General features: G+C 45.3%; 1 protein-coding gene across 1 annotated transcript; it reads right to left on the bottom strand.

Annotated features, from left to right (window-relative positions):
* Positions 1-41,739: 41,739 nt before the first annotated feature.
* On the bottom strand, positions 41,740-55,942 carry BATF3 (basic leucine zipper ATF-like transcription factor 3). Its single transcript, XM_023541641.2, has 3 exons — positions 55,849-55,942; positions 52,924-53,028; positions 41,740-42,267 (listed from the first exon to the last, which is right to left on the bottom strand). Exons 1-3 carry the CDS (start codon positions 55,924-55,926, stop codon positions 42,082-42,084), a joined length of 369 nt encoding a protein of 122 aa, XP_023397409.1. The 5' UTR covers positions 55,927-55,942; the 3' UTR covers positions 41,740-42,081.
* Between the last annotated feature and the right edge of the window lie 16,147 nt (positions 55,943-72,089).

The raw sequence follows: 72,089 nt of genomic DNA, 5'->3' as shown, positions 1-72,089 counted from the left end.
CTCTGGCCACACACACCTCCCCTCACCCTACCCCCGCATGCTGCAGTCACCTCCTCGTCAAAAATTATCCAAGAAGAGCGACGAAACCCACAGCTTCACACTGAAGGATCTCTACCGAATAGGAGTAGCTAATGTCCCCGTTTTACAGATCAAGAAACTGAGGCCCAGAGAGGTTAAATAACTCACCGAAGGTCACACAACCAACAAGTGACAGAGCTGGGTTTTGAACACAGGCACTTTGACTCTGTGCTCTTAACAACTCATGGTGACCCCATGTGTGTCAGAGTAGAACTGTGCTCCAGAGGGTTTTCAATGATTGCCAGGCCTTTCTTCTAAGGCACCTCTGGGTGGACTCAAACCTCCAATCTTTTGGTTCACAGCTGACAGTGTTAACTGTTTCACCACCCAAGGACTCCAAGCTTCACTATGTTGTTGCTGTTAGGTGCCATTGAGTCAATTTTCGGCTCATAGCGATCCCATGTGACGGAGTAGAACTGCCCCGTAGGGTTTTCTAGACTGAAATCTTTATGGGAGCAGATCCCCAGGTCTTTCTCCAATGGACTCGCTGAGTGGGTTCGAACTGCCAACCTTTCAGTTGGCACTTAACCATGGAGCCACCAGGGCTCCTACTTTACTGGGTTGTTGTCGTGCCATGAAGTTGATTCCGACTCATAGCAACCCTAGAGGACAGAGTAGAACTGCCCCATAGGGTTTCCAAGGATGTAGTCTTTACAGAAGCAGACTGCCCCAGCTTTCTCCCAGGGAGCAGCTGATGAGTTCAAACCACTGACCTTTCGGTTAGCAGCCGAGTGCTTAACCACTGTGCCACGAGCACTCCAGTTTCACTAACGGGGGGAAATTGAGGGCTAGAGAGGTTGAGAAACTCCCTGGAGAGCACAGCTGGCTTGTCTACTGCTTTGCCCCAGGCCTTAACACCTCTGCTTGCTAACCACTCCCCACCTTTGTGCTCCTGTGCCCCCAAAACCATTCGTACAGATGTTTCCTCATGGGGGCTCTCAGGATCTTTGCTTCTGCTCCTGCCTCAGACTGTCATTTCCTCAAAGATCAGGGTTGTGTTTACTAGTTCTCTTCATGTCCTCTCCCTCCAGTGCTGTAAAAGCAGCGTGGTGAGGGCTTCTGACCTCCTCCTCTAACTTCACAAGGGGGAAGGAGAATCAAGATTCACAGCCCAAGGCTTATTCCTATGAGGCGGAGGTCAAAGATGCCTCCACCCACGAACATTTTTACCAGTTCTGACATCAGCTGTCCCTCCCATGGGACTCTGTACTCTGCTGAGTTTGATAATTCATTGCAGTGGCCACACAGAATTCACAGACCATACAGTGATAAGGCTTATTAGGAAGTCACAGGTTACTATTCAGGATCAGGGACAACTCAGGATACAGTTCTTCAGTCAGGACGGCTTCTTGCCTATACCCACAGGCAGGCCTCTCCTTGGCCACCTTTCAGCCCCTCGTCCCGGCCTCTGCCCTGCTTGGGCAAGTGTTACAAAGCTCTTTAACTCAGCAAATAAGGGCCCGTGGAACCCCACTCCACCTGTAAGCCTCAGCGTGAAGGCCCTCAGCTCTCTGGCTCCATGAGTCAGCTGACAAGTGCCCAGAGACACCGCACTCCTGGTTCTGCTGCCACCCTTTCTCTGTCACTGCTTCTCGGGGTCTTTCACCATCTCCAGTGTTTCAGCTCTCTCTCTCTGTCTCCTGAGTCTAGCAGGTTCTCAGTGCAGGGATCTTGGGTCCAAAGAACATGCTCCACTCCTAGCTCTTCTTTCTCTGCGATGTGAGGTCCCCCTTTCTGCCTCTGGGATGGCTCATTTTAAGCCTAGTGGGCTGACAAAACTGACCAATCCCCTTTTTAGCATTCCATACACCTTATTTTCATGGTCCCACCCCCACAAGGGTGCCAGGTACCTTATTTACATTGTTAGCAAGCTATCCAATCCCCTTAGTGGGTCATAAGCACTTTATCTGCACAGCCCCACCAGTCATTTTTTCAGGTTTACCAGTCATTTGGTGGGAGCACAAGACCTTGGTGAGAAAGGCCATATAAACATGTAAACACATAAAACTGATCTGCAAATGCCAAGGGCCCCACTTGAATTTCTTCATACGGTGGACCCTAACTAGATCCAACTGCATCGGCAGCTGACATCTTGGTGGAAACGCAGAAATGAGGAAACGGCCAGAAGTAGTTTCCTGGTCCTTCATCACACTTAGCAAAACTTTATTTGCATACATATGTATAAAGCAGGTATCTGCCAAAAAGACAGAAAAATTTCCTTCCCAGGAGTGTCTGGGGTCCAGCCATGTAAATCATCATGCAGCTGAGGAGGTGGCTGGGAGCTGGGTGCCAGAGCCAGGGAGAACCAGAGACTGGAAGGAAAGCCCTGTTCCCTCCCCCTCACCCCTGCCCTGGTGACTCACGGAGAAACTATGCAGCCCCGGCTGGCTTGAGTCGAGAGGTGATAATAAACGGACTCTTACTGGCTGCTGAGGCCCCTGGGTAGCTCAAACGGTTTGCACTCAGTTGCTAATCTAAAGGTTGGCAGTTCAAAGCCACGATTGGACCCACCCAGCAGCACCAGATTCCGTAAAGGTTATAGCCAAGAAAACCCTATGGAGTGTACTCTGTAACACATGGAGCTGCCACGAGTCAGAATCGACTTGAAGGCAGTGGGTTTGGTGCTTTTTTGGGTACAGGCTGGTGAACTTGAAGGGTAGTGAAATTGATCCTTGGGCCTCCCTCAGGAAAACACATTCACCCAACCTTGGGTGACGTCTGGGCAGGCAGGGAGGTGAGATGGAAACTGGTGCCGGGGAAACGTCACTAACTGGGACCTTGCTAAGAATTTGGGACAGCTTAATTTTTTTTTTTTTTTTCAGCAATTGGAGCAAAGCTTACTTTTGTACAACCTATGAGGAACAGTTCTACTCCGTCCTGTAGGGTCGCTATGAGTCGGAATCGACTCAAGGGCACTGGGGTTGGGTATGAGGAAACAAATTTCTAAGCAAATTAATTCAGTTATTTGTTCATTTATTCAATGGGTAGATGGGAGGTACAACCCCCCCTAAAATGGCCTTTGTTGTTAGGTGCCGTCCAGTCGGTTCTGACTCATAGCGACCCTATGCACAACAGGACGAAACACTGCCCAGTCTTGCACCATCCTCACAAGTGTTGCTATGCTTGAGTGCATTGCTGCAGCCACTGTGTCAATCCATCTCAATAAGGATCTTCCTCTTTTTCACTGCCCCTCTACTTTACCAATAACGTACTTCTCCAGGGACTGATCCCTCCGGATAACATGTCCAAAGTATATGAGACATAGTCTCATCATCCCTGCTACTAGGAGCATTCTGGCTGTACTTCTTCCAAGACTGGTTTGTTCGTTCTTTTGGCAGTCCAATATATTCAATATTCTTCACCAACACCACAATTCTAAGGCGTCAATTCTTCTTCGGTCTTCCTTATTCACTGTCCAGGTTTCCCATGCATATGAAACCAAAAAACCCAGTGCCATCGAGTCGATTCCGATATGAGGCAATTGAAAATACCACAGCTTGGGTCAGGTGCACCTTAGTCTTCAAGGTGACATCTCAGCTTTTCAACACTTTAAAGAGGTCCTTTGCAGCAGATTTGCCCAATGCACTATGTCCTTTGATTTTTTGACTGCAGCTTCCATGGGTGTTGATTGTGGATCCAAGTAAAACGAAACCCTTGACAACCTCCACCCTTCCTCCGTTTATCATGATGTTGCTTATTGGTCCAGTTGTGAGGATTTTTGTTTTCTTTATGTTTAGGTGTAATCCATACTAAAGGCTGTGGTCTTTGATCTTCATCAGTAAGTGCTTCAAGTCCTCTTCACTTTCGGCAAGTAAGATTGTGTCATCTGCATATCACAGGTTGTTAACAACTCTTTCTCCAATCCTGATGCCCTGTTCTTCTTCATATAGTCCAGCTTCTCTGATTATTAGCACACAGATTGAACAGGCATGGTGAAAGGATGCAACCCTGACACACACCTTCCCTGACTTTAAACCACACAGTATCTTCTTGTGCTATCTGAACAGCTGCCCCTTGATCCATGTATGGATACCTCATGGGCACAGTTAAGTGTTCCAGAATTCCCATTCTCCACGATATTATCTATAATTTGTTATGATCCACGCAGTCGAATGCTTTCTCATAGTCAATAAAACACAGGTAAACATTTTTCTGGTATTCTCTGCTTTCAGCCAGGATCCACCTGACATCAGCAATGATATCCCTGGTTCCACGTCCTCTTCTGAAACCGGCCTGAATTTCTGACAGTTCCCTGTTAATACACGGCTGCAGCTGCTTTTGAATGATCTTCAGCAAAACTTTACTTGCCTGTGATATTAACGATATTGATCAATAATTTCTGTATTCAGTTGGATCACCATTCTTGGAAATAGGCATAAACATGCATCCCTTCCAGTCAGTTGGCCAGGTAGCTGTCTTCCAAATTTCTTGGCATAGATGAGTGAGCACTTCCAGCACTGCATCCATTTGTCGATACATCTCAATTGGTAGTCTGTCAATTCCTGGAGCCTTGTTTTTTGCCAATGCCTTCAGTGCAGCTTGGACTTCTTCCTTCAGTACTATCATTTCCTGATCATATGTCATATGAAGCCGTGCTGGCAGAGTGGTTAAGTGCTATGACTGCTAACCAGAGGGTCTGCAGTTCGAATCCACCAGGTGCTCCTTGGAAACTCTATGGGGTAGTTCTACTCTGTCTTACAGGGTTGCTATGAGCTGGAATCGACTTGATGGCACTGGGTTTTTCTTTTTGTTTTAATAATTTTTATTGAGCTTTAAGTGAACGTTTACAAATCAAGTCAGTCACTTATAAGCTTATATACACCTTACTCCATACTCCCACTTACTCTCCCCCTAATGAGTCAGCCCTTCCAGTCTCTCCTTTCGTGACTATTTTGCCCGTTTCTAACCCTCTCTACCCTCCTATCTCCCCTCCAGACAGGAAATGTCAACACAGTCTCAAGTGTCCACCTGATACAAGTAGCTCACTCTTCATCAGCATCTCTCTCCAACCCATTGTCCAGTCCCTTCCATGTCTGATGAGTTGTCTTTGGGAATGGTTCTTGTCCTGGGCCAACAGAAGGTTTGGGGACCATGACCGCCGGGATTCCTCTAGTCTCAGTCAGACCATTAAGTCTGGTCTTTTTATGAGAATTTGGGGTCTGCATCCCACTGATCTCCTGCTCCCTCAGGGGTTCTCTGCTGTGCTCCCTGTCAGGGCAGTCATCAGTTGTGGCCGGGCACCATCTAGTTCTTCTGGTCTCAGGATGATGTAAGTCTCTGGTTCATGTAACCCTTTCTGTCTCTTGGGCTCATAGTTATCGTTTGACCTTGGTGTTCTTCATTCTCCTTTGATCCAGGTGGGTTGAGACCAATTGATGCATCTTAGATGGCCGCTTGTTAGCATTTAAGACCCCAGATGCCACATTTCAAAGTGGGATGCAGAATGTTTTCATAATAGTATTATTTTGCCAATTAATTAGAAGTCCCCTTAAGCCATAGTTCCCAAACCCCCGCCCTTGCTCCGCTGACCTTTGAAGCATTCAGTTTATCCCGGAAACTTCTTTGCTTTTGGTCCAGTCCAGTTGAGCTGACCTTCCGTGTATTGAGTATTGTCCTTCCCTTCACCTAAAGTAGTTCTTATCTACTAACTAATCAGTAAATAACTCTCTCCCTCTCTCCCACCCTCCCTCCCTTCCCCGCTCGTAACCACAAAAGTATGTGTTCTTCTCAGTTTATACTATTTCTCAAGATCTTATAATAGTGGTCTTATACAATATTTGTCCTTTTGCCTCTGACTAATTTCACTCAGCATAATGCCTTCCAGGTTCCTCCATGTTATGAAATGTTTCACAGATTTGTCGCTGTTCTTTATCGATGCGTAGTATTCCATTGTGTGAATATACCACAATTTATTTAACCATTCATCCGTTGATAGACACCTTGGTTGCTTCCAGCTTTTTGCTATTGTAAACAGAGCTGCAATAAACATGGGTGTGCATATATCTGTTTGTGTGAAGGCTCTTACTTCTCTAGGGTATATTTGGAGGAGTGGCATTTCTGGGTTGTATGGTAGTTCTATTTCTAACTTTTTAAGAAAACGCCAGATAGTTTTCCAAAGTGGTTGTACCATTTTACATTCCCACCAGCAGTGTATAAGAGTTCCAATCTCTCCGCAGCCTCTCCAACATGTATTATTTTGTGTTTTTTGGATTAATGCCAGCCTTCTTGGAGTGAGATGGAATCTCATCGTAGTTTTAATTTGCATTTCTCTAATGGCTAATGATCGAGAGCATTTTCTCATGTATCTGTTAGCTGCCTGAATATCTTCTTTAGTGAAGTGCGTGTTCATATCTTTTGCCCACTTCTTGATTGGGTTGTTTGTCCTTTTGTGGTTGAGTTTTGACAGAACCATGTAGATTTTAGAGATCAGGCGCTGGTCGGAGATGTCATAGCTGAAAATTCTTTCCCAATCTGTAGGTGGTCTTTTTACTCTTTTGGTGAAGTCTTTAGATGAGCATAGGTGTTTGATTTTTAGGAGCTCCCAGTTAGCTGGTTTCTCTTCATCATTTTTGGTAATATTTTGTATTCTGTTTATGCCTTGTATTAGGGCTCCTAACGTTGTCCCTATTTTTTCTTCCATGATCTTTATCGTTTTAGTCTTTATGTTTAGGTCTTTGATCCACTTGGAGTTAGTTTTTGTGCATGGTGTGAGGTATGGGTCCTGTTTCATTTTTTTGCAAATGGATATCCAGTTATGCCAGCACCATTTGTTAAAAAGACTATCTTTTCCCCAATTAACTGACACTGGGTCTTTGTCAAATATCAGCTGCTCATATGTGGATAGATTTATATCTGGGATCTCAATTCTGTTCCATTGGTCTATGTGCCTGTTGTTGTACCAGTACCCGGCTGTTTTGACTACTGTGGCTGTATAATAGGTTCTAAAATCAGGTAGAGTGAGGCCTCCCACTTTCTTCTTCTTTTTCAGTAATGCTTTACTTATCCGAGGCTTTCCCTTCTATACGAAGTTGGTGATTTGTTTCTCCATCACATTAAAAAATGTCATTGGAATTCGGATTGGAAGTGCATTGTATGTATAGATGGCTTTTGGTAGAATAGACATTTTTACTATGTTAAGTCTTCCTATCCATGAGCAAGGTATGTTTTTCCACTTATGTAGGTCCTTTTTAGTTTCTTGCACTAGTATTTTGTAGTTTTCTTTGTGTAGGTCTTTTACATCTTTGGTAAGATTTATTCCTAAGTATTTTATCTTCTTGGGGGCTACTGTGAATGGTATTGATTTGGTGATTTCCTCTTCGATGTTCTTTTTGTTGATGTAGAGGAATCCAAGTGATTTTTGTATGTTTATCTTATAACCTGAGACTCTGCCAAACTCTTCTATTAGTTTCAGTAGTTTTCTGGAGGATTCCTTGGGGTTTTCTGTGTATAAGATCATGTCATCTGCAAATAGAGATAATTTTACTTCCTTCTTGCCAATCTGGATGCCCTTTATTTCTTTGTCTAGCCTAATTGCTCTGGCTAGGACCTCTAGCACAATGTTGAATAAGAGCAGTGACAAAGGGCATCCTTGTCTGGTTCCCGTTCTCAAGGGAGGTGCTTTCAGGCTCTCTCCATTTAGGGTGATGTTGGCTGTTGGCTTTGTATAGATGCCCTTTATTATGCTGAGGAATTTTCCTTCAATTCCTATTTTGCTGAGAGTTTTTTTCATAAATGGGTGTTGGACTTTGTCAAATGCCTTTTCTGCATCAATTGATAAGATCATGTGGTTTTTGTCTTTTGTTTTATTTATATGGTGGATTACATTAACGGTTTTTCTAATATTAAACCAGCCTTGCATACCTGGTATAAATCCCACTTGGTCATGGTGGATTATTTTTTTGATATGTTGTTGAATTCTATTGGCTAGAATTTAGTTGAGGATTTTTGCATCTACGTTCATGAAGGATATAGGTCTGTAATGTTCTTTTTTTGTAGTGACTTTACCTGGTTTTGGTATCAGGGAGATGGTGGCTTCATAGAATGAGTTAGGTGGTATTCCTTCATTTTCTATGCTTTGAAATACCTTTAGTAGTAGTGGTGTTAACTCTTATCTGAAAGTTTGGTAGAACTCTGCAGTAAAGCCGTCCGGGCCAGGGCTTTTTTTTGTTGGGAGTTTTTGGATTACCATTTCAATCTCTTTTTTTGTTTTGGGTCTATTTAGTTGTTCTACTTCTGATTATGTTAGTTTAGGTAGGTAGTGTTTTTCTAGGAATTCATCCATTTTTTCTAGGTTTGCAAATTTGTTAGAGTACAATTTTTTGTAATAATCTGATATGATTCTTTTAATTTCAGTTGGTTCTGTTGTGATGTGGTCCTTCTCGTTTCTTATTCGGGTTATTTGTTTCCTTTCCTGTATTTCTTTAGTCAGTCTGGCCAATGGTTTATCAATTTTGTTAATTTTTTCAAAGAACCATCTTTTGGCTTTGTTAATTCTTTCAATTGTTTTTCTGTTCTCTAATTCATTTAGTTCAGCTCTAATTTTTATTATTTGTTTTCTTCTGGTGCCTGATGGATTCTTTTGTTGTTCACTTTCTATTTGTTCAAGTTGTAGGGATAGTTCTCTGATTTTGGCTCTTTCTTCTTTTTGTATGTGTGCATTTATCGATATAAATTGACCTCGGAGCACTGCTTTTGCTGTGTCCCAGAGGTTTTGATAGGAAGTGTTTTCATTCTCGCTGCATTCTATGAATTTCTTTATTCCCTCCTTAATGTCTTCTGTAACCCAGTCCTTTTTCAGCAGGGTATTGTTCAGTTTCCAAGTATTTTATTTCTTTTCCCTAATTTTTCTGTTATTGATTTCCACTTTTATGGCCCTGTGGTCTGAGAAGATGCTTTGTAATATTTCGATGTTTTGGACTCTGCAAAGGTTTGTTTTATGACCTAATATGTGGTCTATTCTAGAGAATGTTCCATGTGCGCTATAAAAAAAAAAGTATACTTTGCAGCAGTTGGGTGGAGTGTTCTATATAAGTCAATGAGGTCAAGTTGGTTGGTGGTGGCACTGGGTTTTTGATGTTACCTCCTGAAATGGTTGAACATTCACCAATTCTTTTTGGTATAGTGATTCTGTGTATTCCTTCCATCTTCCTTTGATGCTTCCTGCATCGTTTAGTATTTTCCCCATAGAATCCTTCATTATTGCCATTCGAGGCTTGATTTTTTTCTTCAGTTCTTTCAGCTTGAGAAGCGCTGAGCGTGTTATTCCCTTTTAGTTTTCTAACTCCAGGTCTTTGCACATGCCTTTATAATACTTTACTTATCTTCTTCAGCCACTCTGAAATCTTCTGTTCAGCTCTTTACTTCATCATTTTTTCTTTTGCTTTAGCTACTTGACGTTCAAGAGCAAGTTTCAAAGTCTCTTCTGACATCCACTTAGGTCTTTCTTTCTCTTATGTCTTTTTTAATGACCTCTTGCTTTCTTCAGGTATGATGTCCTTCCACAACTCTTCTGGTCTTCAGTCATTACTGTTCAATGCATTAAATCTATTCTTGAGATGGTCTCTAAATTCAGGTGGGATATACTCAAGGTCGTACTTTGGCTCTTGTTGACTTGTTCTAATTTTCTTTAGTTTAAACTTGAACTTGCATATGAGTAATTGATAGTCTGATCCACAGTTGGACCCTGGCCTTGTTCTGACTGATGATATGGAGATTTTCCTTTGTCTCTTTCTACAGATGTAGTCAATTTGACTCCTGTGTATTTCATTTGGCAAGGTCCATGGGTATAGCTGCCATTTCTGTTGGTGAAAAAAGGTGTTCGCAATGAAGAAGTTGTTGCAGAATTCAATCATGCAATCTCCAGCACCATTTCTATCACCAAGGCCATATTTTCCAACTGCCAAGCCTTCTTTGTTTCCAGCTTTTGCATTCCAATCACCAGTAATTATCAGTGCATCCTGATTGCATGTTTGATCAATTTCAAACTGCAGAAGTTGGTAAAAATCTCCAATTTCTTCACCATTGGCTTTAGTGGTTGGTGCATAAATTTGAATAATATCTTATTAACTGGTCTTCCTTGTAGGTGTATGAATATTATCCTATTACTGACAGCATTGTACTTCAGGATAGATCTTGAAATATTCTTTTCTGCAATGAATGCAACACCGTACCTCTTCAAGTTGTCATTCCTGGCATAGTAGACCACATGATTGTCCAGTTCAAAATGACCAATACCACCAGTCCATTTCAGCTCACTAATGCCTAAGATGTCAATCTTTATGCATTCCATTTCATTTTTGATGATTTCCAATTTTCCTAGATTTATACCTTGTGCATTCCTGGTTCCGATTATTAATGGATGTTTGCAGCTGTTTCTTCTCATTTTGAGTCATACCATATCCGTAAATGAAGGTCCCGGGGGCTTGACTCCATCCATGTCTTTAAGGTCGACTCTACTTTGAGGAGGCAGCTCTTCCCCAGTCATCTTTTGAGTGCCTTCCAACCTGGGGAGGCTCATCTCCCGGCACTATATCAGACAATGTTCCACTGCTATTCCTAAGGTTTTCACTGGCTAAATCTTTTCAGAAGTAGACTGCTGGGTCTTTTTCTTAGTCTGTCTTAGTCTGGAAGCTCAGTTGAAACCTGTCCTCCATGGGTGACCCTGCTAGTATTTGAATACCGGTGGCATAGCTGCCAGCATCACAATGACACACAAACCCCCACAGTATGACAAACTGACAGACGTGTGGGGGAAAATGGCCTTAGCTGTCAAGAAAAATAAAAAACTGGGTAACTAAATCAACTTGTGGTGCTGCTTCAACCCACGGTGAGCATCAGGGATTTTCAAGCTGTTTCGAGGCCCTCGTCTTCGGCAGAAAAATAGACAAGTAAAACTCAAACTGTGCTATCTTGTCATTGAAGGAGATCCATGGGGTCTTACTGTTGGCCCTCAGCTGCTCCTCCCAGTAACAGTGGATGTCCTTGAAAGAAATGAAAGCCGTTGTGCTTTGTAATATTTAAACAATGTATCTTTTTCAAAAATTCAGACTGCCCTCCCTAACTTCATTATTCCTGACATGAGCCAAAAAAAAAAAAAAAAGAAACGACTTTTGAAAGACCACTTTGGCTTTGGAATGCATTAAGTCCTTACCACTCAGAGCGTGGTCCACGGACCAGCAGCATCACCAGGAAGCCTGTTAGAAATGCAGACTCCTGTGCCCCATCCCAGACCTCCTGGGTCAGCATCTGCGTTTTAACAAGATCCCCAGGTGCTTCCAGTACCCCAAAACCCAAACCCATCACCATCAAGTGGATTCGACTCATGGCGGCCCTATAGGACAGAATAGAACTGCCCATAGGGTTTCCAATGAGCTGCTGGTGGATTTGAACTGCTGACCTTTTGGTTAGCAGCCCAACAACCACTACTCCCCCAGAGCTCTGGTGTTTCTGATGCGTTTTTACAACTCGAGAAGCACTGAGTCGTGTATTGTGTTCATGGGCAGCAAGCTTTCCTTCAGAGTTTTGCTTTGCTCCTAATGATGCTAAAGGGGTGTGTTTCTCTCTGAGAGTGTGGCCACATTCTGGGGGCAGCCAGCCCTAGACCTCACTGGGCAGAGGGAAGCAGAGAAGGAACAACCCGAGGTCTCTACAGACAGATGGCGTGGGAGTGCGATGGCCTTGGTGGCTGACCTCTAGAGCGGGAGGAACGAGAGAGGAAGAAACCCAGAAAACCGGCTCCCAGGAGGCAGTGGGCTGCAGAGGTAGGGGCTCTAAGAGGGGTCTTGATGAGAGTGGTAGGGGAAGAGAGAAGCCCCTTTAGAATCTGCACAGCGACAGGGAATAAACAGGCCCCATGATCCATGGGGGTCTCTATTTCAGCCCAGCCCATGGGTGGTGGGCTGGGGGCTGAGGAAGGGTCAAAGGCAAGGAACTGGGTTGAGGTCTGACCCCGGGCTCAATTCAGAGATCCTGGTCTGTCTACTCCTGACTCATGTGGCAGATATGAGAATTTGGCAGCATTCCAAGAGCACAGAGGAAGAGCTGGACTTCTGAGGCTCCAGCTGACAGACCAGAGAAAGGCAAGGTGAGATGGGACAGGCACTTATGTAAGACAACCCCACACCAGCTGCTGCATAAGAAAACCAAACACCAAATCAGTTGCCATCAAGTCGGTTCTGACTCACAGCGACCCGTATGTGTGTCAGAGTACAACTCCTACTCCACAGGCTTTCAGAGGCAGATCGCCAGGCCTGTCTTCCAAGGCACCTCTGGGTGGATTCAAACTGCCAACCTTCCAGTTAGTAGCCAGGTGCTTTATCATACCATTGTGGCAATACAGGAATGGTTCTTGGGGCATGAAGGTGTGTTGCTGTTGCCTTATGTGCACCTGTAGAGAAAATCACCTAAGTTTTCCTACGCAACAAGTCCCTGGGTGCCGCAGATGGATAAGCCCGCAGACCATGTCCCCCAGAATGCAGGGTAATATTTGCACAAAAGCAAAGATAAGAAGGCAGCAAAGCCAAGGCCATGAAACACTTTATGTACAAACTATTAAATGGAATGTAACTTGCTCTGTAAACTTTCATCTAATGCACAATAAAAAAAAAAAAAGAAGAAGAAGAAGAAGAAAGAAAAAAAGCCCTGTGGAGCCCATGACAGACATTCTGACTCTGACACAGGTGGAGTCACCGTGAGTCGGAAGCTACTCAATGGCAACCGGTTTACTGGTATTATTTTTAAAATTCCATGTAAATTGAAAATCAGCCTGTCAATTTTGAAAGAAAAAAAAAATCTTTGTTGTGAATTCAACATTTTTCTCCCTCTATGTCCCGGACCCTCTATTGTGATCTCAGAGCAATTAGTAGTGGTAGCTGGGCACCATTTAGTTTTTCTGGTCTCAGTATAGGCTGTGTTTCCCGTGGTATATCAGTCCTTTGGACAAATTCCTGCCTTGAGTCTTTGGTTTTCTTCACTCTCCTTTGCTCTGGACTGGAAGAGACCGATATTTGTATCTTGAGACCTCTCCAGCTTTTGAGACACCAGGCGCTACTCACCGCAGTAGAGTGTAGAACACTGCCTTAATGAACTAAGTTGTGCCAATTGGCTTCAATGTCTCCTGAGTCTGTGGCCCTTTGCCTTCGAGCCAGGCAACTTCATCCCATAAGGTGTTTGGTTATGTCTTAGAGGTTTTCCTGACTGTGCCCCTTGTGTGCTCTATTGTCTATATTAACATATAAGGAGCACCTATAGTCACATATGTAGAAATACCCACCACTGAACCTGTGTCTGCTGGTGGCTGTGCTCCCTTACGCCCTCCCACACCTCTCGGCATACCTATCCATCTGTGTATCCACTCCTAAATTTTTGTTTGTTAATACATTGTTGCAGGATTGTCTAAGCTATAGTAGGTAAAAAAGTTACATAGTTGCCCTTTATTCCTGTGTTCCTTTCAGTGTCCTCTCTTGCCTTTGTCATGTTGTGCTGACTTCTCCTATATTGCATACTACCTTTCCCTTCACCAAATGGTAACACATGTCTTCTGTCTATTTGGGAATATTCCCTCCCTCCTTCTCCTATTCCCAGTAACTATCAAAAAATTTCCCCCCTCTGTGTGTAACCTTTTGTTGTTACTTTATAATAGCAGTCTCATACAATATTTGCCCTTTTGTGATTAACTTACTTCATTCAGCCTAATGTCCTTCAAGGTCATCCATGTTGTGAGATGTTTTGTGAATTCATCATTATTCCTTATTGTTGTGTAGTATTCTGTTGTGTGTATGTACCACAGTTTGTTAATTCATTCATCTGTTAATGGGCACTTAGGTTGTTTCCATCTTTTTGCTATTGTGAATAATGCTGCAATGAACTTGGGTGTGCACATGTCTATTTGAGTCATGGCTCTTATTGCTTTAGGGTATATACCTAGAGGTGGGATTGCTGGATCGTACGGTATATACCTAGAGGTGGGATTGCTGGATCGTACGGTATATACCTAGAGGTGGGATTGCTGGATCGTACGGTATATACCTAGAGGTGGGATTGCTGGATCGTACGGTATATACCTAGAGGTGGGATTGCTGGATCGTACGGTATATACCTAGAGGTGGGATTGCTGGATCGTACGGTGTTTCTATTTCTAGCTTCTTAAGGAAGTGCCGTACCGTTTTCGATAGAGGCTGCACCATTTGACATCCCCAGCAGCAGTGCATAAAAGTTCAAACTCCCCCATAACCTCACCAACATTTTTTATTTATTTATCTTATTAATGCCAGTAATGTCGGGGCAAGACGGTGTATCACTCTAGTTTTGATTTTCATCTCTCTAATTGCTAATGATTGCAAGCATTTCTTCATATATTTGTTAGCAGCCGGGATGTTTTCTTTGGTGAAGTGTCTGTTCATATCCTTTGCCCATTTTTTCATTGGCTCGTTTGTCTCTTTCTTGTTGAGGTATTGAAGTTTTCTATAAATTTTAGAGGATGAACTCTTGTTGGATACCTCATAGCAAAAAATTTTCCCCAATCTGTAGGTTCTCATTTTACGCTTTTGGAGAAATCTTTATTTGAGCATAAGTGTTCAATTTTTAGGAGGTCCCATTTATCTAGTTCATCTTCTGCTGTGTGTGCATTTTTAGTTATGTTTGGTATTCTATTTATGCCACATATAGGGCTCCTAGCATTGTCTCTATTTTTTCCTTCATGATCTTTATAGTTTTAAGTTTTATATTTAGGTCTTTGGTCCATTTTGAGTTAGTTTTTGTATATGGTGTGAGCTATGGTTCCTGTTTCATTTTTCTACAGATAGATATCTAGTTTTGCCTGCACCATTTATTGAAAAGACTGTCTCTTTCCCTTTTAATAGACTTTGGCCTTCAGTCTTTTGTTAAAGATCAACTATACACAGGTGGAAGGATTTACATGTGGGTTCTCAATCTGTTCCATTGATCTATGTGTCTGTCATTGTACTGGTACCAGGCTTTTTTGACTACCGTGACCATATAGTAGGTTCTGAGATCAAGTAGTGTGAGGCCTCCTACTTTGTTCTCCTTCTTAAATAATGCTTTACTTATTGGGGGCCTCTTTCCTTTCCGTATAAAGCTAGTGATTTGCTTTTCTATCTTGTTGAAGAATGCTGTGTGATTTGAATCGGGATTCCATCATACCTATATATTGCTTTGGGTAGTATGGACATTTTTACAATGTTAAGTCTTTCTATCCAAGAGCATGATATATTTTTTCATTTATGCAGGTATCTTTTGAATTCTTGCATAGTGTTTCATAGTTTTCTTTGTGTAAGTCCTTTTACATTACTGGTTAGATTTATTCCTAAGTATTTTATCTTTTGGGGGGCTATTAAGCCAATGGTATTGTTTTCTCAAATTCCTTTTTAAAGTTCTCTTTCTTGACGTAGAGGAATCCAACTTATTTTTGTATGATCTTGTATCCCGCCACTTGCCTGAATTCTTCTATTAGTTCCAGTAGCTTTCTTGTGGAATCTTTCGGATTTTTAATGCATACGATCATATCATCTGTGAATAAGGATAGTTTTACTTTTTCCTCACCAATTTTGATTCCTTTATTTCCTTTTCTTTCCCTATTGCTTTAGCTAAGACTTCTAGTACAATGTTGAATAAGAGTAGTGACAAAGGTCATCCTTGTCTGGTTCTCATTCTCTCTGCATTGAGAATAGTGTTCGTTGTTGGTTTTGTAAAAACTCCTTTTATTATGTTGAGAAAGTTCTCTTCTATTCCTATTTTGCTGAGAGTTTTATCAGGAGTGGGACTTTATCAAATGGCTTTCCTGCATGAATAGAAATGATCATGTGAGTCTTTTCCTTTGCTTTTTTTTTGTGGTAGATCACGTTGATTGATTTTCTAGTGTTGAGCCATCCTCGCATGCCTGGTACGAATCCCACTTGATCACGATGTATTATTTTTTCATATGCTGTTGCATTCTATTGGTTAGGATTCTGTTGAGAATTTTTCAATCTACATTCATGAGGGATATTGATCTGTAGTTTTCCTTTCAAGTGATTTTTTGCCTGACTTGGTATCAGAGTCATTCTGGCTTTGTAGAATAAACTCAGGAGTATTTCTTCCTTTTCTGTGTTCTAGAATAGTTTAAGTAAATTGGTGAAAACTCTTCTCTGAATGTTTGGTAAAATTCTCCAGTGGAGAGTGGGCTGGGGCTACTTTTTGTCTTTGGGAGTTTTTTTGTGTGTGTGACCCCTTCCATTTCCTCTTTTTTTTTTTTTATGGGCCTGTTCAAATTTTCTACCTCGGTTTGTATCAGTTTAGGTAGGTAATGTGTTTCTAGAAATTTGTCCATTTCCTCTAGGTTTTCGAATCTGTTAGAGTACAATTTTTCTTAGTATACTGTTATAATCCTTTTTATTTCAGTTAGTTCTGCTGTAAGGTCACCCACCTCATTTCTTACTTGGGTTATTTGCATCCAATCCTGTTTTTCTTTTTTCAGTTTGGCCAGTGGTTTGTTGACTTTATCGATCCTTTCAAAGAACCAGCTTTTAATCTTGTTGATTTGTTCTATCCTTTTTCTGTTCTCTGTTTTATTTATTTTTGCTCTAATTTTTATTATTTCATTTCTTCTAGTGACTATGGGCTTCTTTTGCTGCTCTCTTTCTAATTGTTCCAGCTGTAGGGTTAACGTTTTGATTTTTCCCTTTCTTCCTTTTTGATACGTGTGTTTATTGCTATAAATTAACCTCTGAGCACGCTTTTGCTGTGTCCCAAAGGTTTTCGTATGTTGTATTTTCATTCTCGTTTGATTCTAGGAATTTTTAATCCCATCTTTGATGTCTTCTATTACCCAGTAGTTTCAAGCAGAGTGTTATTTAGTTTCCATGTATTAGATTCTTTTTCCTTGCTCTTCCTGTTACTGATTTCTGCCTTCATAGTGTTCAAGAATGTCTCCACCGCTGTATTTTCAATCTCATTATATGCCTGTGAAAGCTGGACAATGAATAAGGAAGACCAAAGAAGAACTGATGCCTTTGAATTGTGGTGTTGGTGAAGAATATTGAATATACCATGGACTGCCAAAAGAAAGGTCAAACCTGTCTTAGAAGAAGTACAACCAGAATGCTCCTTAGAAGCAAGGATGGCAGGGCTGCATCTTACCTACTTTGGACATGTTGTCAGGAGGGATCAGTCCCTGGAGAAGGACGTCATGCTTGACAGGGTACAGGGTCAGCAGAAAAGAGGAAGACCCTCAACGAGGTGGACTGACACAGTGTCTGCAACAATGAGCTCAAGCATAGCAACAATTGTAAGGATGGCGCAGGACCGGGCAGTGTTTCGTTCTGTTGTGCATAGGGTCGCTAAGAGTCGGAACTGACTCGATGGCACCTAACAACAACAACAGTGTTATGATCAAAGAAGATGCTTTATATTATTTCGATGTTTTTGAATTTGAGGCTCACTTTGTGGCCTGAAATGTAGTCTATTCTGGAGAACGATCCATGAGTGTTGGAGAAGAATGTGTGCTTGTTGCTGTTGGGTGGAGTGTTCTGTATGTGTCTATGAGGTCAAGTTGGTTGATTGTGGGATTTTGATCTTCTGTGTCTTTGTTGAGTTTCTTTCTAGTTGTTTTATCCTTCACCAAGAGTGGTGTGTTAAAGTCTCCTAGTATTACTGTGGAAGTGACCATAGGGTTTTTGATGGTTGACTTTTGGAAGTAGATCTACAGCCCTTCTTCCGTGGTGCCTCTGGGTGGACTCGAACCCCCAACCTTCTGGTTAGCAACAAAACACGTTAACTGTTTGCACCACCCAAGGACTCCAAAAATAATACAATGAGTCTGAAATAGAATAAAGTAACAGAGACATGCATGAGGTTTGACAGCAGCACAGAGGAAGGAAGAATAGCTCTGACTAGGTTACCCAGGAGGCTCAAAGGAGGTAACATTTGATCTGGGAGTTGGAAGATGACTAAGCACTTACCAGGTGGAGACATTCTTGAAGGTCTACTTAGGTTTTACTGGTCATAAGGAGCAGACACTCATTTTATTTGGCCAAATAAGGGGGTGGCTAAAAGAAAACATGTGGGACTACCCTGGAGTCAAAGTCTCATGGAAATTATTGGCAAGACCTCCCAGATCCTTGGCTTGGAGGGCAGTTCTGGATCTCAGGCTCCTTTCCTGGCCTCAGCAGCCAGGTCTGTGAGTCTTTAATGTCTGCCTCCTGTCTGTGTTCATCCACTTCTGCCTCCTCCTACCAGCTGATTCTTTCTCTCCAGCTTACAGATGTGAAGCTGGAAGGATAGGTTGTACCAGATGGCAAAGGGTCTTGATTGGCTAGGGAGGTTGGTTCTTTATCACTTGATCATTTTGCCACTGGAGATTTTTAGCAGGAAGAAGAAATTATCACATTTGGGTTTTAGGTAGATAATTCTGATGATATGTGAAAAACCTGCCTGGCAGAACAGGGAAGAAGGTACTCCAAGTAAGAGATAATGAAGGTCAAAACCTATGGTGCTCAGGAAACACGGAGCTTGGGCAATAGCAACTACATCCTGAACACCCACTATGCACCCCGATGCTGGCCAGAAGTTTTATATCCTCTTAGGGGACAGAGGGGTCCCTGGGTGGTGCAAATGGTTAAATTTTCAGCTGCTAACTGAAAGATTGGAGATTCGAGTCCACCCAGAAGTGCTTCAGAAGAAAGGCCTGGCGATCTACTTCCAAAAACCAGTCACTGAAGACCCCGTGAAGCCCGGCTCTCCCGACACATATGGGGCCGCCACAACTTGGGGTCAGCTCAGCGACAGCTGGTTTTTACTGCTGGGGGCATGTAGGGTCACCACGACTTGGGGTCGACTCAGCGACGACTGCTTTTTACTGCAGGGGGCAAAGGACAGGAGGGCTAAGGCATCTGCGTTCTGCAAAATCTCCCCAGCCGATCCTGGTTGAGAACAGCTGGTCCAAACAAGGGGGGTGGCAAAGAGAGACCAGACGGAAAGGAAGACGGGGATGGGTTTGGAGACCCCCTGGGCTTGGCGGGAGAAGGAGGCCAGGTGCGCCTGCAGTTCCCAGCTGGGCAAACTGGGTGAGAAATGGTTTCATTTTCCAGGATTTAGGAAACGGAAGGCAGAGTAAGTTCACACATGAGAGTGGGAGGAGAAAAGCTTGGGAGGACAAAGGTCTCTGCGGGTCCCCAGAGAGGTCAGAATTAGGTCTGCTGAGGGTGCCCAGCGGGGCAGTGATCCAGGGTGGACTGGCTCCAGACGCCCTTTAGATTTGGCCTCCACAGGTCAGACCCTGCTGGGGAAGGAAGTGTTCTCTGGACATCAATTAGCTGGACAGACGCAGAGTCTTAGGGCTCTGAGAAAGCGTAAAGCAACTTTCTTCATGGTTTTCTTGTTGTTTAGCATGGACTTTGCTAGCTCCTGGCCAGCGGCCCCTTGGTTTGGAATGCTGGATCACATTTAACCAGTGTATCAGTCAGGATTCCAGGACTTCAGTCAGATAGTTCCACCGAAGAGATTTCAATGAAGGGACGATTTAGGAGGATGTGGGCAATGTCGGGGGTCCCTGCGTGGTGCAAGTGGTTAACACACTCAGCTGCTAAACTATAGGCTGTAGGTTCGAGTCCACCCAGAGGTGCCATGGATGAAATGCCTGGTGATCTACTTCTGAAAAATCAGCCATTGAAAACCCTACGGAACACAGGTCTGCTCTGACACACATGGGGGCACCATGAGTCGAACTGCAACTGGGCAGGGTTAAGGGAACCAAGGAGAGATGCTGAGGTACTCAGGGGCTATCGGCAGTGGGAAGCCTAAAGGGGCAAAGGGCAGAATGGAGTTGCTAGAACTCAGTGGGAACTGGAGTTGTGGAGGAGGGGCTGCTGCTCCAGGAGAAGCTACAGTGACAGAGCTGTGCAGCCACTTCCGGAAGGAAGGCTTGGAGTCAGGAAGGGACAGGCAAGAAACACCAAGACCCAAGCTGTCCCCCTTTCACCCTCCAGCTCCTGCTGGTGCCTCCCATTTGCTGAGGCCAGTTGGAAGCCAGGCATCAGGGAACCCAGGGATGGGTATATCTGGTCAGCCTTGCAAACAGAGAGCAAGGCAGAGAAAGGTAGAGAACAGATCAGGTGTGTGTGCTTAGGAAGCAGGTAAGGATGAACCAGCACCATCACATTTAGAACCCAGCCTGGGTAGCTGTGGAATGGAGAAAAACCACAGCACGGGAAGTCAGGATACTGGGATTCTGGCGAGGCCTGACCCTGCTGCACACCCACCACCCTGGGAGGCATGCCCTGGCATCTTGGGCCTGGACACCTTCAGCTGTGGATCAGACCACCGCACTGTCGAATCCTTCTGAGGTGAAGTGTCACGCTTGGCTGTAAGTCAGCATGAACTGGGCTGGGTGCTGTGCTCTCTGCTCCCAGGGCTCAGACCACATCCAGGTGCAGGAGCCAGGAAGCCTGAGGGGTGCTGGCCAACACCTGAGACTAGACCTGGTACTCCTCTGTTCTAGGAAACGCACAGGGCATGAAGAGTCAGTCTGGGGCTTTCTCGAACATGCTTGTCACAGTGGTGAGGTACATTCAAAAAGAAAGAGAAAAGGCTGCTTATCTCCAGAGAGCAGCAGCTCAGCAGACCTGCCTGGCTGCGGCTCCAAGTCCTGGCAGCCCCCACTCAGTTCCTGATAACAGAAGATGAAACTTGAACAGCAAAAGGGAAGTCTCCTGTCTCCTACGGGGTATCAAATCCTGTTTCTAGATGGTTTCAGTTCTTAAAGAAACAGGATTCCATATTTTCTCACCCAATAAGCTGGAAGGCACAGAACCTCCAGTGACCACCAACCACAATTTCACGGCTCTGGGGTGAAATGGGACGAACCACACAGCCCTTCTGAAATCTGCCTTTGGAAGGGGGTCCAGATATTTCTGAAATGTATCAGGATCTTTCTCCTTTTTAACGTGAAGAGCTGCCTGGGTAAGTGCACAGATTTCATCACTCTGACCTGGGCCTCAACGTGCTACTTGGGCTTTTACTTTCCTAGCTTTCTGTGGGCTCAGGTGACTCAGCCAAGTGCAAGTTATCACTGTATTTTGGAGGTGGGAAGAAGGCCATGCACATTGGCTTCAGGGTCACCCACAGGCTGGCCTCAGAGAGTTGCCACTCCTTTGTCATGCCTGGGAAGCATCCAGAGCTGCTGGAAGAGTGGCCACAAGTGGAATGGGTTGGAATATTGCTGCTTTGAAAGCATTCGTTGGTGTTCACAGGCTCCCTTATGTGTCTTCTGATCACCACTCGTCTGTCAGGTTGTTGTATTGTGGTGGCTTGCCTGTTGCTGTGGTGCTGGATGCCATGCCACCTGTATTTCAAATACCAGCAAGGTTACCCACGGTGAGCAGGTTTTAGCAGAGCTTTCAGACTAAGATAGAACAGAAAGAAGGATCCGGCAGTCTACTTCTGAAAAGCATTAGCCAGTGAAAACCTTATGAACAGCAGTGGAATATTGTCTGATAAAGTGCTGAAACCTGAGCCCCTCAGGTAGGAAGGCACTCAAAATAGGACTGAGGTAGAGCTGTCCCCTCCAAGTAGGGTCGACCTTAATGACGTGGGTGGAGTCAAGCTTTGAGACCTTCATTTGCTGACGTGGCACAACTCAAAATGAGAAGAAACAGCTGCCAACACCCATTAATAATCAGAACGTGGAATGTACAAAGTATGAATCTAAGAATATTGGAAGTGGTCAAAAAATGAAATATCAATATCCTAGACATTAGTGAGCTGAATTCAACTGGTATTGGCTTTGAGCAGGATAATCACATGGCCTACTATGCAGGAATTATAAATTGAAAAGGAATAGCATCACATTCATTGTTGAAAAGAACATTTCAGGATCTACCCTGAAGGACTACACTGTCAGTGATAGGATAATATCCATACACCTACAAGGAAGTCCAATTAATACAGCTATTATTCAAATTTATGCACCAACCACTAAGGCCAAAGATAAAGAAATTGAAGGTTTTTACCAACTTCTGCAGTCTGAAATTGATCAAACATGCAATCAAGATGGACTAATTACTGGTGATTGGAATGAGTAAGTTGGAAACAAAGAAGAAGGATCAGTAGTTGGAAAATATGGCTTGGTGATAGAAACAACACCAAAGATGGAATGACACAATTTTGCAACACAAACTACTTCATTGCAAATACCTCTTTTCAACAACATAAACGGCGACTAAACAGGTGGACCTCGCTAAATGAAACATGAGGAAATCAAATCGACTACATCTGTGGAAAGAGACAATGGAAAAGCTCAATATCATCAGTCAGAACAAGGGCAGGGGCCAACTGCAAAACGGACCATCAATCATATGCAAGTTCAAGTTGAAGCTAATAAAAGTAGAGCAAGTCCATGACAGAGAAAATATGACCTTGAGTATATCCCACGGAGTTTAGAGACCATTTCAAGAATAGATTTGATATGTTGAACACTAATGACTGAAGACCAGACAAGTTGTGGAATGACATCAAGAACATCATACATGAAGAAAGCAAGAGGTCATTAAAAAGACAGGAAAGAAAGAAAGACCAAAATGGGTGTTAGAAGAGACTCTGACTTGCTCTTGAACTTAGAGTAGCTAAAGCCAATGGAAGAAATGATGAAGTAAAAGGACTGAACAGAAGATTTCAAAGGGCGGCTCAAGGAGACAAAGTAGACATGTGCAAAGAGCTGGAGTTAGAAATCTAAAAGGGAACAACACGCTGGGCATTTCTCAAGCTGAAAGGACTGAAGAAAAAATTCCACCCTCAAGTTGCAATATTGAAGGATTCTGCAAGGAAAATATTGAATGACGCAGGAAGCATCAAAAAAAAGATAGAAGGAATATACAGTCACTGTACCAAAAAGAATTGGTCAACCTTCAATCATTTCAGGAGGTAGCATATGACCAAGAACAGATGATATTGAAGGAAGAAGTCCAAGCTGCACTGAATGGAATGACGAGAAACAAGGCTCCAGGAATTGACAGAATACGATTGAGGTGCTTTAACAAATGGATGCAGAGCTAGAGGTACTCACTCGTCTACGTCAAGAAATTTGGAAGATAGCTTCCTGCCCTACTGACTGAGAGAGATCCATATTTGTACCCATTCCAAAGAAAGGTGATCCAACTGAATGGGGAAATTTTGAACAATATCATTAATATCACATGTAAGTAAAATTTTGCTGAAGATCGTTCAAAAGAGGTTGCAGCAGTACAAAGACGGGCAACTGCCAGAAGTTCAAGCTGGATTCAGAAGAGGATGTGGAACCAGGGATATCATTGCTGATGTCAGATGGATCTTGGCTGAAAGCAGAGAATACCAGAAAGATGCTTATCTGTGTTTTATTGACTGTGCAAAGGCATTCAACTGTGTAGATCATAAATTATGGAGAACATTGCGAAGAATAGCAATTCCAGAACACTTAATTGTGCTCATGAGGAACTTGTACATAGACAATAGTTTGAACAGAACAAGAGGATACTGCATGGTTTAAAGTCAGGAAAGGTGTGAGTCAGGGTTGTATCCTTTCACCATACCTAGTCAATCTGTATGCTGAGCAAATAATCCAAGAAGCTGGACTATATGAGGAAGAACACAGCATCAGGACTGGAGGAAGACTCATTAACAACGTGTGACGTGCAGATGCCACAGAGTTTCTTGCTAAAAGTGAAAAGGACTTGAAGCATTTACTGAGGAAGATTAAAGAGTACAGCCTTCGGTATGGATTATACCTCAACATAAAGAAAACAAAAATTCTCACAACTGGACCCATAAGCAGCATCATGATAAATGGAAAAAAGATTGAAGTTGTCAAGGATTTCATTTCGCTTGGATCCACAATCAACGCCCATGGAAGCAGAAGTCAAGAAATCAAATGACGTATTGCACTGGGTAAATCTGCTGCAAAAGACCTGTTTAAAGTGTTGAAAAGCAAAGGTGTCACCTTGAAGACTAAGGTGTGCCTGACCCAAGCCATGGTGTTTTCAATCTCCTCATAGGCATGAGAAAGCTGGACAATGAATAAGGAAGACTGAATAAGATTTGATGGCTTTAAATTATGGTGTTGGCTAAGAATATTGAATATACGATGGACTGCCAGAAGAATGAACAAATCTGTCTTGGAAGAACTACAACCAGAATGCTCCTTAGAAGCAAGGATGGCAAGACTGCGTCTTACATACTTTGGACATGTTGTCAGGAGGGATCAGTCCCTGGAGAAGGATGTCATGCTTGGTAGAAGGTCAGCGAAAAGAGGAAGACCCTCCGTGAGATAGACTGACACAGTGGCTGCAACAATGGACTCGAGCATAACAACGATTGTGAGGATGGTGCAGGACCGGGCAGTGTCTCATTCTATTGTACACGGGGTCACTATGAGTCTGAACCTACTTGAAGGCAGCTAACACAGCATAACATAACATAGTTCATTGAAGAGAACAGAGGAGGGGGAAAGAAAGACAAAGAGAAAAATAAGAAAAAGAATAGGTCTCTGAGCGTGTGAGAACGCGTAATTGAGGAGAAAGGTGATGCGTCCTCTGGAAAAGAAGAAGGGAAACATTTCTGCAGGATTCACCTCCCCAGTCCCCAGTGCTGTCGGGTCGATCCCGACTCATAACGACCCTATAGGACAGAGTAGAACTGCCAAGATTTCACCTCCCCAGTCCCCAGTGCTGTCGGGTCGATCCCGACTCATAACGACCCTATAGGACAGAGTAGAACTGCCAAGATTTCACCTCCCCAGTCCCCAGTGCTGTCGGGTCGATCCCGACTCATAAGGACCCTATAGGACAGAGTGGAACTGCCAAGATTTCACCTCCCCAGTCCCCAGTGCTGTCGGGTCGATCCCGACTCATAATGACCCTATAGGACAGAGTGGAACTGCCAAGATTTCACCTCCCCAGTCCCCAGTGCTGTCGGGTCGATCCCGACTCATAACGACCCTATAGGACAGAGTGGAACTGCCAAGATTTCACCTCCCCAGTCCCCAGTGCTGTCGGGTCGATCCCGACTCATAACGACCCTATAGGACAGAGTGGAACTGCCAAGATTTCACCTCCCCAGTCCCCAGTGCTGTCGGGTCGATCCCGACTCATAACGACCCTATAGGGCAGAGTGGAACTGCCAAGATTTCACCTCCCCAGTCCCCAGTGCTGTCGGGTCGATCCCGACTCATAAGGACCCTATAGGACAGAGTAGAACTGCCAAGATTTCACTGAGACACACCCAAAAAGCTTTCTCACTGAAGTCAGACCCTGGAAGAGGGAATAAAAGATGCTGTGGAATCTTTCATGTCAAGATTCATTGATTTACCTATTCATTTACTTAAAAAAAAAAAAAAGTTGCCATTGAATCAACCTCAACTCATGGCAACTTTTCTCTCACACCCCACACAAAAAAAAACATTCATTCGTGCATTCTTTTCAATATCCCAGGTCTGTAAATATGTCTAACGATTCTCATTGGAACTGGCTGTAACTGCTGGGTTCCATCACTGATTCATGGTCTTTCATAAGAAAAATTTAACCCCTGTTCATTTCACGGGAGAACTGTGCTCCATGGCATCGCCAGCGACGGGTTTTTCAGAAGTACATTCTCAGGCTTTCTTCTGAGGTGCGTCTGGATGTAGTCAACCTCTAACTTTTCAGTTAGCAGCGGAGTGCAGTATTCATGAAGTTAAATGAGCAACAACAGTAAAATAGGATGCGTCCTGTGACCCATGTGGCGTCGTGGGAAGCACATAGGAACAGCACCCAAACAAATCAGTAAGGTCTGGAGCGACTGGCCATTAGCTATGACCTAACGGATGTTCCAGAGTCAGAGAGAAATGAGGAGGCGGAGCAAGCCTGAGGGCCTAGTGTAGGAGAGCACAGCCCAGCCCACGAGGTGCCCCAGATCCTTGTAGCTCCTTGGAGATGTTACTCAATGTCAGTAAACTGCCTGGCTTTCTCCATGGCTCTGTCCATATGGGGTAAATTCTTCCAACAACACTGGGAGCATCTGACACTTTAAAAATTAAAAACAACTGAAAAAAGTTAAAGTCAGGGCTCTTATTCAGGTAAGAAATGAACAGGTGTTAAATTTTTTATTTATTAAAGACCATGAATCAGTGAGAGAACCAAGCAGTTACAACCAGTTCCAAGAAGAGTCATTAGACATGTTTACAGACCTGGGATATTGAAAAGAATGTGCAAATGAGTGTGTTTTTTGTGTGGGGTACTGGGAGGAAAATATATTGATTGTTCTGTGGACAGCACATGACTTGCACAACTACAGACAAGAATTGGGAAGCCTTGGTGGCACTGTGGCTAAGCACTCAGCTGCTAACCAAAAGGTCAGCAGTTCAAAACTACCAGCCACTCTGAGGAGAAAAATGTGGCACTCTGCTTCCATAAAGATTTACGGCCATGCTGAGACCGGAAGAATTAGATGGTGCCCAGCTACCACCAATGACCGCCCTGACAGGAAACACAACAGACAGTCCCTGATGGAACAGGAGACAAGCGGGGTGCAGAATTCAAATTCCAGTAAAAAGACCAGGCTTGGTGGTCTGACTGAGACCGGAGGGACCCCAGAGGACATGGCCCCGGACTCTCTGTTAGTGCAGAGCTAAAACCATTCCCGAAGCCAGCTCTTCAGACAAAGATTAGGCTGAAATATAAGGCACAAAATGATACTGGTGAAGAGTGTGCTTCTTGGCTCAAGTAAACACATGAGACTAAATGGCAGCTCCTCCCTGGATACAAGATGAGAAGGCAGAGAGGGACAGGAGCTGGTTGAATGGACATGGGAAATACAGGGTGGAGAGGAGGAGTGAGCTGTCATATTGTAGGGAGAGCAACTAGGGTCACATAACAATGTGTGTATAAGTTTTTGTATGAGAAACTGACTTGAGTTGTAAACTTTCACTTAAAGCACACACACAAGAAAAGATTTACAGCCACGGAAACCCTATGGGGTAGTTCTACTCCGTCCTATAGGGAGGCTATGAATTGGAATCAACTTGATGGCAATAGCTTTGGTTTTTTTTGGTGGGGGGGGGTTAGACAAGAATTATTTTGCCATTTTATCAATTAGCTACAATTTAAAACCTGTGCTGTCTAGCCAACTCTGACTCATGGTGACCCCATGTGTGTCACAGTAGAGCTGTGCTCTATAGAGCTTTCTTTTTGTTTTATACAAGAATGCCCATGGCAGCTTTATTGACAATTTCCCCAAACTAGAAATAATTCAAATGTCACTCAACAGGAAAATGGAGAAATTGTGGTATGGTCTTACAATGGAATATTACTCAGCAATGAAAAAGAACAAACTACTGATACAAAAAAGTGGATGAACCCCACAGACATTCTGCTGAGCAAAAGAAGCCAAACACAAAAGAATAATACTATATGATCATGTTTACATTCTAGAAAAACCAAACCCATTGCTGTCCAGTCAATTCCGACTTATAGTGACTTACAAGGCTGAGTAGAACTGCCCCATAGAGTTTCCAAGGAATGCCTGGCGGATTTGAACTGCTGACCTTTTGGTTCGCAACCATAGCACTTAACCACTATGCCACCAGGTTTTCCTGACATTCTAGAGCAGTCAAAATCAATCTAAGAGGAAAAAACCAGGAAGTGGTTGTCTCTGGCAGGTAGAGATTGACACGAAAGAGTCGGCAGTCATTTTCTGGCAAGGAGGAAATGTTCTATCTTGTGATAAGGAAGTGGGTTACATAGGTATATCCATTTTTCAAAATGATATGTCTAAAACTTGTACATTTCAACACATAAATGTCAATTTTACCAAAAAATAATTATAAGAAAATGACGATAATAATAGAATGTTGGGGAGAGGGGATTGGGAGTGGTGGAAATAGACCTGAAGTAAGAATTTTAATAATTGTTGAAGCTGGGTAATGGATACATGGGTGGGGTTATTAAACTATTTTGTTTATTTTGAATGTTGTTGTTGTTGTTAGGTGCTGTTGAGTCGGTTCCGACTCAAAGCAACCCTATGCACAACAGAACAAAACACAGCCCGGTCCTGCGCCATCCTTACAATCGTTGTTATGCTTGAGCTCATTGCTGCAGCCACTGTGTCAATCCACCTCATTGAGGGTCTTCCTCTTTTCCGCTGACCCTGTACTTTCCCAAGCATGATGTCCTTCTCCAGGGACTGATCCCTCCTGACAACATGTCCAAAGTATGCAAGATGCAGTCTCGCCATCCTTGCCTCTAAGGAGCATTCTGGCCGCGCTTTTTCCAAGACAGATTTGTTAATTCTTTCAGCAGTCCGTGGTATATTCAATATTCTTTGCCAACACCACAATTCAAAGGCGTCAACTCTTCTTCAGTCTTTCTTATTCATTGTCCAGCTTTCACATACATATGATGTGATTGAAAATACCATGGCTTGGGTCAGGTGCACCTTAGTCTTCAGGGTGACATCCTTGCTCTTCAACACTTCGAAGAGGTCCTTTGCAGCCGATTTGCCCAATGCAATGCATCTTTTGATTTCTTGTCTGCTGCTTCCATGGGCGTTGATTGTGAATCCTAGTAAAATGAAATCCTTGACAACTTCAATCTTTTCTCCGTTTATCATGATTTTGCTCATTTGTCCAGTTGTGAGGATTTTTGTTTGATTTATGTTGAGGTGCAGTCCATACTGAAGGCTGTGGTCTTTGATCTTCATTAGTAAGTGCTTCAAGTCCCCTTCACTTTCAGCAAGCAAGGTTGTGTCATCTGCATAATGCAGGTTGTTAATGAGTCTTCCTCCAGTCCTGATGCCCCGCTTCTCAATAGAGAAGAGTCCAGCTTCTTGGATTATTTGCTCAGTATACAGATTAAATAGGTATGGTGAAAGAATTCAGCCCTGACGCACACCTTTCCTGACATTAAACCATACAATATCCTCTTGTTCTGTCCAAACAACTGCCTCTTGATCTATGTAAAGGTTCCTCATGAGCACAATTAAGGGTTCTGGAATTCCCATTCTTTGCAACGTTACCCATAGTTTGTCGTGATCCACACAGGCAAATGCCTTTGTATAGTCAATAAAACACAGGTAAACATCCTGGTATTCTCTGCTTTCAGCCAGGATCTATCTGACATCAGCAATGGTATCCCTGGTTCCACGTCCTCTTCTGAAATCACCCTGAATTTCTGGCAGTTCCCTGTCTATATACTCCTGCAGCCGTTTTTGAATGATCTTCAGCAAAATTTTGCTTGCATGTGATATTAATGATATTGTTCTGTAATTTCCACATTCGGTTGGATCATCTTTCTAGGGAACAGGCAGCAATATGGATCTCTTCCAGTCAGTTGGCCAGGAAGCTGTCTTCCACATTTCTTGGACGAGTGAGCACCTCCAGAGCTGAATCTGTTTTTTGAAACATCTCAATTGATATTCCATCAATTCCTGGAGCCTTGTTTTTCACCAATGCCTTCAGAGCAGCTTGGACTTCTTCCTTCAGTAGCATTGGTTCCTGATCATATGCCACCTCTTGAAACAGTTGAATGTCAACTAATTCTTTTTGGTATAATGACTCTGTGTATTCCTTCCATCTTCTTTTAACGTCTCCTGCATCGTTTAATATTTTCCCCACAGAATCCTTCACTGTTGCAACTTGAGGCTTGAATTTTTTCTTCAGTTCTTTCAGCTTGAGAAATGCCGAGAGTGTTCTTCAGTTTTGGTTTTCCATCTCCAGCTCTTTGCGCATGTCATTATAATACTTTACTTTGTCTTCTCGAGACGCCCTTTGAAATCTTCTGTTCAGTTATTTTACTTCATCAATTCTTCCTTTTGCTTTAGCTGCTCAACATTTGAGAGCAAGTTTCAGAGTCTCCTCTGACATCCACCTTGGTCTTTTCTTTCTTTCCTGTCTTTTCAGTGACCTCTTTTGCTTTCTTCATGGATGATATCCTTGATGTCATTCCACAACTCATCTGGTCTGCAGTCACTAGTGTTCAGTGTGTCAAATCTATTCTTCGGATGGTCTCTAAATTCAGGTGGGGTATACTCAAGGTCATATTTTGGCTCTCATGGACTTGCTCTGATTTTCTTCAGTTTCAGCTTGAACTTGCATATTAGCAATTGATGGTCTGTTCCACAGTCGCCCCCTGGCCTTGTTCTGACTGATGATATTGAGCTTTTCCATAGTCTCTTTCCACTTATTTTGAAAAGGTTTGAAATTTTCCAGAATGAAAAGCTTAAAAAAAAATGATGGAAAATACAAAATAAAACCTGTTGCCGTCAAATCAATTCCAACTCATATCCACCCTACAGAACAGAGTAGAACTGCCCCATAGGGTTTCCAAGGAGCGGCTGGTGGATTCGAACCACTAACCTTTTGGTTAGCAGCCAAGCTCTTAACCACTGTGCCACCAGGGTCCCTTAAAAAATGACAGGTTCCAACAAAATGGAATTGAACAAGCTCTAGCCCGGAGCTGTGTCCCTTGAATGGGGGTTTTAGTGTCATATTTCTAAGCTCCATCTTCTCATTTTATAAGGATTGGTGGGATTAGGTAATTTCTTCAGTTCCTTAGAGCTTTATTTAAGATTCTTTGAAATACTCCCTTGTGATGCACTCTTACTTCAGAAGCTGTGACAACTCGCTCTGTTCACTTGCTGACAGCGAGAGTAAGCGCTCAGATTGTAGGTAGTCCAAAATGCTTGGCAGTGCTTTGGGAATGGGCTCTTTGGAAGAACACTCTTCCCCATTCCCATCCCAGTAGGGCTCTTGTGGCAATGCAGCTTTGCATCCATTGGCTCTCAATTAGGACGGCAAAGGATGCAGCAACAGCAGTTCCTGAAGGAGAGAGGTTGCTAGGGCAAAGATGACCGTAGTTGGCACTGCAGATGGTGTCCTCTCCACTGGTGTGATGGTTATGATTGTGTGTCAGCTTGGCTGGGCCGTGATTCTCAGGGTTTATATGGGATCACCCCTATGATGGGATCTGCTGTGAGTAGCCAGTGAGTTGAAAGGGAGTTTCCTTGGGCGTGTGGCCTGCATCCGAATATAAGCGGACGTTCTGGCTTTCACCTGCTCTGGACCCTGCCTCCTATTCATCTGACCTCCGGTTCTTGGGACTTGAGCTTGCAGCTTACCTGCTGGTCTTGGGATTCGTCAATCTTCACAGCCTGTGTGCAAGAGCCCTGCTCTCCACGACCTGGAGATCTTGGGTTCGACAGCCCCTGCATCTATGTGAATCAGAAGATGCCTCTATCCCAATCCACGGACTTGGGTCGTTCCAGCCTCTACAACCTCATGAGACACTTCCTTGATATAAATCTCTCTCTATATGTATTTATATGCTTTACTGGTTTTGCATCCCTAGAAAACCCAGCCTAAGACAACTGGCTTCCTCTCAATGGGACTTACATCACTGCCCATGTTTGAGTTCCTTGTAAGAAAGGCAGTTGCTGAAAATTACATCAGCGTCCAGAACCTAGAAACCCCAGTTGTGCTCCCTGCCTTCACAATGGCACACTTGTTTTCATTCCGCAGGGCACGACCTCTTGGAAAGTTCCAACAACGCCCTTGGGGGTGGAACCCCACATCAGTGTCCAGCTTGGCAGCTCCCCTATTTTGAAGAAATCCATGAGTTTCTTCTCCTTCAGTGCTACGACTGACACCATCTTGGAGTCCTGGATTTTTTAAATATAATTTTATTTATTTTGTTGTTGTTGAGAATATACAAAGCAAAACATACACCAGTTCAACAGTTTCTACATGTACCGTTTAGTGACATTGATTACATTCTTCGAGTTGTTTAGCCATCCTTACCCTCATTTTCTGAGTTGTTCCTCCCTCATTAAAATAAATTCATGCTCCCTACAGTTCCTAAGTAACCTTTCGAGTTGCTATTGTCAATTGGATTCCATATAGTTCTTAAAAGAGCACAATGCTTGTTGTAGATTGATTCGTGTCCCCCAAAGATGCGTGTCAACTTCACTAGTCCATGATTCCCAGTATTATGTGATTGTCCACAATTTTGTCATCTGATGTGATTTTCCTACGTGTTGTAAATCCTACCTCTGTGATGCTAATGAGGTGGGATTAGCAGCAGTTATGTTAATGAGGCAGGACTCAATCTATACAATTAGGTTGTGTCTTAAATCAATCTTTTTTGAAATATAAAAGAGAGAAGCCAGCAGAAAGACAGAAGGACCTCATATCACCAAGAAACAAGAACCAGAGTCCTTTGGACCTGGGGTCTCTGTGCTGAGAAGCTCTGAAACAGGCTGCTCAGCCATATTGAAAACCCCAATCAACACCCCTTCCCCCCTCCTTTGTCTTGTTAACCACGAGCTTGTTTTGATCAGGAAGTCGGAGCAGGTAGTGGCTCTGTCCACTGACTAGCCCTAGTTACACCTTGAAGCATGCCCAGATTGAAATCACATACTTCAACTGACCCCCCCCAAATATAGGCATGGGAGGGCTAAAGGCAGAAAATTCTGGGTACCAAACCCAACCCCCTGATGCCATTGGAAACAAAAAGCTCCCCAGCCCCCTTAGTCAGTGAGCACGTGGCTTTAAGGTCACTAGACCCCACGCGCTCCTTGTATGCGCAGATAATAAACTTGCCACTTTCTGTTTCCCTTGCAATCAGTGTCCGTCTTATTTTAATCGGCTAATAAGACAGGACAAGAACCCAAGTGGTGTTTGGTTACAGCTCCTCAACTGGGAAATGTTGGTGACAAGGCCCTTCCCCCAAAGCCGACAGAAAGAGGAAGCCTTCCCCTGGAGCTGGCATCCTGAATTTGGACTTCTAGCCTCCTAGACTGTGAGAGAATAAATTTCTCTCTGTTAAAGCCATTCACTTGTGTATTTCTGTTATAGCAGCCTTAGATAACTAGGATAATGCTCAAAGCTGATATTTTTTAATGGTGACACAGGGGTTAAGTGCTATGGCTGCTAACCAAAAGATCAGCAGTTTGAACCCACCAGACACTCCTTGAAAACCTTTTGGGGCAGTTCTACTCTGTCCCACAGGGTTCCTATGAGTTGTAATTGACTCAACGGCAACTTATTTTGTTTTTATTGTTTGGTTTGAAGATTCCAGGGGATATTTTTGGTTTAAGGTTTAAAGATTATCTCAGGGCAATAGTTTCAGGGTTCATCCAACCTTCATGGCTCCAGGAAGCCTGGAGTCCATGAGAATTTGTAATTATGTTCTATACTTTCCCTCTTTTGATCAGGATTCTTCTATGGAATCTTTGATCAAAATGTTTGGTAATGGTAGCCAAGCGCCATCAAGTTCTTCTGGTTTCATGGCAGAGGAGGCACTTTTTCGTGGCGGCAATTAGCCACACATTCCATTTCCTCCTCCTATTCCTGCCACTCCTTCTTCCTATGTTGTTCCAGGTGAATAGAGACAAATTGTTGCACCTTGCATGGCCGTTTGCAAGCTTTTGAGACCCCGTGCACTACACATCAAACTGTGACGTAGAACAGAGGCAATAAACATGTTATTAAACCAATTAACTGGGATGTCCCATGAAACCATGACCCTAAGCCTCCAAAACAAGAAACCAAATCCCATGAGGTGTTTGGTTGTACATAAGCAGCCTCAGTAGCTACTCTTGTTTTTGTTTGTTTGTCATTATTGTAAATATATCTATCCCACAACTTTCACCAATTCAACTTGTTCCGGGTGTTCAACTTATTGACAGCAATTGCATTAGTCAGCTGTGCAATGCTATCCTTAATCAATGCAATTTTTCCATCCTCGTTAGCCCCCCTCTCCCCCCTCCCTCATGCCCCTGGTAACCACTAATAAACTTTGTTCTCTGTATGTTTGCCTTTCCTGTGTTTTTATATAAGCGAGGTCATACATATTTGTCCTTTTGTAATTGCCTTATTTCACTCAGCGTGAAGTCTTCAGCTGCATCCATACTGTAACACGTATCAGGACTTCATTTCTCCTACTGGCCGAGTACTATTCCACTGTATGTAAGCACCACATTCTGTTTATCCACCATCTGTTGATGGGCGTTTAGGTTGTTTCCACCTTTTGGCTGTTGTGAATAGTGCTGCAGTGAACATTGATGTACAAGTCTCTAAATCTCTGCTTTCACGTCTTTTGGATATATACCTGGGAATGGAATTGCTGGTAGTTCTATTTTTAGTTTTTTGAGGAACTGCCACACTGTTTTTCACAATGGATGTACCATTTTGCATTCCCATCAGCAGTGGCTAAGGGTTCTAATTTCTCCACATCCTAGCCAATATTTGTTACTTTCAATTTTTTTTTTTTTAGCCATCCTGTTGTTGTTGTCATTAGGTGCCGTTAAGCTGATTCCAACTCACAGTGACCTTATAGGATAGTGTAGAACTGCACCATAGGGTTCCCAAGGAACAGCTGGTGCATTTGAACTGCCGACCTTTTGGTTAGCAGCCAAGCTCTTAACCACTATACCACCAGGGCTCCTTAGCCATCCTAGTGGGAGTAAAATCTTATCTCATTGTGGTTTTGATTTGCATCTCTTGATGGCTAATGACGCTGAGCATCTTTTCATATATTTGGTGGCCATTTGAATGTTCTCTTTGGTGAAATGTCTATTCAAGTCCTTTGCCCATTTTATGATGGGGTTATTTGTCTTTTTGTTAAGTTGTTGAAGTTTTATGTATATTTTGATTGTTAGATTCTTGTTGGATATATGGTTTCTGAAGATATTCCTCCAGTCAGTAGCTTATCTCTTTACTTTTTTGGCAGAGTCTTTTGATCAACAAAAGTTTTCAATTTTTATCAGGTCCCATTTATTTATTTTGTATTTTGCTGTTTGTGCTTTTGTTATTATGTTAGATAACCCACTGTGGAAAGCTAAGCCTGACAGCGTTGCCCTTTTTCTTCTAAGAATTTCATGGTTTTAGTTTGCACATTTAGGTCTTTAGTCTATTTTTAATTTGTTCTTGTGTGTGGTGTGAGGCAAGGGTCCTGTTTCATTTTTCCGCAGGTGGAAATCCAGTTTTCCCAGCACCATGTATTGAACAGAACCTTCTTTCCCTATTGAATGGACTTAGCACCCTCATCAAACATGGGTTGGCCATAGATGTGTGGGTTTATTTCTGGAGAGTCTTGGGTTTTCAATGGCTGGTACTCCAGAAGTAGATCTCCAGGCCTTTCTTCCAAGGTACCTCTGGGTGGACCCCAACCTCTCAACTTTAGGTTGGCAGCCGAGTATGTGAACCATTTGCACCCCCCAGGGACTGCAGCTATAAGTTACAGAGTTGTAAAATAGCCCAAAAACACTAAAGTCTATAACCAGATAAGCTGAGGAATGTTTTCTAGACAATGCATAATTTTCCCTTTAACTATTTGCATACACGCTAACCTTTGTAATTTCTCTCTTTTCTCCCTCCAGAATAGAGGTTTCTTTATTCAGCTCCTCTGTGCACTATTAAAAAAAATTTTTTTTCTTTTTTTTTTTAAAAATTATTCGGGTGATAAAACATAAACGCAAGATAAATTAATTAATCTTAAACAAATATTAAGGGGTCCTGGTTGTGCAGAAGTTAAGCATTTGGCTGCTAAGTGGAAGGTTGGCAATTCAAACCCACCAGCTGCTCCGTGGGAGAAAGATGTGGCAGTCTGCTTCCGTAAAGATTTACAGCCTTGGAACCCTATGGGGGCAGTTCTCTGTCCTGTAGGGTCACTATGAGTCAGAACTGGCTTGATGGCTATGGGTTTTTAAAGCAAACTTTAAGGACTTAAATAGTGACGAGACTCCGGCAATTATATTTATAACATTTAAATAAAAGTTGAGATAACAACTGAAGAGATTTGTGTCCCTCAGCTCCAACTTCATCTTCATCATCTTATTATCACTTTCACCATCGTAACTAAAAGACCTCTGTTAGACGTCTGGTCGATGCTGTAAAAAGAGGACTTAGCTTCACCTTTGACTTAAGGGAATTCCTAGCCTACAACAGACATACTTACCCAGATGAAGAATTCGGGTTAGATTCAACAGGGACCAGCAAGGAGAAATTCCCATCATCAAGAGAGTAGCGTTAAGTGATTTGGGGGCTGGAACGGGGATGAGGGCCTAATTTGGATGAAAGCTAGGGAGGGAGTAACCATTCACTCAGCTCATCATCAAACGGATTTTTGTAGTGCTTACCACGCCCTGGTTGCTAACCAAAAGGTCATTGGTTTGAACCCACCAACCACTGTGGCAGAAAGATGAGGCAGTCTGCTTCTGTAAAGATTACGGCCTTGGAAACCCTATAGGGCAGCCTGAATCTGTTCTCTAGGGTTGCTGTGAGTCAGAATCAACCCAATGGCAACGGGTTTTCTTGTTTGTTTTGCCAAGTGCTTGGCACAGGGTTGAGCAACCAAGGATATTTGGTTGAATAGAGCAACCAGCTGCTTGTAATCTAGGTAGCAGTGTTCCCTGTTCAGTCCAGATGGGGACAACAGTTAGGTCTTCTCTGCTGGAACTGAAAGAGGTCTAGACTGAGATCTCAGAAGCTGTATGACGAGGCAGCCCTTTAAGGCCCATTAAGGTGTGTTATTGTCAGATGGCATCCGGTCAGCCCCCAACGCAGCGCAATGAAACCTGTGCCTTCCATGATCAATAAGGGACGGGACCATTGAGATCCATAGGTTTTCACTGGCTGATTTTTGGAAGTAGATAGCCAGGCCTTTCTTCCTAGTGTATCTTAATCAGGAAGCTCCACCAAAACCTGCCCAGAATCCTAGCAGCATGCAAGCCTCCAGTGACAGATGGGTGGTGGTTGAGCACTAAGTACCCTGGCCAGGAATTGAACCTGGGTCTCCTGTGTGAATGGTGAGAATTCTACCACTGAACCACCAACCGCCTTCATCTTTAAGGTGGAGGGATTGCTTCCCCAGGCTGGTGCTGCCCCCATATAACTAGGTGTTTAACCACCAATTATGTGAACAATATTTAATTAGTAAAAACAGTAGCTATAACAGTTAAAGAACTGTTCTTTTCATCCTTTAGATTTTTTAATCTCAGGATGCTGGCCACCACAGGTGTTTCTCAAACTTTCTTGCTTTCTCAGTCTCCAAAAAGTATTGCCTAGTGAATTGAACCTTCTGTGAGTTTATGACATTTTGGGAGCTACCTTTTTCCCTTGCTACCGTTGGAAACCCTGGTGGCGTAGTGGTTAAGTGCCACAAGTGCTAACCTAAAGATCGGCAGTTCAAATCCGCCAGGCGCTCCTTAGAAACTCTATGGGGCAGTTCTACTCTGTCCTATGGGGTTGCTATGAGTTGGAATCGCTATGAGTTGGAATCAACTCGATGGCAATGGGTTTGGTTTTTTTGGTTTTACTGTTTTGGGGAAGGATTGCAAGGAAGCTCCATGAAAGCTGAGCGTGTCGGGAAACGGTCCCGTTCCCAGCATTCCAGACAACGGCAACTCTACCCTCCAACAACAGTCACCCCTGGGATTCAGACATGTGGGAGGTGAATTCAGGGCAGAAGCTGGCACCCTGCAAAAGGTGACTAAAAACTTAAACCAGCTCAAGAAGAGTTTTGATTAATTGGTAGCTAGACAAACAGCAGATTATTAAAAGGAATCAGGGAAGTTCCAAGTGCGCTCCTGGCCTTTCAGGGTGGTGTCGTAGAATGCAAACGCTGGACTCTCCCTGGCATGTTCCCTCAGGGCTGTGGTCAGAACTCTGGGCCAGTGGCCTTTTTGGTCTGCAGTGACATTTCAGAGCTTCTTAAGAATGTCTTAACAGAAAAGGTCATGCTAGAACAGCCAGAGGAGCAGGTGAGCTGTCTCAAGGGGCAGGCCCGTCCTAAATGCGGCCCCAGGCTGACAGTGCAAGCCTTCAAGCTGCCACACCAAGTACCCGGCACTGCTAAATGCAGACGTTTGAGTGTCTGTGCTGCTGAAGCGAGCACTAAATACTGACTTTTGGTTTAGGTCATGCTAATTCTGATGATGTCCATGGTGACTGATATCCTTTGTCCCAAACAGATACAGGCAGTTGCATGGAGCCGATACTGACTCGTGGTGACCCGACGTGTGTCAGAGTAGAACTGTGCTCTATAGGGTTTTCAGTGGGTGGTTTTTTACACATAGACTGCCAGGTCTTTCTTCCAAGGCACCTCTGGGTGGACTTAAACCTCCAACCTTTCAGTTAGCAAGCAAGCACATTAGCTCTTTGTGAGTAGAAAAATTTCTTCAAGGTGGTCATTTTCCAATGGGCAGTCCAGGAAAGTTCCCTTGACTCCAGAGTAAAGCAGTTTCCAGAGACTACCCTTGGCTAGCCCACCCTCACCCCTCATGTAAAGGGGTACTATCAGGTGGGTTTCCAACAATGTCCCTCCTGGGGACTCAGCATAACTTCCTCAGGAGCAGGGATGGTTTAGGTTCAGAGCTCAAGGACCCCATAGCTCTCTCCTCTTCCCCTTTCCCTTCCTTCCTCTCTCCTTCCCCTCTTTTCTTCCTTCTCTCCTTTTGCTCACTGACGCTCTCTGTCACCGGCCGACTGCAGCATGGATAAGCCCGCCGGCACCTCTGGTGTCACAGGAGGGAAGTCCATCAGTGAGAGCTGGGGCCAGCCTTTCCTCCTAGCTCTCGCTGGGGTGGAGCAGCAGCCCTGCCAGTAAGTGTATCCTGGCTGCAGAGACTCTAGCATTGATGGGAAAAAAGAGGGTTTTTGGGTTTCTGGCTTTCCTGTCCGTTACCGTCATCGTTCTTACCCAGGTTTGGGGCTGAAATTGAGGCGTGATTCAGTGATGGAAACCCCAAGCTTCAAGACTTGGGCCGGGGCGATAGCAGTGTGATTGTGGACAGGAAGTGGGATGGCTGCGTGGGTGTGAAGGAAGGGCTTCCTCCCTCTCAGACACTTTCTATGCCCAGGGGTTGTTGGGTGATTCTATGCGGGTGGGGGATGAGGAGGCTTACTCAGCCTGTGTCCCTCCTCCCCAGCCCAACAAAGAGCAGCTGGGAGACTTTCCATCCCGAGGCCTGGCACGCAGCAGCAGCGTGAACACAACCTGACAAACCCACCCTCAGCAACCTTTCTACTTTCCTCCTGGAAATGACAGTTTCTCTGGTTTATACAGAATCTTTCCTTTTTCACAGGAGGAGTTGGAAGCTGAAATGAGACAGCCCCTAATGGTGCTGAGACCTTGCTGAGGAGATTCTTAGAGGCCGAGCTCGGCTTTCCCACCACCAAGTGCAGTCCAGTCTAGTTGTGTCAGAGTAGAACTCTGCTCCACAGGGTTCCATGGCTGTGACCTTTCAGAAGCAGATCACCTGGCCTTTTTCCTGAGGTGCCTCTGGGCGGTTTGAACCACCAACCTTCTGGTTAGTAGTTGGGCACTTTGCACCACCCAGGACTCAATACTCTGGAGAGTCGTATCTCCAGCCATCTGGGAAGGGAATCGGCCCCCAGCACCATGACTCTTTACCATGGGCAACCCTAGTTTTGGTTCCTGCTTCCAAATTGACTGCTTTGATATCAAAATGTGAGTTCAAACTAATAAATACACAGCTTAGGAAGGAAGGCAAGTCTCTAGCCCCCTGCAGACAGCAGTTAATTTAAATACAGTTCTTGATGGCAGAGAAAAGAATTAGCGTCTCACAGCACAGCGGCTGCATCTGGGAGTGGAAGACAGGATTGACAAGGCTGGAGAGTTAGCCGGGGACGCAGAGGAATCAAACCCGATGCCCAGGTTTGTGTCTCAGCAGATGGTGGAGACCTTCATTAAAGAGGTAAAGACAGGATGAGGTAACGGTGTAGCTTCAAACGTGCTGAGTGGGCACACTGTGAGAGGCCCCCTCAGGGACCTGAGGGCCAGCTGGACGGCAGGTCTGACTCAGGACAGACTTGGGTTCTGGATACAGACAGATTTCAGGAGGCAGGTCGGCTAGAGGGATCAGCCAGCCAGGAGAACGTGGAAGCACTGCAGGATCAGGGAGCAACCTGCAGAGTGTAAAGTGCCCCTATGCGGCCGAGAAGCTGCTGGTTGAAGGACAGCAGCAGCTGAGCGTCAGCATGTACGAGGCACTAACATTCACATGTTCACACTCAGGCACACAGTCCCCTGGACCCAGGCTCTGAGGCCACTCTTCACAGTCTGGCTGCTTTCCTGCAGTAGACAGTCCCAGCTGGCCTCGTGAGGAGCTGGCAGGAAGTACCACCACTAGACACCAGCTGAACAGGACCCCACCTCAACTCACCTCCTTGTTGCCCAGCTTCAGCCTGACCCTACCTACTAACTCTAAAGTGAAGCTTGGGGGTCTCGTCTGGTTCTGCTACTCACCTTGAGCAAGTCTCTTTCTCTCTGAACCTCAGCCGCCTCATCTGCGAAGTGAAGGAGTCGGGCTGCATGATTTTAAGGTCTCTTGCACTAAAAGAAAACCCTGGTGGCGTAGCGGTTAAGAGCTACAGCTGCTAACCAAAAGGCTGGCGATTCAAATCCACCAGACACTCCTTGGAAACCCTATGGGGCTGTTCTACTTTGTCCTCTAGGGTCACTATGAATTGTAATTGACTCGACAGCAGCAGGGTTGGTTTTGGTTTGCACTAAAAGATCCATCATTCCCCTGAATGGCTGTATTTGGAAAGCTTTGGTCTGGTATCCCCAGCAGGCATCAGCCTCCCAGTGCCTCTAACTGGAGGGGTCCTGCAGCCTTCAACCAGTGCAAGTCAGAGGAGGCCAGGTGGTCTCCAACAGGAGCGGGAGCCTCTCCATGCAAGGAGCTTATGGGGAGCAGTCGGGATTAGTGATTGTATGAAGTCAGCCAGACCACCACCCCTGGACAGAGCTGCCCTCTATTTCTTTCCTTTTCTTTCTTTTTTTCCCTTTTTAAATCTTCTACACTTGCAACAAGAAAACTTGCCTTTCTGTTCTCATTTCTTGTTCCCTTTATGATGGGACGGCTCCACCCTCCACAACCCCTGTCTTGTTCCAGGGAAGATGAGAATTAGAGGGGTGTGGGGAGTGCTTTCCCAATTTGCTTTCCTCTCTGGGGTCAACTCTCATTTGCTTGGTTCTGCTTTTCCTGAAAGAATAGAGCTGGGAGGGACTTTGAAAGGATATTGCTCCTCTCCTTGCCTACCTAAATATTTGTTTAAGTAAGGCAGCAGGTCTCCCCCTATTCCATTGTGACTCAAGCTAAGATAGAAATAAATTTCCTGTCAGATCCTGTACCTACTATGGAATGGTGAGGTGGCCTGGGAGTGTATAGAGTGTAGAGTATGGAAAACCAGCCTGGGGTAGAAAACCTTCCCAGACAACCCAGCATGGGTATGAGAGCTGGCGAGCACCGAGGGCTGAGCAAAGCACAGGTCAAACACACCCCTTCTGACCCAGCTAGGTCTGCCTCCTGAAAGCATAGGGGTGGCAGGGAAGTCCCATTGTCCACCATGGATGTCTACCATGGACGTCCACCACAGATGTCCATCATGTGTCTTCACCATGGGTGTACACCACAGATGTCCATCATGTATGTCCACCATGGGTGTACACCACAGATGTCCATCATGTATGTCCACCACAGACATCCATCACAGCTGTCCACCACGGATGTCCACCATGGATGTCCACCATGGATGTGGCTGCTGGGGAGACAAACAGGAGAAGGAAGCAAGACCCATGAGCCACAAAAACTGGAGACCAAAGGAGGCCTCTTCAAGAAGAGAAAGTGTGTTATGTCTCTAAATTCCAAGAACCTGGAGAAAGGAAGGACTACAATAACCATCTTTATTATCCAAATTCTGGAGGAAATGATTCTGCACACAGCGGAACCTACTAGCTGCCAAAGTGGATGAGAAGTGACGGAAGGTGATGGTGGCATCCTTGCCTGCGTCTGCTCAAGGGCTCTGGACGTCAGGCGCCTGTGGGGCTCTCTGCTGAGCCCGGTCTCCTGAGGACAGGCCTCCTCAGCTTCTCGGAGGAGGCAGGGTGACAGGTCCTCCTGTGCACAGATGCTGAGGGAGACTGCTCATTCCTGGGGTGAAGAAGGCCAGGCTCCTCGCTCCAGGGAGGAGGATGTCCTCCGGCTTCACCGGGGCAGACAGCCAGCTACGGGGTCCGGCCGAGGCACGGACACGAAGTTCACGGGGCAGAGCAGCAGCGGGCACATCTTCTCGTGCTCCTTCAGCACCTCGCTCAGGTGCTTCAGCTCCTCTGTCAGCTTCCCGATCTCCCTCCGCAGCACCGTGTTCTCTTGCTCCAGGCACTCATACTCCTGGGAAAGAAGACAGTCAGCAAAACTATTTCCAAAATGAGACTCCCTTCCTCTGTCCTCCCGGCAGCTGTGACCCCCACCTCCTTCCCCCAGAACTTGGCCTTTGTCAGCCCCACTCTAGCTCTCATATTTGTCCGTTTGGTTCACACCTCTCTCTTCTCACTAGACAGGTGCACGGGGACAGGCCTTTGCTCTTTATAACAACTGTCCCACAGGGTTTCCAAGGAGCAGCTGGTGAATTCAAGCTGCCAACCTTTTGGTTAGCAGCTGAGCTCTTAACCACTGCACCACCAGGGCTCCATAACGACTTTACTGCGGTATAAACAAACAAACAAAAACCCAGTTGCCATCAAGTTGATTCTGACTCATGGTGATCCCACATTGTGCCCTCCATAGGGTTTTCTTGACTGTGACCTTCCAGAAGCAGATCACCAGGTCTGTCTTCCACAGCACCTCTGGGAGGGTTTGAACCACCAACCTTTTGACTGGTAGTCATGGATTCGTTATATTCTACATAAAACAAAACGGACTCATTTTAAGTGTACAATTCCATGAGTTTTGTCACATGTACACACCCATGTTGATCAAGATACGGAATGTTTCCTTCACCCCCAAAAGTCTCTTCGTGCCCCTCTGCAGTCATTGCTCCCCACCCCCAAATGCTGAACTGCTTTCTGAAAGTCTTTGCTGGGTTCACTGCTACACCTTCAGCACCCAGACCAGCACCCAGCACGTAATACATGTTTGCTGATTGCAAGAATAAATGGAAAAAAAAAAAAAACACCTTTTGCCTTGGATTTGCTTGAGCGCTTACTTGTTACGTTTCCACTGTATCAGCAGTTACAGAGGCTCAGAACTGAAGGGATCATGGAGACCCCTCAGCCCAGCCCACCCAGCGTAGAGACCTTCCGTCTGTTAACTCTAGTCCTTGCCCCTTCTGAACCGCTCTATTAAAAAGCTCTTCCTCACGGTTGTTGGGTGCCCTCAGGTCGATTCTGGCTCACAGCAACCCCACATGTAACAGAACAAAACGTTGCTTGGTGCCGCGCCATCCTCACAATCGTTGCTATGTTTGAGTCCATTGTTGCAGCCACTGTGTCAATCCACCCTGTTGATGGTCTTCCTCTTTTTCGCTGACCCTCTGTATACTGACCCATAATCCCTCTCTCCTTCAAACCCACCCAGTGGGCTTGGTTCAACTTTATCGAACCACATAAAGTAAATCCACCACTTTTTCAATGTCACAGTTCTTAAAACATTAGAAGACAGGCCTACGCCCTTTCCCCTTAGCCATTCTCCTTCCTGAGCTCAACTGTCTTAACTCCCCCAAGTTCCTTGGGTGACAGGACTCCCAGCCCCTCTGCCCTCCTGGAGACAGCCCCCGATACACACTCCAGTTGGGCAGAATCTCTGAGACAGTGCTGCTCCCCAAGTGTAGTGCCTGATTCTGGGGTGGGCTGGCCAAGGGAGGACAGATCGTGGTGGGCCCTCCCTATGCCGACCCAAGTCTTCAGCCACCCGTCACTGCTGATTCTTCCTGAGCTTGCGGGGAAGTGCAAGCTTCACCTACAACTGCTGCTTCTGAGTCTGTGCCCGGATGGCTGACGTTCTGGAGCTTCAGAGTGGGACTTCACACCATCTCCACGAAATCCCACTCTGTAGTGGGACACATTCCAGTCTAGCAAAACCGTTTTCAATCTTGGCAGTATCATCTCATGGATTAGTGACACCACACAGCTTTCCACTGTCCGTTAGCTCAACAAGCAGGTGTCCCTTTTCTTCATCTAAGTTCCACAACACAGCCAATCATAGAGCCTACGGCTGCCAACAGAGACCTCTCTAGGCCGACAGACTTATTTAAAAGGTGCTGAGACACCATTTCCCCTCCTTTCTAGGTTGATTCGTATCGTTAATGCCATGCATTTCCTGGGTTGGGGACCCAAACTTATTACCCATCTTGTCTCTTATTAGAGAGATACCACTAAATATCACTAAAGAAAATCATTTAGAAAGTTTTTGTTACAGCCCCTGCAGACACATGCAAATTCTCAGCTCTGCCCCTGGTTGTCCACCTCAACTGGCTTGTCTTCTTCCTTTTCTGTGTAGGCACAGACCAGGCCCACTACCTCCAGGAAGGCTTCCCTGATCATAGCATCTATCTGAGCCACATCTTTTACTGTGTGTTCTATTCAGTCTGGAACCATGTTCAATCTCACTTGTGTTAAATAATGTCTCTCCTCGAATATCAGAAGCGTATAGCACCTAAAAGCCCCCGCTACCCTCCCCTGCACCCCTGCCTGATGGGCACAGCACCAACACCTATGCTCAGTGGCTTCTCAGCCCTTGTCCTCTGTCTCCTCTTACCCTCTTTCTTCTCTCCTACCCTCTCTAGGCACCTTCCTGCCTTTCAGGACCTAGGAGCCCAGAGGGACTGCACGCAGAGGCCATCTGAGCCATTCCTCTGTCTCCTGTCCACCCCAGGCAGCCTTCCAGCGTGAGCTGGAACCCTCTCCAAGGCAGCAGGCCTCAAACCTCTCCCCAGACTGCCCTGGGTCAGACTGTGGCCATTCTCACTGGAGCACCGGTTCCACCTGCCTTCAGTCCTCCTTCATGCCTCCCAGCCCAGCCCCTCATGCTCTCCTTTGGTCTCTAACAAGCTATGGTCCTGGAGTCAGAATCCAGCCTATAAACCCAGCAACAAAGCCCTCCATGGCCAAGAGCGGGGGTCGAGTGGGAGGATAGAGATGATGAGTGAGGTATCGTGGGAAGTACAGCAGAGGGTGGGACAGGCTGCAGTTCTGCACACACACACATGCATACATGCATGCAAAGACATGTGCACAGGCACACACATACCTGCACATGCACACACACACACACACATGCACAGACACAAATGCACACATGCATGCAGACACATGCACAGACATATACATACGTGCACACATAGACATGCACAGGCACACATGCATGCACATACATGCGGGCACACATACAGACACATACACACGTGCACATTCATGCATGCACACAGACACATGCACAGACACACACATTCATGCTCCCATGTGCACACATACAGATACATGCACAGACACACATACGCACACATGTGCCCACACGTGCACACACACATGCACACACACATGCATGTACATGCATATATGCACACACGCATGCACACTCACACACACCCCACCCTGCAGCTGGAAAACGCTCTTCCCCATGCAGTGTAGTAGGAGTGGATCTGAATGGTTCCAACGAGCCAACATTTTAATTAGATTCTAAAGGACAGGAAGCAAGTACCCTGGGTGGGACAAATGGCTAAGCACTTGACTACTAGCTGAAAGACTGGTGGTTTGAACGCACCCAAAGATGGCTCGAAAGTAAGGCCTGGTGATCTGTTTCCAAAAGGTCACAGCAGGGCCCCATGAGTCAGAATCAACTCAGTGCCAACTAACAACAAGCGAGGGTACATCTCAGAGAAATGGGTGTAAAGCTGTAAAGGCTCTGAGTTTCCAAAAGTAAATTTCTATAAGCTCATGAGACCCACAGACCAGGAAGCTCTCTGCTTTGGGCAGAATATTCCATGTGTGTTGAATTCTCTGGGGAGAGTCTAGCTCCTGAGCTGTATCCCTGGAAGCCAGAAGTCCTGCCTGCTGCCTTCCTGAGGTCCCATCATCTCCACCAAACCACAGCTCAAAAGGCTTCAGAGCTGCCTGTCCTGGGGCCACAGGGCAGGCCCACATTTGTTGTCTCCTCAGGGACTTTCTCTTCTGGGATTTAATTTTTAATCATAAATCTGCTGATGGACTTTTATCGAGCTGAGGAATAAGGAGAAAAGAAGTCAAAATCTTCTTTCTATAAAATAAGAAGACAATCTGGGAGGGGAGGAAGAGCAGGCAGAGAACACCAAGTGGGAACAAATAGGAAAGGAATAAAACCCACTTTCACACTATGAAGAAATTACTTGACCTTAACACAAACGGAAAGTAAAGAATATTAGCCCCTTTGTCATGTTCAAAGAGATTATCAGTTTAGTTCAAATCCTGCTGAGCTTCCAGTCATTTGCATTGGGGTCTGATGTCACTTCGCTGCCAGGGAACACGCTGCAGGCAGAGAGCTAGACAGCCAACTCGCCACAAGCCCAGCCCTGGCTGGGGCAGCAGTTCTCTACTGGTGGACCCTGGCCCCCCACGGGACTTCTGGCAATGCCTGCATACATTTTTAGTTGTCACACTCGGGCGAGAGGTGCAATGCATCTAGTGGGTAGAGGCCAGGGACGCTGGTAAGTATTCTACAATGCACAGGACAGCTCCCCACACAACAGAGAATTACCCAGTCGTTTTTAGGAAGCCCTGGTGGCATAGTGGTTAAGAGTTATGGTTGCTGACCAAAAGGTTGGCAGTTCCAATCTACCCTGTGTTCTTGGAAACCCTATGGGGCAGTTCTACTCGGTCCTATAGGGTCACCACGAGCCGGAGTCGACTCGACAGCAACTTTAGTTTTTTTTTTTAGGGCCGCTGCGAGTCAGAGTGGACTGGATAGCACGTTTTGTTTTTGTTTTTTTTCTTTCTTTTTAGCGTCAATAACCCATTGCCATTGAGTAGATCCGGACTCAAACCTACAGGACAGAGTTGAACTGCCCCATTGGGTTTCCAGGGAGTGGCTGGTGGATTCGAACTGCTAACCTTTTGGTAAGGAGCCGAGCCATGGCGGCACAGTGGTTAAGTGATACAGCTGCTGGCTGAAAGGTCAGCAGTTGGAATCCACCAGCCGCTCCTTGGAAACCCAATAGGGCAGTTCTGCTCTGTCCCGTGAGGTCGCTGTGGGTCAGAATCCACACCAGCTGCTCCTTGGAAACCCAATGGGGCAGTTCTGCTCTGTCCCGTGAGGTCGCAATGGGTCAGAATACACAGCAACGGCTTTGGGGTTTTTTTTTTTAATGTTAATAGTGCCGTTGTTGAGAAGCCCTGGGCTGGCCATCTTAGAGAGGTTGTCAGGGGAACAAGGAACTGTCTGGGGGCATTTGGGTTCCAGGGAGCCCTGAGGCAGAGGAAAGGATCAGGGACCAGAGGTGATAATTAGGATGAGAAAGAAAGGAGCACGAGAAGGCCACCAGGAGGTGACAGGGCCACCACAGACCCATTTCACAAGTAGGAAAGCTGAAGCTCTGAGGGATACAGTGAATTTCCAAGGTCACACAGAGTTGGGGCCAGATCCCTGATGTCAAGGTCAACTGCGACTCTCATACAGCAGCAGCAACTCTGCTTTCTTTTGACAGTGCTGGGGCCCAAATTTCCCCATGGTGGTTACCAGCAGCAAGGGAGTGTAAGAGCCCAGAATTTTACAAAAAGTCCATTTCCAAGCCTTGAGCTGATACACTTCCCAGCAAGAAAATTGTGTCACCAACAAGGGCTATACAAATTAGTGTCATAATCAGTTTCTAAACCAAGTGGGTACTGACACAAAGCACTCTCTTAGAACGTGCAATATCTGAAAGAACCATGGTAACGCATACCACAACCATATTGCCCAAGCCCTTGTCAGTTTAAGACATTTGAGGCTCTTTAGGATGGCATCACTGCCTTCGCTTTCTGACTCAAAATTCATTCTCAGTCTGACACCTTTGGGTGCCCGACTCGAACCAGTCTGACCCACTTCTGAGCCACGATTTGCCTTGTCTCAGAGACTGGGACTGCTCATTCGGTCCCTTGTGTGGATGTGGGCTTGGGTGTGCGCCTGGTGTTCGGAGATGAGCAGAGGCTGAAGTTCCCATGAGAGTTGTAAGCACACTGAAGAAAGATTGGAAACCTGCAGTGAACAGTGAGGCACACAGACACTGTTAAGAACTGCTTCTCATCAATACAGTCCAACTTCCAGCAACCACAGCCTGAGGGGAAGACTTCAGCTGAAGAGTGACCCCAGCCCATCTCCCCTTGTCCTCCCCTCTGAGGAGGCCTCGCCTTGATGGTTAGCCTTTGGACTTTGGCGATGAAGAGCTGAGAGGGAAGGGAGGTGGCCAAGAGACCCAGAGACTCATAAACGCCGGGCAGTGGAGGAGGGTTTTCAGGGTGTTGAAGGCGAGGGAGGCACAAGAGCAGCTGAGGTGTGGAAGTGAGGGGCAGGGGAGAAAAGTGGAAACTTCAAATAAGTCTTGCTCAAAATATTCTCTGTGGTACTCAAGAAAGACAAGAATTTGAGTTACTTCACAATCCTTAACATGCTACCCCAGAGTGTGGGGCTGAGGGATGAACGAGGGAAGTCCTTTGACGGGTTCATATCTCCAGGGAGCAGCAGGAGTCATGGCCATCGGGTGGCTGTTTCCTGGACCCCTCAGTGCTCCCAGTGAGCTGGCTTCACCCCAGGCTTGGGGAAAAAGTTTCCATGCACTGTGTGTGTCCAGCTCTCACCTTCCTCATCCTAGAAGTAGCCCAGAGTTCCTGGATGATACAAACAGGCGCCATCTTCCTACAGATGAAGCCACTGTCCTGGCCTCCCCAGCACTATTTTCAACAACGCTGGCCTTACCAAGGCCTGCTCATCTACCTCCGAAAAAATCAGCCACTGAAAACCCTATGGAGCACAGTTCTACTCTGACACACATGGGGTCACCATGAGTCGTAATCAACTGTACGACAACTGGTAGACGTGGCCCAGGAGCCCTGAGACCTGAGTGGATTTCTATTGTGACCTATAGCAATGTTCCCCAACTCACTGGGAAATTATAAAATTATTCTTCACATTTTTTAAACAGATACCCCACCCCTAAAATGCTTTTTAAGTTTAAAAAAACCGTCATTCAATGTTCTACCACTAAACAGTCAGCCACGCAAAACACAGATGCCCGTAACTGTGATGTTCAACCTGGAAGGAGGCTGGGAGCAAACAAGAAAGGGAGTATTCACGTAGCACCTTCCAGCCCAGAGACAGTGTCCCTCTTGTTCTGCACACATTTGGGTATGGATGGATTTTCAGCTCCCTGTGCCAGCCACCCATCCCCTTGCACCTCTTTTGACCAATGGCCCTTTTGAGCAGCTAGTGAGGGAGAAGGTGTGGGCTACAGCTTTGAGGTCTGCCTACAGACAAAGCCACTGTCCTGGCCTCCCTAGCATTATTTGCCAACAATGCTGGCCTTGCTGAGGTGACCTGCCAGTGGAAGTAATCCTGATATGTTCCTCTGGCTCCACAGAGAGAGAGGAGAGCCAGACTTTCCATGGAGAGAGCAGGTTTCAGACCAACAGCCTCATGTCTGGATAGCGCAGCTGGCCTGACCGGCCATGTGGCACGGCCTACAGGGAGGAGAACATACTACGATCCTCGGGACGGGCCCTTCACTCCACGGTTCCAAGAGGATTCAGGTGGGAGCAAACGTGCCACGAGCTCTAGTTCCCACGGCAGCTGGCTCACTCGGCTATCAAATCCAACCATGACGGAAACTGAGAGTGACCCAAAGCTCATTTGAGCATCTTTGTTGGTGCTGTAGTAAAGTTATGTGAGTATTTGTTACCTTCAGTGGTAAGCAGAATAATGCCTCCCCCATCACATTTACATCCTAATCTCTGTTACCTGTAAATACGCTACCACACGTGGAGAAAGGGACTTTGCAAATAGTATTAAGTTAAAGATCCTGAGAAGGAGAAATTCTCCTGATCCAGGTGGGCCCCATGTCATCACAAGGGTCCTTTTAAGTGAAAGAGGAAAACAGGAGACATGATGATGGAAGACGCGTCAGAGCGAAGCAGCAGGACAAAGGCTGCTGGCATTGCTGGCTTTGAAGGCGGAGGAAAAGGCTCCAGCCAAGGAATCTGGGAAGCTTCTAGAAGCTGGAAAAGGCAAGGAAATGGATTTTTTCCCAGAAGGAATGGAGCCCTGCCAATATCTTGATTTTAGCCCAGAAAGACCGATTTCAGATTCCTACCCTCCAAAACATTAAGACGGTAAGTTTACGTGGCCTTGAGCCACCAGCTGTGTCCCAGCAGCTGCAGCAGATGGACACAGCTTCCTCAGGACAGGGACGAGATCTTCCTCCTCTCTTTGTGACCCGATGGTAATGCCTTGCCCACAGTTAACCAGTGGCCGTGGAGCTGATTCTGACTCGTGGTGACTCCGTGTGTGTTTGAGCAGAACTGTGCTCCGCAGGGCTTTCGATGGCTGATTTTTCAGAAGTAGGTCACCAGGCCTTTCTGCCAAGGTGCCTCCGGGTGGACCCAAATCCCCAGCCTTTTGGTGAGAAGCCAAGCATGTTGAACGTTAACCATCTGCAGCACCCAGGGACTCCTGCCCACAGCAGTGCTGAATAAACATGTGTGGGATGGACCAGTTCAGACGCGTTCCATGGAAGATCTGTGTCCACTACGCACACAATCACTTGGGACTTAGAACTGAGTGTCCTCCAGTGTTTTTGATATTAGTGCACCTGGACTGGACTAGAAGTTTCTTGAGGGAAAGGGCCCTGGCTGTCCAGCTGCTGTCTGAACACGGGCTGTGTCCTCACTCTGAGCTACATGTCCTTCCTGAGGCTTATTTGGTAATGTGAAACTAGAACCACGATTGCTTCAGGAGCAGGGGAAAGGAAGAAAGGACATCACAATTCTTGTGCAGAAATTTCACAGAACTGACGAGGGCTGGGAAGGGCCTTTCCTGGTCTGGAGAAACCCTTCCAGGCACACTTTGGGGGTTCCTGTGCCACAAAGTCTCGGTAGATTTATGCAGAAAGTCAGCCCTTGGAATCACCTTGAAACAAAAATTGTCCTAACAATCTCCTCTTTCTAGGGCCCAGCCTTCCTGTGCCCAGGCAAGAATCTGACATTTATAAATTACATCATCCCATGAATTTGTATCAGTAGGTGACCCCTCCCTGGATGTTCCTACTAAACCCGTTCCCTGTTCATCGTTAAAGGAAGGGTATTGGAGATTGCTTTCCCCACCCCATAATACCCCCATCCCCCATCCTAGCCTGGGCTAGCTGAGACAATACGGCAAGACAGCATGGCAGGAGAGAGCCAAACTAAACTTCTTGATTCTTCTCATTGCCCCAGTACAAAGGACAACAGCACAGACTTGCATCAAATCGTCCGATAGATCCTTGCATTCCTTCCCAGCCAGTTTCTGACTGAAACAGCCCCCACGTCCTGGCTGTAGGATTATGCATAGGAGGTGAGAAAAACGCAAGAGTTTAGGAGAAATCCCTGGCTCCCGATTGGGTGATGAGAAAGGTGTTAACTCCATTAAATACAATCTGAAGATAGTGCAAAGGGGAAGTTCCGGGGCAGACAGATATTCTGTTATGAATAGGTTGCACCCGAGGGGTCTCAGCAGACCCATGTGGAGACACTAAGCAGACACTGGAGGCTTGGGTTCAGGACAGAGGTCCTGCCTCTAGAGATATACACCTGAGAGTCAACCGTGTTGGGAACTAATGCTGAAAGAATAGATTAAATCTTCCAGGGTGAGAAGAAAAGAGGGCAGAGTTCAAAACCTTGTCGACACCAACATTTAAAGAAACAGAGGGAAAAAAGAAAAAAAAGGCTAACAAAGAGATCAAGAAAAAGTGATACAATGGGCAGAACTAGGAAAAGTGGTTAGTTTTTAAAAGCTAAATGGGAATGTCTTCAGGAAGAGGACGGTCAGTGCCGTCTGCTGTTCCAGCGAGGTCCAGGATGATGAGAGCAGAAAAAGGCCCCTGGACCTAGCAGGTACAGGCATAGAAGCTTTGGTAAGAAGTATGTGTGCACATGCGTGTGTGTGTGCATGTGTGTGCGAGTGTGCATGTGCATCTGTTGCAAGGTGGGGTGGGGTGGCAGAAACCAAATCCCAGACACCCAGAGCATTCTGTTGTAAGTAAGCTGCACAGAGGTCCTTCCTGGAGAGACATACCTGAGAGCCACCTGTGTTGGGAGAATAGATTAAATCTTCAAACTACGTCTGGGACTGAGGACATGGAGCCAGTAAGTGTAAGATCATTGTTCTCAGTAGGGAAGTGAAGGAAGGAAAGAAATGGAACAATAGGAGCTTGGGCGAAAACCAGGTTTGAGAGGAGGTTTTGTTTGGTTTGATAATGAAAGAAACTTGAGTGTGAGAAGGAACCAGTGGGTAGGGAGAAACGCAAATGTCAGTGAGCAAGGAATCAGAACACTGGGCTGAGGGACCATAGGCAAAGCTCCATGGCCCCAATGAATATTGCTGGGTGTTGCTGAATTGGTGATGATGGACGGGACCTCATCACCAGCCCCACAGTCAGGGGTAGATTATCTAATAGGCAAGGTAAGCATGGTGCTTACCCTGCTTACCAGATCGTCTGTAGTGAATTGAATTTCATCAAAGATGTGGTGAAACACAGGTGAAATTGTTCATTACAGGTAAGTAAGTAAGCACAAGTAAGCCTGTGCTTACCTTGCTTACTGGTCATCCATCCCTTTCAGGGGTTGTAAATTTGAAAACAGGCTTTGATTCTGTAGGCAGGTGCTGTGGGGTTGGGAGAAAGAGAGATGCCAGCCATACCTAGAAGTAGAATCTTTGACATGGTGAAAAAATGTGAAATTGTTCACTACAGACGATCTGGCAAATGAGGTGAGAACCTAACCCTGACCCTAACCCACGGTGCCAGGCCAAAGGACACTCTTCCCAGTGGCTGCACTCCAACCACAGTCTTACCTCGTGGAGTTTGTCAGCCTTCTGGGTCTGCTTCTTCCTACTTCTCTGAGCAGCAACACGGTTTTTCTCTCTTCTTCGGACCTTCCTGTCATCATCTTCTGGACTCTGGGGGAAAGCATTTGGTCAGATGTGAAGTTGAGGCTCCTCACCTCACCCCTCTCTGCTTTCTCTTTTCACTCAGCATTACCAGTCACGCTTCACCAATTTATTGCAGTGTGCAGCACTTGTTAGGTGTTGTCCAGTCAATTCCGGCTCATAGTGACCCCATGTGACAGAGTAGAACTGCCCCAAAGGGCTTCCTATGCTGTAATCTTTATGGAAGCAGATCACCAGGTCTGCTGGATGCCACTGGGTGGGTTCAAACCACCAACCTTTCAGTTAGCAGCCAAGCTCTTGACCATTGCTCTACCAGGGCTCCTAGGATAACTCTAGCTCTTTGTTAAGAAGCACTCACCAGGCTTAGCTGCTAATCCCCACAACCACCCTGAGAAATGGGTGGTCTGACCACTATCTGAAAGATGAGGAATAAGAAACTCAGAGAGCTTAAGGAACTTGCTCCAGGTATCATGGCTAGTAAGTGGCTGAGTGGGAAGTGGAACTCAGGTCTGTTGGGCTCCAAACCAATGTTCGTAAACCTTTCCAGGGCGTGTGCAGGAAGACTTGTGGTGCTCATCCAAGACTGGGAAAGCAGAGAGCACCTGGAACTTGCTGTGTGCCAGGCTTCCCCACATCACGCACAAACAGGTGCCTTTATACTGTATGCAGATCACGGTTACAACTAAATGCAACCACATAACTCCACCAACAGACAACGTGCTCATGTGAACAATGCTTGGCTTCCATTTTGTTTCAGAAGTCAAAGTGAATCAGAAAGCAAATTTTCAATGTATCTTGAAAGTTTTTATATGAGTTTTAGCCAAACTTAGTCAAATCCTGCAAGAGTTATCATGAAACAGGCAGGCAGAAAAATGCGCTTACCATGATGAAAACACGTCACTCCGTTACAGAAAACATGCAGAAGCAGAATAGTATTTGCTTTCCAGACCCTGTGAGAACACACCAAGGTGGGGGGGCAGGGAGGGAAAAAGCGCTACCCTTAAGAAATCTAAAAACCAAGAGGTTACCCAAAATGGAGCACAAATACAGGAAAGACACTCAATTATTAATATTAATAGAAAACAAAACACTAACAACACAAAATGATCATTTTATCTACTCCTGTATTCCAAATAGGTGAGACACACATCATCCCTCCAAGTTACTGCAGGTAAAGAGATTTCCAGTGAATGTGAGTATGTAAGAGTGTAAAAGGGGAAGAAAATAACACACAGAACAAATAGGAGTGGTCTGGAGACAGTGCTTAAGAGGACAAAGTGTAAAAATGAAAGCTTCTAGGGGCAAAGAAGACTTGGTAATCATAACCAGGACACCACAGTTAGACACTCAAGAAGTGTGAGAAAGAAAAGGAGTGAGAAAATGTGGTGTAGAGGGCAGAACTTCAGTTTTAGAATAACATACACCCTGGTGGTGCCTCTTACTACCAATATGATGGTGGGTAAATGGCTTAAATTCTCTCAATTTTCAATTCCCTCATCTATTGTAAGTGTGATTCATTTTTTTTCAATAAATACTGGCTGAGCACCTACCGCCTGCCAGCCAGTGTTCTAGGCACAAGCCCTGAACAGACGGTGGGTGATCTCATGGGGCTTCCAAGCTGGCAGCCCACTGCTAGGGCTCATAAGATAACATGTGATTTTTGTCTTCAAGCTTCCAGCACACAGCACGCCCTCAATAGGCCACTTGCCTCTGCCGGGGTTGCTGCTGTTTTTTATTGCCTCTGCCACAGGGCTTGCCACCAAATTTTGCCTCTTCACTTCCCATCATCCTAAGTCATGGGGCACTAGTCACTCTGCAGTGAGGCAGCCCACATCCTGCCCTCTGGGCGCTGACCCTCGACCTGGGCTTAACCACCTAGCTGTCCACACCTGACAACCCAGCAGAAGAAACAAAAAATCAAGACAGAACATACTGAGACAGTCATATAACTATTAACCATATTTCATTTAATCCTCACGAAAATCCTGAAAGGTGGATGTTATTATATTCATTTTACAGATGGGGAAACCGAGGCTCAGGGAAGTTAAGCAAATTGCCCAAGGCTACTCAGGCCGTGTGTGGCAAAGCCGAGTCCTGAACTTAGATCTCTGAGACTTAAAGTCACCGATGACATTATGTGCCAGGCACGGCGCTCGGTGGCGCCATAAAGATGAAAAGACCCAGTCTCGGTCCTTCACTGGAAGCAAAGCTGGCGGACGGCCCTGCCTGAGCGCAGCGTTGTCCGTTTCCCGCGGGCGCGGTTGTAAAAGCTGCCTGGGACATCGCCGCCGAAACCGACTGGACGGGGACGAGGGGTTTCCTCCAGCGCTGGGGGTGGAGGGGGTGGAGCCTGCGTCCATTGCCGGGGGCCCCCACCCCACGCTCCCCATTCCGCCCGCAACTGGAGCGTGTGCTGGGAGTGGCTCGGCGCCAGCAGCCTCCCCGGCCGAATTCCCCTCTCCACGCCCTGGCTTTCACCCGGAGCGGCCAGGAAGGGCTAGGCGCTCAGGCCGTGGGACAGTGGCGCCCCGGACAGCGTGGAGCCCACGTGCGGGGAGCGCGGCCGGGCTGGGCCAGCCAGGCGTCGGCGTCCTGCCTCCTCTCCCCGCCCGGGGCGCAAGAGCCGGCTCCCCATCCAGGCCCCGCGGGCACCGTGAGTGCGCCAGGGCGGCTGGGCAGAGACGCACGCAGGGGCCCCTGGTCCGCCCTCCCGCCCGCTCGTCTCCCGGAGCGCCCTCCACCCCCGCACCCCAGCAGCCACCACCCCGGAACCCAGCGCCCAGCTCCTCGCGCCCCGGGCGCCCCCACTCCTGGGGCCCCTGGCACTACCTGCGGCTGCGGTTGGTTCCCGGGCGCCGCGACGCTCCTCTGCAGGACACTGCCGGCCGCCGGGAGCCCTTGCGACATGCCGGGCGCTCCTCGGCCCGCCCGCCCTGCCCCCGGCGCTGCTACGGGGACCCTCCCACCCGGGGCATCCTGGCTCCCCGGCACCTGCCGGCCGCCCGGCCCCTTCCGCCCCGCCCCCGCGGGCTTCCCGCTCTCCCTGTCGGCGGCCGTGGCGCGCGGTCCCGGGGCTCCCCACCCCAAGGTCCGCCCTCGTCCTGCCCGTCCCCACGCCGGGCCCGCCCCTCCTTCTCCCACCCCGCCTCGTTTCCTCCTTTCCCGCCCTCTCGCCGCACCTCGGGGTCCCAATCCCACCCCGGGCGCAGGTTTCCGCTGGGGCCCTGCGCTTCGTGGAAGTCACGTGGTGGCTCCGAAACCCGGAGGGAACGCGAAGCCCACCCGCAAGAGGCTACACTGGGGTGGGCATGGGGGGTTAGGGAGGCGCAGCGCGGCACAGCCTTTGGGGTCCCTCGGCCGCCCCTGAGGAACTCGGGCTGAAAAACACGAGTGGGTGGTTTGGCTTGGTGGTTTTTTCCCGGTCCCATCACAGCATCTTCCTGCGCATCCGTCACATCTCGCCAGCCGCTCACAGTCCCGGGACTTTCTCCGCAGCCATTAGTCAGCCTGGCGCCCGAGGCGCTGCCCTCCCCACCCTCACGCCCTCCTCGGCCCTCAGCTCCCCAAACTGGGAGGTGCAGGGAATGGAGACGGACCAGCCGGCTTCACCAAGTCCCACCGCGCACCCTGAGGGTCACCCCTCTTTTCACCAGCCCCGCCGAGCTTGTGGGAGGGAGCAGACGGGGAGGCCCCGAGGGTGAATTCCCAGGGAGAGGGGGCCCGTTGTCCCAAGAGAAACAGTGACATTGACCTCACTGGACGTCACCGTTGACAGGTTTGGGGATCCGGGCCCCCCACGCTAACGTTAAACGCGCCAGATCTTATTTCTTTTTCAAGATCAAAGTGATCTACAGGTCAAGATGCGTGGCTGTCACCACGCCGGTGCCGAAGTGGGAGTGAAGTGGAGGTGCGCGGTGCTTTCCCCTCCACCCGCCTGCCAGTTAAAAGAGGCGACGTCAAGACAAAATCGTACACGGTCCCAGCAAAGAACTAACGAGCGGTTACGGGTTTGTGGTCTGGATGCTGTCAGCACCGGGAGAGAAAGATAACCGCGAACCCGGGGGGTGGGGGCGGGAACTCCGACCAGAACTCAGAAGTGCTGTCCGGGTGTGGTCGTTAGTCCTTCGGGCTCAGAGTGCGGCAGGCGCAGGGACGGACTCTGACCTCAGCCCAGTGCCCCTAGCTCTCCTTCAGGTCCAAGACACTCTCGAAAGCTTCGAGACGGTGCTTCGGTGAACTTGGCTGTCTGGCCGAGGTCAGGAGAGCGAGCGGAGATGTCTGTGAGCAGGGGTCCTGAGAACGCAGGGCGGAGATGCAAGGCAGCCAGCGGGAGGGCACGGGGGACACAGCCCGTTACAGCCACAGTGCCACCCACTACAAGGTCAAGGGAAGCAGAGCGGAGCCATCTCTCCTCGGCTCTGTTGCTTGGGTTTCGCCTCTCCCTTGTATTTCATCACCGAACATACCCCATGGAGGCTCCTGGGCTGTTACTTTTGTATCCCACGCCGGTACACACAGGGCGCCTTGTGCAGCATGCTACACACAGCAGGTGCTCAATTTACTGACAAATGAAGCGTGTTTCAGCTGAGCCCACATTCTTGAAACTTAAAAAGACTCTAACAAGTTAGGAAAACCTCTGGGGCGAGTGGTGGTTAATTCTGAGCAGGGCTTGCATCCCCCCATCCCCCCCCCCCCCCCCCGCAAGGTGTTCAAGAACAGAAAGGGCAGGCAAAGCCCGGAGCAGACGTTAGGTGCACTCCCAGCTTCCTTCTGGCTGGTGTCGGTTTTCTGCTCTTACTTAACCACACCACAGTCTAAGGCATTTGTGGCTGTACCTGCTTGTCTCTGCCCCGGGAGCCTGGGCCTTGTCCCGGCACACAGGGACTCTCCGTTTAGGCATGGCCTGGGCTGTCATGTTAGGCAAGGCTACCTTCACATACCTCCAAGGAGGAGTCGATTAACTGCTTAGTGTTTAAGGAACAGATCAATTTGACCTACATATCATAATCAAAATTAATGGATTAGGCAGTCAGATATAGAAAATAAAATTAGGGAGATAAAACAGAATTAAATCCTTATTAAAGCCCTGGGAATAAGACCACAAGGAGAGAATTATCTAAGACTAAAAAAAACTAAGGCATGAAGAAATCCCGGTGGAAAGATCTGGACTGTATACGAATGTTAAACGGTTTTAGACGACAAAATAGCCAGAAGTTAAAAACAAATATACTAGGAAAAATATTCATGATAAACATGACAAAGGGTTAAGATCTCTATTGGATCTATAGGTCATAGAAAGAAATAAGAAAAATATTGGGACGAACCCCAAAGGCAAATTGCTCAAGTGACATGAACTGGAATTTCTCAATGGAGTTAAAAATCCAAAAAAATAGAGATAGGAAAAACACATATTAAAATAAGAAATTTTTCAAATATTGAATTACCAAAACAAAAGGTTATAATGTCAAATGCTGGTGAGCGTGTGGTGAAATTATTACTCTTGTATTTCACTAGCATTGTTATACATTGGTGCAAATCTATTGGAATGCAATTTTATTGTAGCTTTCAAGAACCAAAAGAGAGACACCACTTATGACTCAGTTCTCCCACATCTAAAAAAAATCCTAGGAAGATAGTTGAAAATAATGAGAAAAATACTATTGCACTAAATATACATAATAACATTCTTAAGAGTGAAAAATTATAAGCAACATAAATGTCCAATTGTAGATGAATAACTAAATAAAACATGGTGCAGCCACTGGGTAGAATAGTGTACATTTTTAAAATTACAAGCATGCAGACAAATTTACTACATGACAGACTGATTTGCTATCAGGTAAAGTAAGAAAAACAACCAGGATACAATAGTACATGTATAACACATGTAACATTATGTAAAAATATGACACATGTAACATTATATAAAAATGTGTACATATGAGAAAAGACCAAAAGACCAAGGTAACAGTAGCTTTTCTCTCATGGTGGTGGGTTTATACGTAATTTTCTTTTGTCTGTTTTTTAAAACTTTTTGAAATTTTGTTTTATTATGTTAACATTTTTAAACATTTTTTATTTACAGACGATATCCCCTTCCTTGACGCTAAGGTCGGTTGTCATCCCAGAATGGCAACAATGCTCTGACCAGGTGGAATCCTCTTGTTTTTCTGTCGTATTTTCTGGCTCATTTTATCACCTTTAAGTCAAAAGGAGAAAGAAAAATGAAATGAAGAAAAGATAAACAAGCCCAGACATTTCAAATGTCACCTTTTCCTCCTCTGCCTTTTCTTTTTACTTGTGCTTTTTTCCTTTGAACTGAGAAGAGAAATTATATGATTTGGCGATTTCCTATTAATACCACAATGACCTTGGAGTGCAACTTTGGGGATAGAGAGAGGAGGTTTACAGCTCAGTGACCACATTCTTTGGTGATTCCCTTCACAAGAAAACAGTTGTTTAAAAAATGTGACTCAAAGGCTAGAAAACCTGGTCACCATTTCACCTTTGCCTTTTCAGTAGTTGAACTTTCACTACTCTTTCTCAGAGGGTGGTCCCGTGGGCTTCCGGTGGGACTAGAGAATAGAAAGTTTAAGGCAGAGACCACTGTGTCTACCCTGCTGTTGTGTGCCAGGCAGGGTTCTAGGCACTGGGATACAAGGAACAAAGCAAAGATCCACACCTTCACAGAGCTTACTCTAGAGAAGGGAGAGACGGACAATGAGCAAACACAGCATGTTAGTTAGCAGTACGATCTATGAGAAACATGAAAGCAGTGACCAGCACTAGGGAGTAGTAGAGGGAAGGTTTGCATTTTTGAATATGGAGGTGGAGCAAGGTTTCCTTGAAAGAGGTGAACCACGGGAACATCTGGTGGAAAGGGGCTCGTGAGGCATGAAGGGCAAAGGCAAAGCCCCATGGGAGGGTGGCCGGTCATTCCTGAACTGCAGGAGGCTCCCATGGCTGCAGTGAAGTGAGAAGGTGGTGGACACCAAGACATGGGGGCAGAGAGGTAACGGGCCCAGCCAGGTCATGCAGGGCCTTTGGGCTATTTGGCTTTTACTCGGAATGAGATAGGAGAACACCAGACAGAGGGGAGACAGGATCTGACTTCAGTTTTTACAGGACCACTTTGGCCGCTATGTTAAGGAAACACTGACAGGCGCAAGGAAGAAACAGCCAGGTGTCTGTCGCGGTAACCAGGAGAGCAGGAATGCGGGCTGGGAGGGAGTTGGAATCCACCGGCCGAGGCAAGTTTTCCATGCAGCTAATGAGCTCAAGCTTCAGAGCCTTCTGCTTGCACAGGCCCCTTTCAAGGCACAAGGGGCCACAGTATGTTCACATGGTCATGCGTTTTCATAAAATTTGCAAAAGTGGAATATTTTAAACATAATAAGATCACTACATCTTCCCACCCCAGCTCCTTTTCAGTCCCCTCATGTCTGGTGATGTTGAAGTCATGAGACATTTTGGAGACCCTGTGGAGGAGGGTTTACTTGGGGGTGCATTTATAGATTGGGGTGTATGTTTGTCGTTTGCACTTGTTCTGTGTGGGGTCACATTATCGCCAGTTGTACAGCTTCCAGGACTACTCTTGCTGCTATTCTTGGGCTACCTCACCCAATAGCATGGGTTGTACCGAGACACAAACACGTCTTACACTGCCCGCACCAGGAGTATGTGGGTGCCCGAGGAGACACAAGGGTTCAAATGCCAGAAGCCAGCATGTGGAAATTCTTCAAGTCATTAGACACACAAAGCGGCAAGCAGAGGATTCAGTTCTCATTTAGGTCGAATCAAAACAGGACTCTCTCCTGTTGGGAATAAAATGATAAATGCACCATGCTGAAAACCAAGCCCACTGCCATCGGGTCAGTTCTGACTCACAGTGACACTGCCATCGGGTCAATTCTGACTCACAGGGACACTATGGGACAGAGTAGGACTGCCTCAGAGGGTTTCCAAGGCTGTAGTCTTTACGGGAGCAGACTGCCACAGCTTTCTCCCATGGAGCACCTGGTGGATTAGAACTGCTGACCTTTTGGTTAGCAGCTGAGCACTTCACCACTGTGCCACCAGGGCTCCTAAATGTACCATAGTTTTATTTTTTCCTTTTTTTTAATGAGAGTGGCATATGTGATAAAGATTTGAACATGACATTTTAACGGCTATTTGGAAGGATGCTGCGGACGTGTTGGTAAAACAGGTCAGAAATTGGACTCCCCCACCATGCATCTGTCGGCATGTCACACTGTGGCAGTGCGCATCTTGCTATGATGCTGGAAGCTCTGCCACTGGCATTTCAAATACCAACAAAGCCACCCATGGTGCACAGGTTTCAGTGGCGCTTCCAGACTAAGACAGACTAGGAAGAAAGGCCTGGCGATCTAATTTAGAAAATCAGCCAGTGAAAACCCTGTGCATCACAATAGAATATTGTCCAATGCGGTGCTGGAAGAGGAGTCCCCTAGGTCAGAAGGTGGTCAAAATGCACCGTGGCCGCAACAATGGACTAAAAAATACCAATGAGCGAGAAGATGGTGCAGGACTGGGCAACATCTCATTCTGTTGTACATGGGGCCACCGTGAGTCAGGGCTCACTGGACTGCAACTAACACCAGCTAAGTCTCTATCTTCCCATTATCTATTCCACTTGTGTGATAATCTCTAAAAAATAATGTCATCATTTTCTGGATTATAACTGTTTATACTAACACAGAATTTGGCCAGAGTCAAAAAGAAAGAAAAGAAATCACAGACATCTAACTTGCTTGTAGATACAGTGCACCACCCTTTGTCATCTCTACATTTATTTATTAAAGAACTGAGAGAAAAATTATATAAAATTAAAGAACTGTAAAGGCAGATAAAAGTAAGCAAAAAAAATCAAAATTTTTCCAATATCAATAATCAAATCATAATTTAAAATTTCAGATTTATTGGAAGCAATTATTCATTAAGGGGAAAAGATAAATGTCAAATGGAAGGGATGAACAGGCTCTTGAATTACTTTGTGATCCAACAACGAGGCAGAGTGAATCACAGAACACTCTGGGAGAACATTTATGTTTCTATTGCTCTGGCCTGAAATATTGACACTGATGAGGAAACACCAAACCCATAATATGCCCCCACAATGAGAAAGAACATCTGTGACAAGCTGGTTAATGAGTGTCAACAATTCTAAGAGTGTTGAAGATGAATCACTGAAAAAGAAAACACGAAATGTCCCGAAATATTACTATGCATACGAAACAACTTGATAGAGGGTTTCCCAAATCTGACAATTCTAAAAAAAATTACATGACATTACCAATGTGTTATGAAGCTGAAAGAAATTTTCTAAACTATGAATGTTTTCAAAAGTAAAATTCTTCTCAGCCACACAGAAAAAAAAAAAACACAGAAGGACTGGGTTATCTCCCTACCCTTTCCATAGGAATTCGCTGTCTTAAGAGGCAAACAAAGACATGTAGGAAAAAATCATTATAGAGGTATGTCAGCAGGGTAGGTAATCAATACGTTACTCTTCTTAATTTTTTAATGTTTTTGCTATTTATTTGCTAGCTTTTTAAATTTGTAATTTGTTGTGCTTTTCTTAGAAGGGAAAAATTACTTATTTTTCTATTCATAATATTCCTTTTTGGAAAATAGGGTATTAAGAAAAAGGCTGTATTTTCAAAAGTTTGCTTTTGGGTTGGATGTGGGGTATAAGGAAAGGGTAGCAGTCAAGAACGGCTCCGTAGTTTGGGCCTGAGCACCTGGAAGGCTGGACTGCCATTGGCTGGAATGAGGAGGACGTGAGAGGAGCAGGTTGGGGTTAAGGTCAGGAGTTCTGTTTTAGACATGTTACATTTCAAATGCCTAATACACACCCAGGAGCCCTGACAGCACAGCAGCTACGCTGGGCTGCTAACTGAAAGGTTGGTGGTTAGAATCCACCCAGCAGGTTCCTGGGAGAAAGACTTGGCAATCCGCTTCTGTAAAGATTACAGCATTGAAAACCCTATGGGCCAGTTCTGCTCGGTCAAATGGAGTCGCTATGAGTTGGAATTGACTCCACGGCACCCAACAACAATACACATCCGAGAGAAGGTGGGGATCAGAGGACTGGATGATAACGGCCCCAGGAGTCAGGGGAGGGGTCTGGGCTGCATGGCGTCACTAGGGTTTGGTGTCACCCAGTGGGGTAACTCATGGTGTCCCCTCCCATGGACCGACTCCCATGCCAGACCATACGGAATCCTTAGGAATGTCTATTATCAATTTTAATCAGAATAATATGTGATAAATATAGTTGTAAACTGCTAAAATATAATATTTCTTAGATTATATGAATAGTAACAACAAAATTGTTTTGTAAAATTACAACATTGTTGGTTATGTTATTAGGTACTAAAGTAGAAGAATTTTTTTTCTTCTTTTCCTTTAATTACTTCTTAATTCTTGAAAATGTTATTGATAGACATCCACAAATACTACTTACCACAATCACTTACCACAATATTGTAGCTAAAACACCAGAAAATTTGACAAAATTAGCGACAATAAAAACACCAGCAGCAAGGAGAAAAGCGGCGCCTGCTTGCAGCTGTGCAGAGGAAACCATGTGATTCGAAGCACCGTTGTAACTGGGTAATAATGCAGCTCTGGCCAGAGCATATTGTTGTTGTTGTCAGGTGCCAACGAGTCCGTTCCGACCCATAGCGACCCTGTGCACAACAGAACGAAACACTGCCCGGTCCTGGGCCGTCCTCACAATCGTTGTTATGCTTGAGCTCACCGTTGCAGACACTGTGTCAGTCCACCTCGTTGAGAGTCTTCCTCTCTTCCGCTGACCCTGTACTCTGCCAAGCATGATGTCCTTCTCCAGGGACTCATCCCTCCTGACAACATGTCCAAAGTATGTAAGACGCAGTCTCGCCATCCTTGCCTCTAAGTAGCATTTCTGATTGTAGTTCTTCTAAGACAAATTTGTTTGTTCTTTTAGCAGTCCGTGGTATATTCAATATTCTTCGCCAATGCCACAATTCAAAGGCGTCAATTCTTCTTCAGTCTTCCTTATTCATTGTCCAGCTTTCACATGCATATGATGCAATTAAAAATACCATGGCCTGGGTCAGGTGCACCTTGGTCTTCAGGGTGACATCTTTGCTCTTCAACACTTTAAAGAGGTCCTTCACAGCAGATTTACCCAATGCAATGCGTCTTTTGATTTCTTGACTGCCGCTTTCCTTGCTGTTGATTGTGGATCCAAGTGAAATGAAATCCTTGACAACTTCAATCTTTTTTCCGTTTATCATGACATTGGTCCAGCTGTGAGGATTTTTGTTATTTAAAAAAAAAAAAAAAAAAATTTTTTTTTTTTTTTATGTTGAGGTACATGCAATCCATATTGAAAGCTGTGGTCTTTAATCTTCATTAGTAAGTGCTTCAAGTCCTCTTCACTTTCAGCAGGCAAGGTTGTGTCATCTGCATAATGCAGGTTGTTAATGAGTCTTCCTCCAATCCTGATGCCCCATTCTTCTTCATAGAGTCCAGCTTCTCGAATTATTTGCTCAGCATACAGATTGAATAGGTATGGTAAAAGAATACAACCCTGACGCACACCTTTCCTGACTTTAAACCACTCAGTATCCCTTTGTTCTGTACGAACAACTGCCTCTTGATCTGTGTAAAGTTTCCTCACGAACACAATTAACTGTTCTGGAATTCCCATTCTTCGCAATGTTATCCATAGTTTGTTATGATCCACACAGTCGAGTACCTTTGCATAGTCAATAAAACACAGGTAAACATCCTTCTGGTATTCTCTGCTTTCAGCCAGGATCCATCAGACATCAGCAATGATATCCCTGGTTCCATGTCCTCTTCTGAAACCGACCTGAATTTCTGGCAGTTCTCTGTCGGTACACTGTTGAAGCCTTTTTTGAACAAACTTCAGCAAAATTTTGCTTACACGTGATATTGTTCCATAATTTCCACATTCGGTTGGATCACCTTTCTTGGGAATAGACATAAATATGGATCTCTTCCAGTCAGTTTGCTAGGAAGCTGTCTTCCGTATTTCTTGGCATAGACGACTGAGAACCTCCAGAGATGCATCCGTTTGTTGAAACATCTCAATTGATATTCCATCAATTCCTGGAGCCTTGTTTTTCGCCAATGCCTTCAGAGCAGCTTGGACTTCTTCCTTCACTACCATCGGTTCCTGATCATATGCCACCTCTTGAAATGGTTGAACATCGACTAATTCTTTTTGGTATAATGACTCTGTGTATTCCTTCCATCTTCTTTTGATGCTTCCTGCATCGTTTAATATTTTCCCCATGGAATCCTTCACTATTGCAACTCGAGGCTTGAATTTTTTCTTCAGTTCTTTCAGCTTGAGAAATGCAGAGCGTGTTCTTTCCTTTTGGTTTTCCATCTGCAGCTCTTTGCACATGTCATTATAATACTTTACTTTGTCTTCTCGAGAGACCCTTTGAAATCTTCTGTTGAGTTCTTTTACTTCATGAATTCTTCCTTTTGCTTTAGCTGCTCGACGTTCAAGAGCAAGTTTCAGAGTCTCCTCTGACACCCATCTTGGTCTTTTCTTTCTTTCCTGTCTTTCCAATGACCTCTTGCTTTCTTCATGTATGATGTCCTTGATGTCATTCCACAACTCACCTGGTCTTCAGTCACTAGCGTTCAGTGCGTCAAACTTATTCTTCAGATGGTCTCTAAATTCAGGTGGAATATACTCAAGGTCATATTTTGGCTCTTGTGGACTTGCTCTGATTTTCTTCAGCTTCAGCTTGAACTGGCATATTAGCAATTGATGGTCTGTTCCACAGTCAGCCCCTGGCCTTGTTCTGACTGATGATATTGAGCTTTTCCCTCATTTCTTCTCAAACTGACAGACAGGTGGGGGAGAGCATATTAGAAGGTTCAAAAAATAAATTAGCAAAGATGTATTGATATATGTAAGCTGGGCTTACAAAAAATGTTTTCTTTGTTATAACTAAACTTGGATATTTTAATAGAAAATAATAAATGTCTGCTGAAACACTGCATAAAAATTTTATAGACCATCACTTTGGTGTCACCCCCTCTGACAGTGTCACCAGTGGGGTCTGCACCCCTGCACCCCTCTAGAGCCACTGCTGAGCTGGGGTATACATTTTGAAGTCATAGCTTACAGATGACATTTAAAGCCATGGAGTCACCAAAGGAGAAATTCAGAAAGAAAAATGGATGCTGAGAATGAGCCCCGGGCACTGGACACGAAGAATCCGAGCTGAGGAGGAAGTGTGAAGATCACAGAAGAGGAGTGACCATTGTGATGGGAGAAGAAACAAGAGACAGATGTCCTGGAGGCCACGAGGAGTGTTTCTAGGGAAAAGGGTGAGCCACAGTACCAAACACTAAGAGCTGATGAGAACTGACCATTGGATTTAGTGAAGTGGTGCTCACTGGTGTAGTCAACAGAGCAGCTTCAGGGAGTGGTGCCAGTGCAAGGCCAGCTGGAGTGGGTTCAAGAAATAAAAGGAGAAAAATTAGAGTCACTGGGTGGTGTGAACAGTTAAGTGCTCAGCTACAAACTGAAAGGTTGATGGTTTGAACCCACCCAGAGGCACCTTGGAAGGAAGGCTTGGCTATCTACTTCTGAAAGGCAGTTATACTCTGAAACACATGGGGTCATCATGAGTTGTAGTGGATTGTGTGTGTGTGTGTGTGTGTGTGTGTGTGTTTTGGTTTGGCTTAATGTAGACAACTGTTTCAGGGAGTTTAAACAGAAAGAGAGAAATGGGATGGTAGCTGGGATGGGAAAATGGGGTCAAGAACAAGTTTTTCTTTAAGATGTGTTTGTTTGCTGAAGGATAAAGATCCAGGAGAGAGAGGAAAGTTCTGATACAGGAGAGAGCTCTTGAGGTGACGTCTTTGAGGCCCGGCATGGAGAATTAGCCTCTGCTGGGGCTCAGGATATGCTCAACATTGTCACGGGAGAAAAGGTGGAGCAAAGCTGGCGGGTACGACAGGGCAGGTAGATGCCGAGATCGGAAATCTCTGCGACCTGGAGGCCAAAAGATGTGTTGACACGAATGCTGAGTTTATGCTTTGTGTCCACCAATGGGGGCTGGTCAAATAAAATTGTGTTCCACCCATACTGTGGCAGAAACATTACTTCCTGTTTGAAAAGAAGACTGTGCTTTGCGATACAGTGTGTGTGAAAGAAGCAAAGTGCATAAGAGTGTGTAATACGCTGTCGTTTGTAAACACAAGGAATATCTTTGCAAGGACGTGAGGGAAGCTGGTTTCAATGGCTGTGTTCCGGAAGGGGGACTGGGTGGCGGGGTCGGAGAGGGAAGGACGTTCACTTTTCTTCTGTATCCCTTGCACCTTTAAGTTTGGTACCATGTGCACTTATTAAATACAAAAAAAAAAAAAATTTTTTTTTTTTTTTTACCTATTCAAAATTAACTTTAGTTTTTAATACTAAGTTAAGGGGCTTTGTGCTTGGCATGACTATTTGGGTTTGAAGAAAAGCTGCGTCAGGTATATAACTGCTGTTTTTCTTTTGTCAGGAATCCTTCTATGCCTACCAGAGGTTTTTTTCTATGTAATTTTAGTAGAACAAAATTTGAGTAGCTCAGAACTCCTTGGTTATTCAGCTTCGGGTAGAATTAATAACTGATTTAAACCTATTTGAATTAAAGGACTAATTAAAGCACTCTACCTGGCACTTGATAACCATTGTGGCTTCCTGTTGGTCAGCCATGTCCTGGGGAGCTTTATTGTCGCATCAGGCAAAAGGAGAAATGGGTACCTGGATACACATGTCTTTATGTACTTTTTATAATAGTTTTTTTTTCTTAAAACTTTAAAGTAATTGCAAAAATATTAAAAAATTGAAAAGTGTATTAAAATGTACGTTATTCTAAGTTTGAATATCTCATGCATATAAAAAACCAAATTTATCGTAGTTTTATTTTCCTGGATTTAACCGAAGCAATCTCACCAATAAAATTTTCAAAATCTACTTCTTTGCTTCTCTTGTTTTCGGCTGAGAGCTGCTCAGTTACAACAAATGTGAGAAGGTAACTTTGAAAGTATGTTTGACGAATGTAAAACTTCAACAAGATGTGTATACATATACTTCCCAAACTTGAAAATAAATGAAAAAGACAAGAAATGATGACTACTGGATGAGAGTACGAATTATTATGGGAAAAGTACATATCAGATAGAAATTAAGGAGATAGTGGTATCCAATTTTCACATCTGAATTGGAGTTATGAAAAATTAAGTGAAATGTCTTCTGATCTTTCATTTTTCATCAGAGAAAATTGACTTTCTATGAATACATCTGATTTACAAAAAGCAGCCTCTGACTTAGCTCTTAATAGTCTGATAACTTAAAAACGAAACAGAACAAAACATTGCCATCTGGTCGATTCTGACTTATAGCAAGCCTATAGGGTTAGGGCCTATAGGGCAGAGTAGAACTGCCCCACAGGGCTTCCAAAGAGTGGCTGGTAGATTCGAACTGCTGACGTTTTGGTTACCAGTCGAGCTCTTAACCATGGCAACAACTTAAGTCCTGTAGAAATTCTGAATAGTTGTAAGCAGTGTGCAATATCAACAATGTGCCATGTAAGATCAGCTTTATGTTTGGATATTCTAAAACTGATTGACACATTTTGCTTAGCCCAATCTCCTCTAAATTTGAAAGTGGCCTTGAAACGTTTTTTAACAATGCCAGGCACAGTGACCCTCTACCATTTCACTACTCTGAAATTAATTAAAAATTATTTAAGATCATTACTTGGTCAAGAGAATTGTCCAACATGACAATCCTCTCAACTGAAAATGAGCAAAGCGAAGAAGTAGAGTTTGAAAACTGCCATTAAATCAAGGAAAGTAAAATAATCACAAGTTCATTTTTAAATAAAAATGACATATTTAAACGAAATAATATTGTGAGTTTTTATGTACCTACTTTTCAATTTTTAAATATTTCTTCAGCTTCTTTAACGGTCTGGAAAAAAAAATCAACCATTAAAAAAGGACTAGAAACATGAGTACCAGGCGCCCATTTTTTCTTTTGCTTGAGGCTCCGGTATGGCTTGATAAGGCACTGTTGAACCCTGTGTTTGTTCTAAATTTTCATGCTTTGTTTACCGAGGATTTTTTAGCATTAATCTTTTTTTTTTATTTATTTATTAAAATAATAATAATCTTGGTTACTCAGGGGCTTTGTTTGTTTGTTTTTGCATCTCCCTAAATTTTGCACCTGAGGTGAGCGCCTCACCCTAATCCCAGCCCTGTTGTTTGACAGTCAGTGGACCATGGCAGAGGCGGGCAGGGAGCCAGCACCTAAGAGTGGGCTAGCTGATTTTACACTTTTTAACATTTTTTCGATACATGGTCAGGGATGGTAATAAAATTCAGAATCGGTTGAAAAGCACATAGGAGACACAGAATCCCACAATCCAACCACCCACACAGACAGACCCTTTTGAATATTGGCATATACGGCTTTCTCAATTTTTTTTATGCAAGTATATACATATATATGCATTTACATGCATGAAATCATACTCTAAACTGCTTTTTCACTTAAAACATCATAAACATCTTTCTATGACAATAAATATGCATAGTATTCCATTGTAAAGATATACCATGTTGTTAGATACACCATGGGGAATCGGTTCCAACTCACAGCGACCCCGTGTACAACAGAACAAAACACTGCCCAGTCCTGCACCATCCTCACAATCATTGTTACGCTTGAGCCCGTTGTCGTAGCCACCAAGTCAGTCCATCTTGTTGAGGGTCTTCCTTTTTTTTGCTGACCATCCACTTTACCAAGTAGGAGATATACCATGGCTTATCAAAATAATGATTAAGCAACATTGTTATAAATATAATTGTACCCACATATTTCTGGACTTTTCTTATTATGGCCTTAGATTTAATTCCTAGGTATAGAATTGCTGATCAAAAGGGATATGCACGCTTTCAAGGTATTTGACACATATTGGCAACTGCAATTAATAACCCTGCCATCGGTCTATGAAAATTCTACCAGCTAATTAGACCATACTTTTAGGTTGGCTACCGTTCAGGGCCAGGACTGAACTTGTTTCTTGGGTCACTTGTTGGACTCTTGATAATGAGATGAAAACAGGAACAGAAAATTGTAAGATGGGATCCGGCCCAGAACAAAGTTATGAAGACTGTTTTTAGTAACTTCCCTTCCATAGACCCTTCTCCATCTGCTCCCTGAAGCTCTTTCTGGTGCCCAGGATTGGTCACCCGAGGGCAGGCAACCCAGGCCTGCTGTCCCTGCAGACCAATCCAAAATACATCACCGGGTTTTCTCCATCCAAACTTCCCACCACTCAAGGCTCTTTCCGCTCCCCCCAGCTCCCAAAAGGAAAGAGCAGGGAGAAAACACGTGGTACGTGCTACCACCTGCCTGCCAGCTAGTGGTGCCATGGTGGCTTGAGTGCTGCTATCATGCTGGAAGCTATGCCACCGGCATTTCAAATACCAGTAGGGTCATCCATCATGGATAGATTTCAGTGGAGCTTCTAGACTAAGACAGACTAAGAAAAAAGAAGTGGAGATCTACTTTCAAAAGTAAGCCAGTGAAAACACCACAAATCACAGAACATTGTTCAAGACTTTGACTTGCTTACTTTGGTCGCATCATCAGGAGGGACAAATGCTGGAGAAGGACATCATGCTTGCTAAAGTGGAGGGCCAACAAAGGTGAGGGAATCCCTCAGTGAGATGGGCTGGCACAGTGAGCACAACACTGGGCTCCTACTTACCAACAATCATGAAGATGGCAGAGGACTGGGCAACATTTCACCCTGTTATACATGGGGTTGCCATTCAGTAGTAACAAACAACAGCAACAAAAGGTACTTGCCTTCTAAAACGAAAAAGTAGAGATGATGGATTGGGACAAATATCAAATGGTGGGATTTTAGGCTCTATGGCTCCAAAAGTGGAAGAGAGATTTGGGGGAGATTCCTTAACCACACTGTGTTAGGTTATTAACCTCTTGCTCTTATGCATAGAATTGGCCCTGAAAAAAGATGGAGAAAAGAAAAGAAAAAAAAAAAAAAACTGAAGAAGAAAAAGAGGGAAAAGGAGCCAGAAAAAGAAAAGGTACTCACGGTACTATCAAGTGACTCTACCTGGGCCATAGAAGATTCTGGAGTAGAGGCTATGAAGTTGTTAAATGACTGGTTCTGTACCCTTGTTGTCTCTCTATCGCTCAGTCCCCCCCCACCCCAAGTTTTTTCTGTCTGTCTGTCTTTCTATCCATATCATCTCTATCGCACCCCTATATTTACCTCTGCATCTCGGCCTGACTTCTGGTTGTCGGTGCCCCAAGCTCCATCCTTAGCCACTGCTTCTCTCGTTCTGAGTGTCTCCACTCCATCTTTCTCTATTGGAGAACTTTCTCCTTAGCCTCTCTCCTGGGATATCCCACAGACACCTCAAACCCAGTACGAGCAGCACCAAGTGTACCATTAACCCAAATGCACTCGTCTGCAGGTGCTCTGTCCCAGGGACCCAGGCTGCCAGCTGCCCAGCCACCCAAGTGTAGGTCACGAGGGCATTGTCCCTGGGCACCAATTCCAGTCAGTCTGTATGCTATATAGTTCCTAAGCCAAAGGCTGGTCCAGGTTTTGTGAGGCCTGAATCTGATACCACTTGGGGCACCCTCTTTAACAAAAGTTACTCAAATTTGAATACTAAAGTTAAAATGTAATCAGAATAAGAAAATAAATCATAAAAAAAACCCCACAAACTTGACAAAAAATCCAAAAAATAGCATACTTGTATTTTCTACTCATGATCAACATCCAATGATGCTGTTATTTCATCTATTTTGGGGCTTCATACAGCAATGCTGTCTATTTGGGGGCTTCATACAGCAATGCTGTCTATTTGGGGGCTTCATACAGCAATGCTGTCTATTTGGGGGCTTCATACAGCAATGCTGTCTATTTGGGGGCTTCATACAGCAATGCTGTCTATTTGGGGGCTTCATACAGCAATGC

Source organism: Loxodonta africana, chromosome 25 (genome assembly GCF_030014295.1).
Source record: "Loxodonta africana isolate mLoxAfr1 chromosome 25, mLoxAfr1.hap2, whole genome shotgun sequence".
Classification (NCBI taxonomy): domain Eukaryota; kingdom Metazoa; phylum Chordata; class Mammalia; order Proboscidea; family Elephantidae; genus Loxodonta; species Loxodonta africana.
Note: the sequence above shows the minus strand (reverse complement) of the source record. Positions and strands in the feature narration are given on the sequence as shown.

Bases quoted from the DNA above. Each gene is read 5' to 3' on its own strand.
- BATF3 (XM_023541641.2), bottom strand. From the start codon at position 55,926: ATGTCGCAAGGGCTCCCGGCGGCCGGCAGTGTCCTGCAGAGGAGCGTC. The intron at 53,029-55,848 runs GTAGTGCCAGGG...GCTTTCCCCCAG, and splicing joins GGAACCAACCGCAGCCGCAG to AGTCCAGAAGATGATGACAG. The intron at 42,268-52,923 runs GTAAGACTGTGG...CTTCTTTCCCAG, and splicing joins AGGCTGACAAACTCCACGAG to GAGTATGAGTGCCTGGAGCA.